This window comes from Quercus robur, chromosome 8 (assembly GCF_932294415.1).
Source record: "Quercus robur chromosome 8, dhQueRobu3.1, whole genome shotgun sequence".
In the NCBI taxonomy this organism is placed as follows: domain Eukaryota; kingdom Viridiplantae; phylum Streptophyta; class Magnoliopsida; order Fagales; family Fagaceae; genus Quercus; species Quercus robur.
The window spans coordinates 49,431,858-49,503,946 of record NC_065541.1 but is presented as its reverse complement, the minus strand read 5'-3'; the positions used below and the strand labels follow the sequence as shown (position 1 = coordinate 49,503,946).

Below are 72,089 nucleotides of genomic sequence, written 5' to 3'. Positions count from 1 at the left end.
TCAACAGACCTAAACACACTTATATATACATGACATATAATAGAATAAAAGAAAGATTAAATCTATTTTTCAATATTTTTCCTGTGCATCGCACATGTTAGCGACTAGTTATTATTATTATTATTATTATACACGCATTGACATGACTTATTCCTAGAAACAATTTGGAAAGAAAAAATTACAGGATTTTTTTAACTACATTTTAAAATATGAAAATTATAGGATAACACCTAGTCTATGAACCATTTATATAAGATCGGATGTTAAGTTAAGGAGTGGAAAAGTGTTAGGCACCCACTCTATCCAGTGAATTGGTCTTCTAAAACATATATAGTCATGTCATGCAAACATCATCCAAACATTTCACAAACAGTAAAATAGCATATTAAGTTTTGTAAAAGAGATCAAAAGACTAGGGTTTTGAAAAATATTTACAAAAAAAAAATGAAAATTAGAGTTCATCCCATGTCATCAAATGCAAACATACAAAGAGCATGTTTATAGTATTCATCCCATATGAATACAAAAATTATTGCATATCCCATATCTAAAGCTTTAGAGCCTACACTACTACTCGATTAGAGATTCATACTTGCATGTGATGTTGGATTTAAAAGTTGTCGTGAATGTTCTTAAGGCTTTTTATCATTGTGCAACACATTGTTCCTTCAAGCTTGGAAATTTGAGCAGCATTTTGGGATCGGTTGACTCCTAAATTCGAATCAATGCTCGGTTTAAATGGGCAACACCTCCTTAGATCAACGGAGTTCAGGCAACACCTTTTTGAAAACATATCTCGTATTCTTCATGTTCTTAGTGCTCTTCTCACTTCTTCAACAATTTGGGAGTGAAAATGAATCGAAGACTTTCTTTAAGTCAAATTTATGCTAAGAAAATCATAAACTTGAGGCTTTTAAAGGGTAGAATGTACTGATTGAAAAAAAAGAATCAGCAATTACTTAATGATTCTTTCCCAAAAACTCTCTCAAAGAATTTCTCTTAGTCCTTCGCAAATCTATTTTTAGTTTTGATAAAATTTAGTCACATCTGCTTTCATAATGTTACTATGAGAACTGAACATTATTCTTCCATCACAGATGTATGCCATTTTTTTATTGCCTATTTTTGATATGCAATTTCGATAATATTAGTTATATCTTCTAGTTTAGATGTGTTTATTAACTAACCCATGCCTTGCATGAGTTTATTACAATTATTAAAGAAGAATCTTAAATCTATCTGTTTAATTTATTGCACTTGAATGGGTTGAGTGAATTCTAATTATCTCAATTAGTAAAATTTATTGTAGTCAAATAAAGGACTTGAGATCAAATCACATGTACTTGAAATTACTATTAGTATATATATATATAAATATATATATATATATATATATATATATATATATATATATATATATATAATGGTCTATTGAGTGGTTAACTTTTCTGAAAACGTTTTTTTGCTCTGTTGAACTTGATTTCCGTTAATCACATAAAACATTTTCCACCAAAACAAATAAAGGGGTAGAATTCATTTACACAAAAGGCAAACCCCCATAAGTCGCAATGCCCAATCAACCATTTGAATTAAAGTTACACCAAAGTTACAGTTTAGGCTGCCAATAGACTTGTTTGAATGCATAAGAGATCTGGTTCAAACCTCACCTACAACAACAACAAAAAAAAAAAAACAAAAAAAAAAACAATTAGTGCCTTAGTCTGTGATAAAGAGCAATCATCATGAAATGGACACTATAGGGCAAAATTCTATTGTATCGAAAGAAAAACACCCTTAAGTCCAAACAGATAACTTTCAACCCACCTAATTCAATTAAAATCCATCAATAATGCGTCGTGGAAGACTGGAAGTAGATATAGCATGAAACTGCCTAATATAGGCATCAAATGCAGGAACAAGTTTATGGCAGTCTGTCACAGCTTGGAATTCAACACACAGGGTAAATCAAGGAAGGTCTTTAAGAAGAAAAATAGATTCATTCAATACCAGCTGTAGTATTCTATTAAGCTTAGACCTGTTAAGGAAGATTCACTATAGAATTAAATGACCAAATTCCCTTAATCAAAAGCAGAAAGATTCAATTTGGAGTTTGTTTGGATACTGCTTATTGCTGAAAACACTGTAGCAAAATAATTTTTAAATATGTGAATAGTGCCGTGGAAAGTTATATGTGCACGGGACCCACCCAAGGAAACGCAAACGCAGATAGCAACGCAAACGCAGATAGCAACGCAAACGCGTTGCTATCCAAACCCCACTCTTGACGCATAATTTAGTTGTCCATGTTAAATGTAAAAACAAACCATAAAACATAAATGATGGAAGAAAACTAGACAACCGCACTTAGTAATTGATTAATGGTACATACAAGTTCATTTTCTAAACTCATGTTTATTAAGTAATATCTAATACATAATTGTGGGTAAATATTGGTGCAGTCTATATTGGCAAATCCAATAAATTCAAACCCTGTCAAGATAAGCCTTCACAATTAATATCCACTAGGCTCAAAATTTTATATTCATCCTGATCAAGATCATAAAACTAATTAAATGTAACACATCAACGCAGATTTTTACAGCCAACATTACAAACATCATAAAGTTATATACAGAAAGCTACACTGCCAGCTTGAAATATAATAAGCTCACCATGCCTCAAGCCTCAACATCTGAACGAGTTGGGAATTCAAGACCCTGAAGTGCAGGTATGTTTTCTAAATCCTCTTTTGAAAACAAAGGTAATAACCATAACGCCTTCTTCGTGCCAAAAACCTTCAAGATGAAACAAAAAGGATCACACCACAATAAAATGAGACCAACACAGGGTCAAAAATGAAGAATTGATTGGATCCACAAGCCACTCAATATTATTATTGATGGTTAAAATTTGCTTGGACAAAGACTTTAAAGTGATTTCTTGGCAGAAGACCAATAAAAAGCCATCCAAGGCTGCAAGTCAAGATATTAAATGACTTATATTTCTTTTTGGTAGGACATATATTAAAATAAAATAAAAAAATTCACAGTGATTATCATATTCTTTGAATGATGTCCCTCTAAACAGGATTATAATCTTGCCTTCTCTCTCTCTCTCTCTTTAAAATCATCTTTCAGAAGTCAATTCTTCCTCAAATTTTGTGTCAATACAAAGTAATAGGAGAAATTCCAGATAGCATGTCCACCAGGTCTCACCTGCTCAAAATTCTTCTTCCTGCCCAAGTCATACCTCCACCTGATTGTTTTTTTCTTCTCGTAAACCTGAAACATTGTTTTCAGATGATTAGATACGATATTTAATTGAGGCTTCAACCATCAAAAATCAGGCAGCACTTGTTTCCATAAGGGGTGAGAAAATTTTGAAATAATGAAAATGAGATTATTTGTATATTGAATGTCATTGAGGACATGATAGCCCATGCATTATGCAACAATATATCCAGTTACACAACATAATTCATGCACTTTTCACAACACATTAAATTGCTAAACTTTGGTTGGTGAGTGAAAAAGTATGGATAGTGGTGGTGCTTATGCCCACCAATCACAACTTGCCACCTCATTGAATAGTGAAAGAGGTTGTGAAATTTGTTGCCTCTAGTATTTCTCTTTATGCAATAATTACTCATTTCTAGGCTATCATAACTTAAAATAGCTGACAGAGTTTCTCGTACATCCCCAAGAACAGATTAATTGCAGGTCACAGCAAAATGTCAGAAACAAATCTAAGCAACAGAGGGCAAGAAGCCATGAACAAATTTACAGAATCAAAATCCAGAAAAAAGCTAGCGTGTTTATTACCTCTACTGACGTGGTATTGCTTGACACAAGAGACGCATGCATGATTATAAAACAAAGAAGACTCAGGGCAAAGGCTAAATTTAGAACTGCATCAAGGTATACAATCTGTAAGGAACATGGTAACAATGAGAAAGCGGAAACTAAACATGGAAATGGAAAAGGAAAAAGAAATGATCAATTCAGGCAAAACACTTACCAAAAGCCAAAAAAATTATTGCAAGATTGCCAGGAGAGCTAGAATGATTCATAGCTTCACTAAAGAATTGGATAAAATTAGGCAGCAAAACCAAGGTATCCATTGTCGTCTCCAGGAATGTATAAACCTATCAATGGAAAATATAAGAGGGGGGAAAAGTAAGCCAGGAAGAAAAGGAAAAGAAACTAGTCATCCTACCACCACTCTCCCGCCACCCCTCTCCTTTTTCATCTAAAAATTCAGAACCACCACAATTCAGTCAAGTTCACTGATGTCCTTTGTAATCAGACCTTATGAAGGTCCAAAGTACAAGTCATTAAATTGAGAAGAGACTTCATTTATGCATTTTTAGTTATCTAAATAAAAATAATATAAGCAGCAGAATATTCCTAACTGATGTCATGATTAAAATGTCTATTACCATATAGTATATTCTTCTGATAAACTTAAAATGTCTATTACCACATAGTATATTCCTAACTGATGTCATGATTTCAAAAATTCAAAAAGTTCGGGTCAGGAAATGGGAATATTCTGGGGTTGAATTCACTTGCAAGCCCTCAAATTAAACATCTCAAATAGGTTACAAAAATATCTTCCGAGTTCCAATTACACCCTTTATCCCCCCTTTCTAAGTTACAAAATATATTAAAATAATAATGAGGAGTCATTCTTCTTGGGCCATAAGACCCCTGTCTCATAGGCATATTCTATTATTCTTAACCTTCAAAGAAGTCATTTCAGGTAGGCTACAGAATTGGAAGTCATTCTAATCATTTACTTTAAAATGCTACCAAAAATACCCAAACTTCTAGACACAATGCTGAAGAGAACTATTTGAGGCTTATCCTGCTTATTCAAAATCATGTACTGGGTGTTAAAACCCAGTTCTCTTGGTCATGTGGGTTTTGCCAGCCTCCAAATCAAAGATAAATATCAGGCATATTTATTACTGTGGAATTGGAAGTAACTCATAAAGCTATCAATACATAGTTCTTAAAAGAAAGGAAGCGCCCCGCGGGGCGGGGGGGGGGGGGGGGGGGGGGGGGTTGGTGTGGAACTTTACCAGGAAAAGAAGAAAAAACTTATAATTGTGTGCTCCAACACAATTAACAACCCAAACACAATGGTGATCCATCTTCAGAATACATCTTTGGCCTACACATGCATAACAGAAAGAATTACAAAATCTGTATACTATAATATCATCATGTGTGATTCTGGCAATTACTGTAAACTGTATGCAAACAAAGGACTGCAGCAACATTCTAAAGGGGTGAAGGGCATCCAAAAGTTTTTTTTTTTAGGTAGCATCAAAAAGTAAATTAATATTACAACAGTTGATTCTTTCAGACATGACGTACAAGCGATAAGAGCATATATACAGATCAAAAAGAATGTCGAAAGGCATTTTAAAAATGGAAACAATTAATAAATATCATTACTTGATAATTTGAATAAGTTTCACTCTATAACATGCTTCTTGTTTCACTAAGAACCATGTCACATGGCAACTCCTACAAACAAAATAAATAAATAAAAGAAGCAAAAACAAATACCATGTAGTATCTATGGTGACAAACCCTTTGGCCTTGGAAACACAAGAAAGAAAAAGAAAAGATTTTTAGTTCTCAAGTATTGGCCTTTGGTACATCCAATGAGTAGATGTTGCCTCAGAAGCAAATATTTGAAAGAAATTTAGCCCATGATGTGAAGTGGCTCCAAGACCGTGTTAAGAAGCATAACATCTTTCGGATATAGGCCATCAAACCAATCCTTAACATCATTTGTTTAAGAAACAAATTAAACAAACAAGGAGATTGACTTACAAATGGAGCAATGATGGCAACGTGGGGGCTTGCCATTTTGGCAATGGGCACAATAGCCAGCCTGTTTTCTTTCGAGTCCATCAGAAGACCACGTGGGAACTAAAGCATCAGGCGCGACATGATCAGATGATGTCATGATGGAACTACTACCACCAGCCTCCAAATTCTCCTCTTCTGTCACAGCAGGTCTCCAATTTTCAGGAACAGAACCGGGGCCCTTAAACACTGCCTTAAAGTAACACCATGATAACAGTGCAAGCTGCAAAGTGTTTGATAAATTATAGCTTTGATTGTTCTCGGTGTTTTTCAAAAGAAGAAGAAGAGAGAGAGAGGAAATTACCAGGAGATGGAAGAGGAAGAGGATGGCGGAGGCTAAGAGGGAGCGGAGGCCACCGCGAAGCAACAGTGGGCCCCAGGTGAGGACGACGACGGCGTAGTAGGAGACGGAGACGATTGCGGCGACGAGGAGGATCATGAAGTAGCCCAACACTCTGAGACCCGAACACCACTTGAACGCGTTTATGTCCATTCCGGGACTGGAACTGGAACGCCGTGCTATCCAGATCTGTCGCCTGCTTCGGGGTTGTGATGGGAACAGGCGTTTCCAGATATCCGGAGCCAGGTTTAGAGTTGTTCTTGGATTGGATTTGGATTAGGGATAAGAATTTCTTATGTTATGATTTCTTTTGATTATTTTTAATTTGCTCTTTTGCGTCGGACCAACTATAACAGCATTACTATCAACTGTGTCAAATGCGCGTCACTATCAAGTGTGTCAAATGCCAAATATTTGACATTTGACGCACCAAATACCAAAAAATTACTCTCATCAAGTGTAGTAAATGCCAAAATATTTGGCATTAGTGAACAATATACTCTCAAATCAGAGCATTCTTATCAGCTCTCTCATAAAAAATCTCATTTTGACACACCAAAAACCTACTTTATCATTTTAGCACACCATTTTACAATTCACCATTTATCACATCTTCTATTTTTCAATTCTATACGTTAAAATAATATATCCAACATATTAAATAATATTAAACAAATTCCAACACATTAAACTACAATCTCAATCAACCTCCACAAACCACCAACTGCAACGGCAACGACAAATCACCACCAACGGCAAATCAACCTCCACAAACTACAATCACAATCACTGGATCTCCAACAAATTCCAAATCCAAAAACCTCAATAAAAGAGAAAAGAAAAAGAAAAAGAAACTCAAAATCTTCAACAAACACTGCCAGCCAACTACAGCCATAAACACCGCCGCTCATTACAGCCACAAACATCGCCGACACAAAACTCAACCAACCACTGCCGCAACCACGATACCACCACAGGCCCAAAATCCCAACCCAACCGATCAATCAATGACCCAAAACCCACACACATTGAAACCCACTACAGCCACAAACACCGCCTCCCACTAGAGCCACAAACATCGTCGGCTCAAAACTCAACCAACCACTACCGCAACCACGACACCACCACCGGCCCAAAATCCCAACCCAACCGATCAATCAATGACCCAAAACCCACACATCGAAACCCACTACAACCACAAACATCGCCGCCCACTACAGCCACAAACATCGCCGGTCCAAAACTCAACCAACCACCGCCACAACCACGACACCACTACCGGCCCAAAATCCCAACCCAAACGATCAATCAATGACCCAAAACCCACACATCGAAACCCATCCCAAATCTCACACCCACGACCCAATTAAGAGATCTGAAGGTCGGCGGCGAGGGCTGTGGAGGTTGACAGCAAGGTGAGGCGGCGATAGATCTTGAGCAAGGATGAGAGAGATCTTAAGCGGACTGAGAGGGAAGAGATAGAGAGTAACGGAGAGAAAAAAGAGAATAAAAAAACATTAAACCAAAATGGCATTGCTGTCCATACGCTCTCATATTTGAGAGTGTACTGTAGCATGTCTCAAAATTTTGAGACATTTAACACAGCTGATGAGGGTCAGTTTTTATGTTTGGTGTGTCAAATGTGCCAAATATTTGGCATTTGGCATATTTGAAAAAGCTGATGAGAGTACTCTCACTACAGAAATTGTATAATGTTTAATATTTTTTTATTCTCTTTTCTCTCTCCTCTCTCATCACTTTATAGTTTATTCTTTTCTCTTCTCTCTCACTCTCCCTCGGAGTCCTAGACATCAAACCTCTTCAACCCACTTCAATCACTCTTTTTTCTTCTCACTCTTGTTGCTTTTCTCTCTTCTTCTCAACCTCGCCATGCCACCTCCTCAACCTGATGCCGATCTCTGTTGCTGTGGTTTTTTTTTTTTTGGCAGTGATTTGATACTCGATTCGACAGTGGGTGGGTTGAGATGGTGATGGGCAAATCAGTGGTGGTGGGTTGCGATGGGTAGATTCAATGATGGGTGAGTCGACCTATGGGTGGGTGGGTCGGCTGGTGATGGGCGAATGGGTTCCAAAGAATGCTAACTCGACCTGTGGATAGGTTCTGAAGGGTGGGTTGGCGGTGGGTGGGGTGGGTTGGCAGTGACAGTAGGTGGGTGTGTGGGATGCGATAGGTCGGTGGTGGGTTGTTTTTTTTGTTTTGGTGGTTGTGATTTAATGGAGGATTCGGCAACGAGTGGTTGTGGGTTGAGTTTGGTGGTTGGGTTGATTTTGGTGGTTGTAGTTTTTTTTTTTTTTAATAAGGTGGTGTTGGTGGATGTTGGTTTGTGCTGGTGGTGGTTGTCGGTGTTGTTACGACAGTAGTTGTTGGTGGCAGTGGTGGTTGTGCCATTGTTGTTGTTGTTGTTGTTGTTGATGATGATGATGGGAAGAGTTAATATATTATTTTAATGTATTGGAAATATTATTTTAATGTATAAAATTGAAGAATAAAACATCTGATGAATGAGATATTGTAAAATGATGTGGTAAAATAATAAAGTAGGTTTTTAGTGTGTTAAAATGGCATTTTTTTTATAGAAAAACTTATGGGAATGCTCTAAGAACGGCTTTTTCAAGTGTGAATTGGCAGGTTTTGGTTGGCTAAAACAAAAGGGAAATGGATTTTTTTTTATTTTTTTTTAACATGATAATTACATTGGTAGGGGAAATTGAAGCTTAGAAATTTCAATTTTAAATACTAAAAAGTGTTAGTTGAATTATAAGTCTTTTAGTAAGGGATATGAATGTTGAATAGCCAGTTTGTGTGTTTTTGTTAAGTTAAAAGAGATTGTAATGCGGCCACTTATGCAACTACAAAGCTCTGTCTTAAATCCCTTGAGTCTCTCTGTTTTAATAAAGACAATTTACTAAGAGTTTTAGATTCTATTTGTAAGGTAAATTGCCCAATTGTTCCTCTTTTTTGAATGAATATTGCAGCTTATTAAAAAAAAAAAAAATTTAGTGCAGGCATAAGAGCTTAATATATCATTTGAGATTTAAGCGATGAAATGGCAATCCTAAAATTAGATAATTTTGAAGAATTTAATACAAAATTCAGTTGTTCGAATACCATATCCCATGCAATGTCAACTAACTTCATGTCTTTCATTGGTAACTGTGAAAGGAAGGAAAAACAGAAATACAAAAGAAAGGGATTCTACCTCAATTTCTTAAAAATTGCAACTAACAATTAGATCCCAACTCCTCTCTATTTCTATCTCCCATGTTACTCTCTCTCTCTTTTTCTTTTTTCTTTTTTTCTTTTTTTGATAGGAAATACTGGATTTTTATTAACAAACAAAATGTTCAAATACAAGTCTGTCCTGAGCACACACGTGCTCTAAGATGCTAGGACATTCCTCCAGCTAGGCTACATAGTCCTCAACATCCTTAGCGTGTTAGGCCAACACATGAGCAGGGACATTTCCCTGCCTTTTGGTATGAGAAAACTTCCACTGTCTAAAAGACGAGGCTTGGTTCATGAGTCCAGCTAACACCTTCGCCACTGAAGACAGCGAGGAGGCCAACCTTTGTACTGCGTTATAGATCTCTAGCGAATCAGTCTCTAACTCAACGTCTCTAACCCCCACGTCCCTGGCAAAATTAACACCGGTTTCCAAGGCTTTTGCTTCGACTTTAATAGCACCCAGGGGACATTTCCACTTCTTGCTCAACTCTGCGACCACTTCCCCAGAATCATCCTTGATAATTACATCGGCACCTGCTTGTTTTCTGTTTGAGAAGACGGCACCATTAGTGTTTACTTTGTAGTGACCACGACTTGGTGGCTGCCACACCACCATGGGAGAAGCTTCAACCCGATTTCCAGATTTTAATTCATTTGTTGTAAGAAAATCATCAACCAAGCGCATGGCACCCCTCAAAAGGGTGCGACCTGCTTGTCCTTTACCACCCAAACGGAGCACGTTCCTATTCTTCCAAATACCCCAACAGACTGTGATGACCTTCTCCAACAAACCAAGACTGGTATCTTCCCATCTCAGTAGGTTCTCCACCACATCCAAGAAACTCCATCTCGGAGGGATCTCAAATGGAAGAACCAATTTACTTGTTGTCTAAGCCCCTTTAGCGTGATCACAGAACCAAAACAAATGCCAGATGGTCTCCTCTTCCTTTTTGCACAAATCACAAGTTCCACTCAGTGCAATTTTTCGTTTTGCCATGTTCATTTTTGTAGCAAGAATGTCACAACCTGCCTTCCATGCGAAGTGTTTAATTTTCTGTGGAACATTTAGGTGCCATATAGCCTTTCATATCTTTCTATAGACCAAACTATTTGAGCAATACCCCAAGGCTAAGCGTTACTGCTCCTCCAAAGCCAATGCATATGCACTTTTTACAGTGAATTTGCCACTTCTATTTTCTGCCCATACTAATCTATCATTAGTGTCATTTGTGCTCAGATGTATGCTTAAAATTGCTTCCTTGTCCTCAAGTTGAAACCAGCTATTGAGCTTGTCCACGTTCCATTCGCCAGATGCTCTGTTTATAAGTTCACAAACTAGAGCATTTTCCACATTTGGCCTCACCGGCGTTAACACCTTATACGTACTTGGCCTGGGAATCCACTTATCATGCCACACATTGATTCTAGTTCCATTCCCCACTTGCCATCTCATGCCTCTTCGAACAACCCCCTGAGCCACCACTAGGCTTTGCCAAGCATACGAAGGCCTCGAACCTAAAACAGCCTCAACAAAGCTGCACCATGGGAAATATTTAGCTTTGTATACTCAGCTAAACAGCGAAGTGGAGTTTGTTTGCAGCCGGCACCCCTGCTTAGCCAAAAGAGCCAGGTTGAAGCTTTTTAAGTCGCGGAAACCCAGCCCTCCTTTTTCCTTCGGCAAGCACATCTTGTCCCAACTCAGCCAAGCCAGTTTTTTCTCATTTTTCATCTGCCCCCACCAAAATTGTGTGATCATTCCGGTCAACTCCCTGCATAATTTATTGGGAAGTAGAAAACAACTCATCAGTAGGCAGGCATGGCTTGGGCCACTGATTTAATCAGAATCTCCTTTCCAACATGTGTAAGTAATTTTTCCTTCCAACCTAAGACCTTGTTTGCCACCTTCTGCTTGAGTTAAGCGAAAGTTTTATTCTTAGACCTCCCCACTAGTGATGACGAACCGAGATAGGATTCATGAGTCTTGATTACCTGGGCACCAAACATGGATTTCAATCTCTCCTTTGTTCCCATATCAGTGTTTGGGCTGAAATACAGGGAAGTTTTAGGGCAATTTAATTGTTGACCCGAGGAAAGTTCATAGACTTTGAGAATCCTTTGGATTTCTGTAGCTTCACTTACAGTTGCTCTGCTAAACACCAAGCTATCGTCGGCAAAAAATAGGTGAGATATCCTAGGCCTTCTTGCTGAAGCAGCCACACCTCTAATAGCTTTTCTTTGGGCAGCACGATGGAGAAGGGCAGACAAAACCTCAACATAAATGATGAAGAGGTAAAGCGATAATGGGTCACCTTACCTAAGCCCTTGGGTTGGTTGGATTTGGCCGCAAGGTTGTCCATTGATCCGTATAGCATACTTCACCGAAGACACACATCGCATCACAATGCTAATCCATTTCTCATGAAAACCTAGCTTCCTCATGATCTGTTGCAAACACTCCCATTCGACACGATTATATGCCTTGCTTATGTCCAACTTTACTGTCATTTCACCACATTTGCCTTTCTTTTTCTTATTGATATGGTCCATCAACTCATGAGCCACCAAAACATTGTCTATGATGAGACGTTTCGCCACAAAAGCACTTTGATTCTCACTGATAATATCCTGCACACCATTTTCATCCTATTTGCTACCGCTTTAGACGCAATTTTATAAGCCACATTACATAAAGAAATTGGTCTAAAGTCAGTAACTTTTTCCGGATTCTTTATTTTAGGAATAAGTACAATGTGAGTTTCATGGAATTTTGGGGGAGCTCTATCATGATTTAGAAAAGAAAGTGTTGTGTGAACAATAATGGATTTAACAATAGGCCAGAAATGGTGATAAAATAAAGGGGGCATATCGTCTGGGTCGGGGGCCGTTAAAGGATGCATTTGCTTTAGAGCTTTTTCCACCTCCACAGCCCGAAAATCTTGGGTGAGTATAGAATTCATTCGATTAGTGACTTTTGAATGCATTGCGTCAATCAGCTCTGACTCCACCCTTGGCCGTGAGGAAGAGAAAAGTTACTCAAAATAATCTACAAACATCTGACCGATCTGATCGGCATCTTCCTACCAAACATTATTAAAATCAAGGACCCTACTAATAGTGTTCCACTGAAACTGATTCGAAACTTTTGTGTGGAAGAAAGTAGTGTTCTTGTCTCCTGCCTTTAACTAGCTATTTCGGCTTCTCTGATGCCACATTTCCTCTTCGATGCCAAGCCACCTATTTAGCTCCATTTTCATTGCATGGATTGATTCTAAGTCCATAGCAATGCCATTCATGGATTCAAGAGTCTGGATTTTATTTTGAAGGACCGCTATTTGCTTTCCCACATGGCCGAAGGAGTGCTTATTCCATGATTCGAATGACCTTTGGTACTACTCCAAACATGCCTCTAAAGGCCAACCCGAGACCTTGTTTTGCCCTCTTTCCCATGCTTCATCCACCACATTTTTACACCGCCCATCCTCGAGCCACATGGACTCAAAGCGAAATAGTTTTGATCGTTGTCGCTGCCGTCGGGGAGACCTAGCATCCTTGAGAACTAAAATGCTATGATCCGAGGTTGAGTTGGACACATGAAAAAGCTTCATCGATGAGAACACCATTACCCAATATGTGGACACCAAAGCTTTGTCCAATCTTTCATGAATCTAGCCACATCTTCCTAATCTTCTGCTCCATGTATAATTCGAGCCCACATAACCCATGTCCTTCAAATGGCACCTATTAATTGCCTCACAGAAGCCCCTCATCTGACCTTCAGGTCTCACCCCACCCCCATCTTTCTCTCTAGCATAGATTATCTCATTGAAGTCCCCCATGCAAACCCACGGCAGATTGCTTCTATGACTTAAGCACTTCAAAAGTTTCCATGAATCCTCTCTTTTTCCACTCTTCGGATGCCTATAGAATCCGATAAAATGCCATTTTTTCATCCCCTGTTCTTCAATAACGATTGCATTGATATGCCTAGGAGAGTACATCAATACATCCACTTTCATTGAGTTTTTCCACAAAAGGGCCAAGCCACCCCACATTGAACACTGGGGACCACCAGACCTTGCTGCCTTTCTATTTTCCTTTTTATTTCATCCATCTCAGAGACATCAAGCTTAGTTTCCATTAAGAAAACTAAGGTGGGATCTTTATCCAAAACCACTTTTTGGAGGGCCTTAACTGTTAGGGGGTTCCCAAGCCCCCTACAGTTCCAGCTAATGGCACTTATTGCACCCAACGGGGCTGGTTAACAGCCTCCGCGATCCTAAGTGGTGTGCTAAGAGCTTGCCAAACTCCCTGACCTCTCCCTCCATTCTTGCCTTCTTCCCATTATCAACACTGTTTCCCAACTCATGCAAAGGTGACCGAAGTCTCCTTTTTATTCCCACCTCAACCTTATTAACTTCCATCAACATCTCAACCCCTTTGCTCTTTCCCTGAAGTTGCATGCATTCCTTACCTGAGTCCGTGTTCTTCCCAACGTAACCTCTGTTTTCTTTATTTTTCTTTTGGCCACCTCTAGTGGTCTTCTTCGTTTTGTGGGGCTTTGGTTGTTTTGGAGAGATATGCCCCATTTTAAAATTAATACCAAGTTGAGACAAGCTTAAAACGTCACCTGGTTGATGTTCCATCTTCATAATTGGATCCTGAGGTCTAAGAGCTAAAGTTTGGGATTGGGCTTCTGTGACAAGCCCATTTGCATGGGACCCTTCTTTTGTTTCCAACTTGTCAACATTCCGATTCAATGAGATTTCCTCCTTCTCCAAGTTTCCTTCCTTACTTGGTTCGGTGTTTACATCAGGAGCTTCTCTTGAAATTGCAGCATCGATATCCCGCAACTGCTGTTCGAAATTTGAAAACAACGAGATTTTCGGGATTTTGACTTATGTGACTTGACGGGGTACTAGCATTTCCCATGTCAGCCCTAGCCCCCACCTTCCTCTCCGTCTTACCTGGGTGGTCAGTTCTAAGAATATCGAAAACCGGCGTGCGCTCCGCGATACCAACCAATCTATGCTCCCTTGACTCAGTTTTAGCTTCCCTAATCCTAGTGACTTCATTTCTCACCACTGTAACTATCAGAGGTTTCTGGAGTTTATCCTGTATTGCACGAAGCCATGGGCCGAACTGCTTCTCCTCTGGCCTTAGTGTTTCCTTGCTTAGAAGTCCTTGCAAACAATCCTATTCATTGTGATCAACCCTTCCACATAAATAGCAGAAAATCGGAAGGCTCTCATATTTTTCAGGCCATGCTCGCCTAGTCGAACCTTTCGACCTCGGCACAATGGCATGGAGATGTCCATGAGTACCCTTATTTGTATAAAATTCCCAAGGTAGAACCCTTTTTCATTTGCATCCACTTTCTCCACCCCGCCTAGTGTTGCTCCAATACTCAAACCCACCGTCTTCGTTTGACACATAGTAGGTAGTCCATGGATTTGAACCCAAAACGGGGATTTGTCAAACTTGATATTTTTCACCACCTCACCCCTCTCCAGTTTATGAAGGATCAGTAAGTATTTATCAAAACACCATAGACAGAGGAAGAGCACTCTGTCCATGTCGTCCTTTGTTTGAAAAAGGAACATGACTTTGTTCTCACCTAGATCACTAGCTTCAAGAGTTTTCTCCGTTTTCCATACCGTTTTCAGCACTCTGGTCACAGGCTCCAGGTTGACTCTTCTCTTTGTAAAAAACTTCCCAATGAGGACGAGGCCATCCTCTGGCACTGGTTCGTGGATTGTTACTTCCGCATCTTCTCTCGATGACAACTTTATACCAGTGCATCTCTCTGTGATCTCCTCCATGATTCCCCTACGAAACTAACCTGTTCTACCGCTTGCACGGAGAGAAGTCTACCTTACGGCAACCCTTGTGCTAAATATACCTCTTTCTTTCTCTTTGAAAACTGCAAATTTTGAATTCAAGGTCATATTGCATTTTTTATTTCCCTTTTCACGTGTTTGCTATTTAAAAAACCCAAACTGTAAGCCCTAAGAAAAGTAAACTTATATAAACTCTCTTTCTTTCTTTTGATATATTGGCTTGGTGATAATAAACAATCATTACAGAGCGAACATCATAAATTAAAATTTTATCTAATCAATAATTTTTTTTAAAATGCATCACATGCATTATTTTTAATTTTTTAAAATCTATAATAAATGGAAGAGAATTTTTATTTACTTAAGATTTTTTGGGTGATATTTCAAATTTTCAATAGTTACAATAATTGAGAGGTATATTTAAACCTTGATTCTCCTAATAAAGGAGAATTGATTATACCATTGAAAGACACTTGGCATTTTTTTTTTTTTTAGAATATTAGATAGGGGTGTCAATGTTCGACCCAACTCGCGAACATGACACGAACCTGACACGGGTTTTTTCGGGTTAGGGTTGGGCCTTAATGGGTTTGGGTCATAAATGGGTTGACCCGAAAATGACATGATAAGAAACATGTTATAAGCGGGCCAACCCATGTAACCCGCAATATACACGTTTGACATGTCAACTTATTTGTGTCAACCCAAAATTACCCACTTAACACAACCCGTTTAACTCATATAATAAATAAATATTTATTTTATTTTAGATTTGTCAAATACCTTTTATATCCGACATATATTTTAAATTTTAAAAGAAAAGTGAGTAATTACAAAAATTTATAAGGGATATAATTGGAAATTGAAACTTTATAGACCCTAGAACTACTAATACTTTTTTTTTGGCATAGAACTTGCATAAATGAAATTGGATGAACTTGTGGAAGATGTTATGGATTTGGACATCAACAAAGAATCTATGGATGATAATCGTGGTCATAGTCAGGATTAGTCTACTGTTTGCTCAAATTCTTTCAATATTGAAACTTAGCATTTGGCGAGTTCTAAGGATATTATATTTTTGTTGATCTATGTTATTTTATTTTTGTTAAACTTTGTGATTTTGAATTTGGGTTGAAGTACATGCACTTCTTTTGGAGTGTAAAGAATTATTTCTAAATAAATGTTATATTTTTGTTGAAATATATTATTTTGAATGTGGGTTGAAGACTTGAAGTGTATGCACTGCTTTTTGGGATGTAAAAAAAAATTATTTCTAGATGAATATTATATTTAATATTATGAAAGTTGAAATAGGTTGTGTTACATTCGTGCTAACCCAACACGATTTGTTTATTAAGCATGTCAAATGGGTTGGGTCAGGTCAACCTGCCTTATTAATAGGTCGGGTTAGGGTTGAAGGATCATGACACGATTATTAAATGGGTCGGGTTAGGGTTGAGTCATTTAGTCGAATACCCTACCTCGACATGACACGAACCCGACACGCTAATCCGAATTGACACCCCTAATATTAGACCATAGTAGTCAGCTTATGCATTCAATTTGCAATCATTTAAATAATTGAAGACATGTTCTATTATCTATAATCTATATAGAGATAAAAAACATAACAACTTATTCTTTTCTTTTTCTTTTTCTTTTTTCTAAATAGATTTGTAACACAGTAAAACCTCTCCCTTATTTGAATGAATCAAACTTTAAAATTGGAATTGATTGAATTTAGATTTATTTATTAAACAAATGCATATAAGTAAAATATTTTTCCAAATCAAGTCAGATAAATTTTTTTTTGGGGTCAAAGATCTCTTTATGATTTATGAGCAACTTAGTTATTTCTACAGTCTTCTCATTCTCATCTCAAAAAAAAAAAAAAAAAAGTATTCTCTTTCTTAGTTAGAATCCTATTTATTTGGATAACTTATTTTTGTTGTTTTATTCAAAAAATAAACTGAAAAAAATAGATGGAGAATATACTGAACTTTAGAACAGACTATTGCACTATGCAATACAATATCAAAGGGCTGAGGTTGAAAGCACTTATAATCTCAGCCCTGAGATCAATTTTTTTTTTTTTTTTTAATCAAAAAACTATTTAATTTCTACCTTTTTAACTCTTTACTTTTTTAACATTTCTCTCTTCTAATAAATGTGGTTTTTTTATTTTTATTTTATTTTTTTATTTTATGAATAATAAAGGTGGTATTACCCTGAAGTGCCTGAACTTTAATAAGCTTCTATAAGCTGTAAACGCACGATTGAGTGAATTAATCAAGTTTGGAACTGAAGCAGGCAAGCCCAGCCCATCAAACCGAATCAAGTGACATTAAGGGTCCGTTTGGATGGAGGAGTGGAAAAATGGGAGGATGGAAAATTGTGGAAGGATGGAAAAGTGGGAGGATGGAAAATATTTAGTTTTCCCTCTTGTATGTTTGGTTGGAGGGGTGGAAAAGTGGGAGGGTGGAAAACTCTTTTGTTTGGTTAGAGAGAAAAAGGGAAGGATGAAAAATGTAATTTATATAAATTGACTATTATACCCTTATTGCATAACATGTAAGAAATAAATTTATTTATACTTATTACATAATATTAAATTTATCACATCATATATATAAATTTATATTATTATTTTTATTATTATAATGTAAAAATTAGATCAGGTCACATTTGAAAAAAAAAAAAAAATGTTCAGGTCACATTGAAGAAAAAAATGTTCAGGTCACGTGAAAAAAAGAAAAAGGAGAACATTTCAGCTCACGTTAAAAAAAAAAAAAAAAAAAAAAGGAAAAAGGAAGAACTTTTCAGGTCACGTGAAAAGAAAAAAAAAAAAAAAGAAGAAGAGAGGGCATTACCGTAAAACTGCACTAAGGCAGGTTTCCCCCCTTGCTTTTCCTCCCAATTTGGGAGGAAAAAATTTGTGGGCCCAGGGAGAAAATTTTCTCCCTAATTTTCCACTCCCCCTATTTTCCTCTCATTCCCAAACAGTGGAAAAGTGAGTTTTCCACCCCATTTTCCCTCTTATATTTTCCATCCTCCCTATATTTTACCCATCCAAACAAAGCCTAAAGACTGACCAACCTAGAAGATACAAACAATAGAATAGCTTGTCTTCACTCTTTACTACTAAAAACGCCAAATCAAGGTCTAGGTATATTTGTGGGATCTAATTAGCTTAATTAAGAAAATTTTTTATAGTTAAATAAGAGATTTGGGTTCAATTTCTGCTTACACCAAAAACTGATTAGTATCTTAATTTGACGGTAAAAAGTGGACGACATAAGATGAAATTCTGTGTTAAAAAAAAAAAAAAAAAAAAAGAGTTCTAGGTACATTTACTTGTACACGTACTAGTATTTGTTCTTTGTTTGGTAAACGTAAATCAAAACCAAAGAATTATAAATAAATAACCAAAATATAATAGTGTGTATATATATATATGTCTTAAATAATAATAATTAAATTCCAGAAACCTCGTCCATATCCAGAAGATCTCCCTAAATCCTCTTTCTCAGTTCAAAAACCCTACAAGCATTCACTCACTCATAAGGTACTCTCTCTCTCTCTCTCTCTCTAGCTCTGATTTTTGGATTCTGGGGCTTTAATTGATTTGGGATCTTCTTGTTTGGTTGGAACTAGGGTTAGGGTTTGTGTTCTGTGCTGGTTTCAAGGTTTAAACTTTAAAAGAAAGTATATATATTTATATAAGAATAAAGATGCAGCAGCCGCAGCAGATGATGCCTATGATGCCTTCATTTCCACCCACAAACATCACCACTGAGCAGATTCAAAAGGTACTTTCGTTTACTTACTTTCCCTCTTTTATTTGCTTGCTTTAGGGACTTTTTTATGACTCTGGGGTTTTTGTGTATGATAGTAATGATTAATGGGTTTTGATGGTTTATTTGGAATAATTGGTTTATTTGTTTGTTGGGTTTTTTGAGTTGGGGAGATGGGGTTTTGGTTTTATTGCTGAGCCTAATTTAGCAAGTAAATAAGTTCATAGATATAATAAATTTCAAAAAGAGATTGTTTTTTTTAAATAACTTTGATTAAATAACTTTGATATAATTGATTGTGTCATGGACTCATGCTTATTTTACTGCTTTCAATGGTTGAGCCCCTTGTTTGAATCAAACTGTTAAGATAGAGTTTCTGATGATCTTTAGAGAATTTAATTTCTGAAGCCTTCATTTTTCTTCAACTACATTTTTGCCAAATTGATCTATAACCTAAAAAGAACAGCACATAAGAAAAAATTTGGCAGTTTACTATTAGTTTTGAGGATTTGATTATGAGATGGTTATGAAAGTCAGTGCTTCTCAAAGAAATGTATTTATGTAATTCCCACCGAGCAATACATAAGTTGAGAGCTTAAGATTTAAGTCTTGTTAATGGTCTTTACTTCTTGGTTGATGTGGAAAAGGAGATGATTCTTGAGAGTCTCAAAGAAAATTTAGAGATGCATGTACCAAATCTTATTACATGTTCTCCCTGGTCTTTGGGTTTGGTTGTGGCCTATTTTCCAACTACCTTGTAAGAGATTACATTTTCTTTTATCTAATATATTCTGAGAACACTGCACTTTTAACTCTAGGGAGACATTTTCTGAACCTGGATATGTATTCTATTACATTTCAGCATCCCCTAAAATGCTTTTGATGGCCAGCTAGGTGAATCTTTGGAATGGGTCATTGTTGTAAAGAGTCTGCTAGTCTGAGATTTGTAGTAGTTTAGCTAGGTCCTGACTCCTGAGGATCCTACTAAGTTGCCATGGACATTCTGAGTGCCCTTTCAGGCTACACGATTTATGATTATGTGTGGCCATTGAATTAAGGGAGGAGATGGAGAGAGAGGTAACCAGTTTAATATCTCTCACCTTTTTCTTGAAAAGAGGAATTTCATTAGAAATTATTAGAATGGAGCTTGATGGTATAGATGAAGATTTACTATGGAGGTTTAAAGATAGTGCACGTTTCCAATTAGTGCTGAAGGTAGAAGAAACTTATATTAATAAATCTTAGATGACTGCATTGGCAACATTGATAGATCTTTTGAAGGCTCCTAAGGGTATCATTGAGATGGTTCTTGGGTAGTATATATGATCATCTACCAAAACAATTGAGGGAGTTCTCATGGCCTCAGGGTTCTAGTTCTGATCTAAGCATATGATTGGATATCTTTCAATTTAGTTGCTAAAGTAATGCAGTAAGGTATTTGACCACACATCCATCATAATTGGAATTTACAGTTAAGCCAACATTTTCTTATTGAATTTGTGATACATTATTCTAAAGGTTAGATGCTTCTTTAGGAACCTAGTTGGTGAAAATGGAAGTTTCTCGAAATGATTTCCACCCAATCTTCGTGAAAAAGATTGGCAATGTACCCATATATTTGCACTGGGACAATTCAACAAATTGAAAAAGATTGGCAATGTACCCATATATTTGCACTAGGACAATCCAAGAAACTTGATTGACCTAGGTCAGCCCAAGTGGTCGCAAATGGTTTCTTTCAAGTGGGCAATTGACAATGGGTTTGATGGTATTAAAAAAATCAAAGGCAGTTGGATATCAGGTTTATTCACATGTAACCCAAATAATCCACTCAAGACACCCTTCATCACATCTGACTCGACCACATATTGCAAGGTTAGTATGACGTCCACCATCACAATCGCCACCCTAGATCTCTGTTTCTTTGGCAGCGCACATTGTAGTTAACAGCAAGGGAGGAAAAACAATGACTTGCCACCATATTTATGATTGTGGTCACTAGATCTGGCAAGAAGTCTGCGTTTTCTCTCCCTTGTTGTCAGTTGAGACATATTATGTCATGTGTTGTGCCCTACACCCTTCAAGTTGCCGGCTATGTCCAGTGGCTCATTGACAAAGGCAACAACTAGCGAAAAAAACTTAAAAGGGGGTGTCATTTAGTAAGACATTGACAATAGGATGGCTTTATTAAAAAGGCATCAACATGGGATATCCTATTATGGATATATATTGACTGTTTGGTTGGGAGTAGCTATGTTTGTAAAAGGGAGGGAGGCTAATGTTGTTAAAAAGTGCGCTTTCAAGTTTTCCAACTTAGTCTCTATCTTTATTTACTATTCCTAACAGTGTGGCAATTAATGTGGAGAGATTACAAAGAAACTTTTTGTTGGTTGCCCTGGATAAGGAGTTTAAGTTCTCTTTGGTGGCATGAGACATTGCTTGTTCTCCCATTAATATAGGTGGTTTCAGGATTTGGAAGATAGGAAGTTTTAATTAAGCCTTATTGGGGAAATAGTTATGGCGATTTGGGAATGTGGTCGTGTATTTATGGAGATGGGTGATCACTATGAAGTATGGGGAGGAATGGGGTGGTTATACCTCAAAAGCCATTAGAGAGACTCATGAGTGTAGCCTTTGGAGGAGTTTTAGGGCGGGATGCAACAATTTTCTTCAATTTAGGTATTTTGTCTCAGGGAAGCCACATGAGTAAGGTTTTGGCATGATATATGGTGTGGGAATCATTCTCTAGAAGTGTACCTTGATTTGTATGCTTGCTTAGTTGATCAGAATGCATCAGTCCATTCAGTCATGGATAGCCACTTCGATGGGGAATGGAAGATCTAGACTGTGAGATTTCATAGAGGTTTTCATGATTGAGGATTGGAGTCAGTTAATTCTTTCCTAGATCTTCTATACTCAAATATATCTAGGAGGAAGGGGTGTGATAAGATGAGATGGAGATTGAAAGGGAGTGGTGGCTTTTATGTTTGCACTTATTATGAGGCTATCTGAGGTGAAACGATTAATTCTTTCCCTTGGAAGAGTATTTGGTGTAAGGCTTCTAAGAGGGTCTCATTCTTTGTTTGGACAATAGGTTGGGGGGAGATTCTTACTTCCGATAATCTCATGAAGCAAGTTTTTTCTTTAGTTGGTTGGTGACTTGGGGGGAGTTTTTTCTCAGGTGCCATTGTAGCGAGGATACAGTGAATCATTTGTTGATGTTACCAAAAAGGGTAGTTGATCTCTTGTTCTGTGTGGTATTGGTTCAGGAAGCACTCATCGGATATTTGAAAGTTTGTCCCACTATGTTTGATGTGGCTATTGTGCAAGGAATGAAATAGTCACATATTTTAAGATGCAGAAAGATCAAAGGCTCAGTTAGAAATATTGCTAATTCATACTCTGTTTGATTCGTATCATGTGTGGGGTATTACAAATAACAACTCCCTTCTAGATTTCACAGAATCATTTAAACTATTATGCATAATTATTTTGTATTTCTTTTAGGTTACAGTGTGCTCATCATCATGAGCATGAAGTAATCTATTGTCTTAATAAAATACCATTACTTATAAAAAACAAATTATCTAATGCATCTTTTTTATGATTTGTGCAGTATCTTGATGAGAACAAAAAATTGATTTTAGCGATATTGGACAATCAAAACCTTGGAAAACTTGCTGAATGTGCCCAGTAAGTGACATCTCTCTCCCTTTGTGTGTGTGTTTTGGAACGCTACAGTGTTTTGATTCCTTGTATTTTTCAGATTAAATTCCAGTTTTGGATTGTGAAAAATATTAATTTATTGGACAAAATATCAGTATCTGGGATTCCTGATTTCCGAAATGGTTAATCTTACTTCTCTACTCCTATGCTCGAGGAACATTCAACCGATTTATTGAAACTTAAGCTGAGATACTTACCATCAAGGATTTCATTAGTTATTGGATCAGTCATGCTCATCTGCAGTCAATGGGACCAGAAGTAGAATCTGCTTCACATAGCAAACTTATGATTTTAGAATCCATTGATGTAATAGGGATTGCTATACTGTTCATACTGGTGGTGCACTAAGCACGCCACAGTTGAGGAACTATTTCCTTGAAAAGTGCAAAAAGTAAATGATGCCATCATATTATCACTTCTGTACATGGGTTAGTTGTGTTGGCATCAGGTGTTTTCACTTTGTAATTGCATTTCCTGGTTTATAGTAAAGTTATCACATTAATGATGTCCTGAGAAGAAAGATAATATGTACTGGACTTGAGCCCTTGGTGGTCATCACTTTTTCCTTTCAGCCAAGTCATAAACACTGGTTTCAACTTAGTCACCACTTGCAGATCCAACGCCACAGCATAACCTCCACTACTCCACCAAACGCAAATTAACCTGCCAATCTTCCACCTCATCAAGCTCAGTCCACAAGTTCACAACCCCAAACCTTTACCAATTGGAAAGTACTTTCAGCACCACTGTCGCCACTCGCTTAAACTGGTCAAGGCAGCCTAAAAAGGTTTGGTGTTTTTGGACATTATTATTTTTCTTTGCTCATCATAAAATCTATTGAAAATTAATTGCTTATTCACTTGAAATTGGGATTTGATTTATGAAATAAAAGTAGTTTTGGGTTCATTTGGTGGTGGAGTAGAGAGGTCTTTTCATGAAAGGGCAAGTGGAAGCAACCACCACTGATCTAGATCCATTTTCTTAGTCTCCAAAAGTATACAAGTTCACCATTTGTTCGTGTGTTATCTCAACCAAAGCCTCTCAGGGGTTAAGTTTATTTATGAGTGCTTGTAGATCTAATGCTTTTTACACTTTTATCTAGTATGATTTTAGATTTGCTTGTAATCATGCAATACTTTTTAGCTTATTATCAAAATAGAAGGAACTAGAGTTATATCCCGTTTCAATTTTCATTCAAGAGTTCTTATGTGAATCCGTGCCCCTTCAAGACCCCTCAAAATGGTAAGTGTGTGTCTTTCTGGATTGAGACTAAGGATCTGAACATTAGAAGCCAAAGAAGAGGTCTTCAGCATGACCTTTATTCCCAGTTTTGACAAAATATAGTCAGGATGTAGCAATTTTTGTCTACATCCTGAATATGTGGGGGTGCAATATTCATGTGATATATGTATGAAATTTCATTGGCTTAGGTACCAAGCTCAGCTTCAAAAAAATTTGATGTACTTAGCTGCAATTGCTGATGCCCAACCGCAAGCACCAACAATGCCTCCCCAGGTGACTGTAGGGATTACTCTTCTTTTACTGATTTATCATATTGCATACATCTTGCTCATGTATATAAACACTGCAGATGACCCCACATCCGGCGCTGCAACAAGGAGGGTATTTTATGCAACACCCTCAGGCAGCAGCAATGGCTCAGCAACAAGGTATTTTTCCTCCGAAGATGCCATTACAATTTAATAATCCACATCAGATACAGGATCCACAACAGCAATTACATCAGCAGCAACAGGCCATCCAAGGGCAAATGGCGATGAGAGCTGGAGGGGCCAACAATGGTTTGCATCCCATTCATACTGAAAACATTCTTGGAGGTGGCAGCAGTGGTCCACCTTCTATTGCAGGCCCAAATGACATACGTGGAGGAAGCAAACAAGATGGCTCTGAGGTTGGGACAGCTGGTGCTGATGGCCAGGGAAGCTCAGCTGCTGGGCATGGAAGTGGTGATGGAGAATCTTCTTACTTGAAGGGGTCAGAAGAAGCAAAGTAACATGTTCCTATGGGCCATTCGTCCCATTCCGCATGAATACATGTGGCTGTCGATAGTAGGTGTCTGTTAGAGTAAAAGTGGTATGTTCTGTTGTCTTTGATAGATTGAGGGATGTACTAAAAGTTTTACCTGTTGTAGTATTTAAGAGAGTTAGGTAGTTGAAGTTGTATTTTAAGAGTCTTGGCATGCAATGAATTCTGCCACCAAATGGAACATGTGGTTAAGTCAAGACAATCTTAGTCGGAAGAGGAAGAGAGGTGAGTGAGGAATGTGGCCATCAACTGTCAATTTGTAATAACTTACAAATACATGCAGGGTCTTCCAGACTTGTGATTGCATTAATGTTTTGTTGCTTTTGAACATTAATTTTTCTTCGTTCAAATTACATGCAGAGTGTTTCAGGCTGCAATCCTACTGAAGTTATTGCTCTTGGGTTTTATTTGAAATCGGGGTGAATTTTAAGTTGGTGGTTCGGGATGAATTGCTTTTCTAGGAATCGACAATAGAGGCAAATGAGGGAAGTTTATTTGCAATAGGCCAATGATAGAATGGGTGAATTTAAATCTGGATTTGATAAGATTATTACTTATTTTGTTTCCAGATCATATTCTGCTAGCCTCTTTGGTATTTATGCATTTGCAGAACATATTTGAGATTAGGTAGGGTTTGTTTGGTTAGAGATTTCTAGTATTGTTGTTTAAACACTGAAAATTGTTGTTTAAACAATTGTACCAAATACTCCTATTTTTTTTGCAGCCATAGGAGTGACTCTTTCTTTTTGGCTGGTTTTATTTATACTTGTTATGTAGTAAAAATATGAAAGAAAATGATTGTTAAAAACTAAAAAGGATACATTATGAGGGTTATGTTTTTAGAAAAGTAAGAGAATCCTATCCAAAGGCAATTCTCAGAGCCTAAAAAGAAGAGGAAAGCAAAAGGCAAAAAAGAAAGGATAGGGTTTTTGAGGTGTCATTTTCCAAACGAAAGAAGAATCAGAACTTCTGTAAGTCTTGTTAAAACCATTGAGGCCTGTGATTGAAGATGGAGTCCACAATCAAATATAGTACATAAATAAATCAAACAAAGGTGACAAGATATTGAAGTTTTCTTTTGAACATTGGGCTAAGATGAGATGTTGAACTTATAAATGCGATTGAGGTTATGAGTAATTGGTATTTTATATACAAACGACAGAACTAGACAAGCATGCCTAAGAGCATCCATATCAGTGGATGCAAACTTTCCATCTATTTTGCACAAAAAAAACTAATTTTTTTTTTTTTATTTTACACTCATTTTTACAAAACACTCACATCAGTCTATCTATTCTACACATTTATTCAATAAAATATTTATTTTTTTACACTATCATCTCTCTCACAAACCCAACACAACCCACCCAGCCACCATTATTAACCTACCTAGCCTCCATCATCAATCCACTCGACCACCATTAACAAGCAACTAGCCTCTATCATCAACCCAGCCAAATACCCATTCAACCCAGCCGGTGTGCAACAAAATCGACGCCTCCCATTCAACCAAACACCCAGCTCTGATCGACGCTGATCAACGCCTGATCAACCAAATACCCATTCAACCTAGCTTTGATCGACGCCTTCAACATCGCACCTCGTTGATCTGTGGCTCTCAATTTTCTCTCATCCATCATCTCTCTCATCTTCCTCTAAGCTTGCTCTCAAAAGCAAAGCCCAGCCCAACCCAGCCTATTGGCAGTAGATCTGGTGGCAACAGCAACATTGGCAGCGATATTGGCAAGGTGATATTAGAAGTAGCAATATCGGGTTTGGGATGGGTTTTTCTGTGGGTTTGAGTTGATTTGAGTTAGGTTTGGTATGATTTTGGTTTTCCATGGGGTGGTGGTTGGGTGTTTCTGGGTTGGTGGTTGCATCTTCTTCTTTTGTCATGAGCTATGGTGATTGGTGGTGGCAAGAGTGAGGTGAGAGTGAGAGGGTTTGAGAGAAAAGGAGAGTGAGATGGAGAGAGAAAAAATTAGTAAAATATTAAATGCAAGAGTTACAGTAATTGTGCATATATGCACAGTTACTGAAGAGTTACAGTAATTGTGCATATATGCACAGTTACTGTAGCACTTGTGCATAATGCACAACTTTACATCCACTGATGTGAGTGTTTTTTTAGTCAAAATGTGTAAAATGAGGAGCTTTTTCTATTTTGCAAAACTTTGCATTCACTTATGGGGATGCTCTAACGAATACAAATTATAAGTTTTATGACAGAATATGACTTATTATCTGCCTTAATACAAGTACAACCTCCAATATATTGCTTCTGCTAGCACTTAGTGTCAACTACTAACTTTGCTTGTTAAATGTTAACAAACTTTTTTGAGTCAGTTATAAGATGTAGACCTAACACCAAACCCTACAATATATCATGTCAATAATAAGGAGGATTGATGTCTCTTCAAATCAGTGTTGTTATGCCTAACATGAAAGTAGAAATTAATAATCAAATCATGTTTTTTTTTTTGGTTATTGAATAGAATTCCAACAAACAAGGGGAATATAAAAATAAACAGGCTATTGAGGATCTAGTCCATCTCCTCTTCTTCCCCAAAAGCCCACAGAGGATTTGAGGCAATGACAATGAGTCCCTGGGCCACCGAAAAGGCTGTCTAAAAATGCCGAATTACGAGCCTTTAAATTTGTTTAAAATATATACTAAAAAAAAGCAAATGGTTGTAACAACTAAAAAAAGAGAGAAAGCAAAGAGCCTCCAATGGCTACATTTTCATTAAGCTAGTTTGTAACTCTAAAATCACATTAGTAGCACGTTGAATTCTACAAAATCATAATTTACACATTTATGGCAACATTTTAATATATTTTATCACTTACACATTTACACTAATATCCTATTATTCCTAACCCCCCTCAAACTTAAAGTGGAGGTACTTAAGTTTGGAAGGAAAGTTTTCAATGTAAGAAAGAGCTTCAATACCCATTGAATGAATTGAGACTAACTAATTAAGAAACATTTGAAAAAGTATTATTGAAGAGAAAGAAGTCTGTAAAGCGTGTGATGCATGTGAAAAACATGGATAAGTAGATGCAACCCCAACATGTGTACCATGTTGGTCGTGGAGCACTTCACTAGGATGAAATTGGTGTATGAGTGCTTTGAGCTCTGTGAGACACATATACAAGGAAGCACATGATTGAGACTGAGACAATGTTTAATGATGTGTGAGACATCGCGACAACAATTTTAAAATATCCAGATGTAAATCAAAGGAGTTGGTATCATGGTTTTAAAAACCGAACCGGACAAAGAACCGTTTTTTTTTTAATTTCTGGTTCAACCCCGGTTTTTGATCGGTTTTTGGCCGGTTTTCCGGTTGTTGACCGGTTATTGACCGGTTTTGGGGTTTTTAACCGGACCGGATTGGCTCCCGGTTCCCGATTGAACCGGCCAGACCGACCGGTCCGGTCCGGTTTTTAAAACAGTGGTTGGTATAGATGGAATCTCCGTGGATCTATATCTTAAGTGTGAATTTTGATTTTGACAATGAAAGTAACAACAAATGTTGAAGGATAGAGAACCGGAATTTGGTACCATGTTAAATATATATAAGAAAAATAAAGAGATGTAGATAGGGAAAAAAAAAATTAAAATTCCCAAATGGTTACATCATTACTATTCTGAATAGTGTGAGACAAAATACCCAATATGTATTGTTTATTAATTTTTTTTTTAAAAAAATCCAAAATAAGGTGTATATAAGAATACATTAGACTTAATAATCCTAATCAACAGAGGAAAAAAAAAAAAAAAACTCCCTAATAAGTTTAAGTAATTTCCAACTAGGTAGAATATTATTTGGCCAAATGATCACTTTCCACATGAATATACTTTGTTAAAATTTAAAAATTGAAGGGGTGACCAAGTCAATTGTCATGTACTGATGTACTACGGGAAAAAAAATTCATGAAAAGATTAAATTCTATAACAATTCAATCTAGATAACCCTATTTATACCTAAATTTTCGTATTAAAATTCTGTTACATCAAAGAATATAAGAGCACTCATATTAGTGATTATATAATAGATAAATTTGTAAAATTTACATTTTTTTGCCTAAAAATGACCCACATCAGTGAGTGTATAATTATATAAATTTATAAGTTTGCTATAGTAACCATGTTAGAGCACTCATATCAGTGGGTGTATAATAGAAAAATATGTAAAATTTACACAACTTTGCCTAAAAATAACCCAAAACAGTCAAAGTATAATTGTGTATATTTACAAGTTTACTACAGTCACCATGTAAATTTACATTGATACTATTCATTTTGCATTTAATTTTTTATTCTTTCTTTACTTATCCCGAGAATGAAGGAATAAAATGAATAGTGATTGTTATGCGTGAAGAAAGAGAAATAATTAAAAATCAAGAAAAAATGATATTTTAATGAAATATAATGTAAAATAGATAATATGATCTGTGGTGTTTTGAAAAGTGAGCATGTAAATAGTAAAAATAGTTTCTTATACTAAAATAGACAAAAAAATTTGAATAAGCAAATGTGAATACTCTAAATTTACTCCATTATTTCACTACTTTTTGTCGTTACTTTGACTTATATGAGTGGGTTTTTTTTTTTTTTTTTTTTTCACTTAAATATGGGTATACTATTTTTTCTTCACCACTTACATTCTGTCACATTACAGTTGTGGCAAAAAAGTTGTGTAATAATTTGTGGTATTATATTTTTTTCAATTCAATTTACACCGACAATATTCATTTTACATTTATTTATTTTATTCTTTCTTTGCGTATCTCAATAATAAAAAAAGAAAGTGAATGATGGTTGTTATGTGTGAAAAAAGAGAAAAAAATAATTATTATCTACCTTTTTGCTAAATTTTTTTTATTAAAAGTGTGCTAAAGTATACTTGTACCTTACAAATATTTGAAAAAAATGAAAAAATGTGGAAAAAAGTAAGATTTTAAAAAATTGTACATAAAAATTAAAAACTAGTCTTATAAGCCAATGCCAAATGGACACATATATTGTAAAATAGATAAACTTAGGGTGTTTTGAAAAATAAGTATTTAAAATAGAAAAAATAGATACTTATGCATAAATAAACAAAGATTTTTTTAAACAAAATGACGCAAATACTCTAAAATAAGACAAGTATATGATAAAGCACACCTAATCACAACAATATGCTTATCTCGTACAGCTATTAAATACTTAAATTACCACCCTTAAAAAAAAACACACACACAAACACTTTATAATCCTCAATACTTTGAGTGGCCAAAAAAAAAAAAAAAAAGGAAAGAGAAATTCACAAAGCAAATGACTTGATCCTCAATACGGTATACCCCAGAAATTTAGAAACTAAACCCTCTTTCTCTCATAAACTTTGTCTGTTTCTTCAAAGTCCAAATTTCGAAGACAAAAATGAAAGAGAGAGAAGAAGATCAAATACCACATCATCGACAAAGAAGAGTCTCACACGTAGTCTTAAAACTCGCAAAACCCATCATCTACTTTCTCCTCCTCTTGCTAACGTACACCTTGGGTTACCTATCAGCCTCATCTATTGGGAATGCCACGTCACTCCCGACAACCCGAACCCGGCCCAGGCCCACACGTAGAATCAAAGACCTCAAACTCGACGACTTCCGAGTCAGCAATCGCTGTTCCAACCCAGTCCCCTCCGACCTCGTCCGACAAACAATCCTCAACCGTATCTACAACGCCAGGTCACCTTTCGTTGACTTCCCTCCGGACCACATCAGCTCCCTCGTTCGTCCCCAGAGAATCGGTGGGTGGGGCTCAAACGGCGCCGTTTTCGAACACCTTATTGAGAGGGTGAAGCCCAAAACCATCATCGAAATCGGCACTTTCCTTGGCGCTTCGGCGATTCACATGGCCCGGTTGACTCGCCAACTCGGCCTCGAAACCCAGATCCTCTGCGTCGACGATTTTCGGGGCTGGCCCGGGTTTCGGAACAGGTTCAAGAACATTAAAATGGTGAACGGCGACGTTGTGCTCATGTACCAATTCATGCAGAACTTGGTATCCGTAAACGAAACGGATTCGGTTTTGCCCATACCGTTTTCGACCGGGTCGACTCTCGATAAGTTTTGCGAGTGGGGCGTGTACGCTGATTTGATCGAGGTGGATGCGGGTCATAATTTTATGTCGGCTTGGTCCGATATCAATCGGGCGTACCGGCTTTTAAGACCTGGTGGAGTACTTTTTGGGCACGATTATTTTACTGCAGCTGATAATCGAGGTGTTAGGAGGGCTGTCCGTCTGTTTGCTCGAGTTAACGGCTTCAAAATTATACTCGATGGCCAACATTGGATCATTGATTCAACTTAAATTTTATTACCTTAACTATTTTTAATTTGTATTACAAGGATAAACAATAATAAACAGTTCCCCATTTATGCAAAAAGTGAACTCCAAAGGTAGCATTGACCCAGGTGGAAGGTAGAGTTATATATTCTAATGACAAAATAAAAACTATCTCGTTATACTGTGGTATGTTCATTAAATTTATAATGAGATTCATCGTAAATATAAGATATGGGAGCATCATTTTTTCATATTTAGAAAATATTTAAGAATTTTCACATAAGCTATTTCTCTAATACTATTATACATCATTTTGTTTCTTCTTTTATGTTTATTTTTATAATATCTTTTTTTGGGGACCACCTGAAAATTGAGGGAATAATCCTTGTCTAAGGGCGATTCTCAGAACCTAAAAAGAAGAGGAAAGCAAAAAGGCAAAAAAGAAATGTATAGAGTTTTATGAGGTGTCATTTTCCAAAGAAGAATCAGAACTTCTGTAAGCCTGTTAAAACCATTGAGGCTTGTGATTGAAGATCGATATGGAGTCCCCAGTCAAATATACTAGTACATCTGTACATATATAAGGTGACAAGATATTGAAGTTTTCTTTTGAACATTATGCTAAGATAAGATGCTGACCTTATAAATGCGATTGAGGTTATAAATAACTGATATTTTATGCACAACCGACACGAATGGACAAAGCACGCCTAATGAATACAAATTATAAGATTTATGGGAGAATATGGCTTATTATCTGCCATAATACAATCTCGAATGTTTCTTCTGCTAGCGCTTAGTATGCGCCAACTGCTAGCTCCGCTTGTTAAATGTTAACGACCTTTTTTGAAACAGTCCTAAGATGTAGACCTAACACTAAAGCCTATAATATGTCATGTCAATAATAAGGAGGATTGCCGACTCTTCAAATTAGTGTTGTTAGAGTATTCACATTAGTCTTATCAATTTAATATTTCAGTAAAAATTTATCTAAACTTAACCAAAACATCATGTTAATAATAAGGAGGATTGCCGACTCTTCGAATTAGCGTTGGAAGAGCATTCACACCAGTCTTATTAATTTAATATTTCAGTAAAAATTTATCTAAACTCAACTAAAACAAACGTGCATCAGTCTCACTAAATGAACTAAAGTTTTTAAAGAGGATAGTCTCATCTTTACATATAGTGAGCCTCTATTCTCGCTATATTAAATTTCAATATTGATAAAAGTATTGAGGCTGATGTATGTGTATAAAAATAATAGACAGCTAAACTAGTAAAAATATAGTTTTTTGAATTACTTTAACTAAATATTTATGAAGACTAATGTGGATGCTCTAATGCCTTGTAATGACTAGAAATTTTTTCTAAAGTGGTTATTATGAACTTAAATTATACAAAATCAAATAAAAAGATAATATCATATATTGACCACAAAAAAAAAAAAAAAAAAAACATGCGATTACATAAAGTCTTACAATTTCTTTCTATGAGTTTTCTTATTTTGAAATTGTTATATGGTAGCATTATTATCAATGCAGCAAACTACATTTCTTTAAATTTTTCTTGGACTTTTCATTTTTGTTTGAAATTGCCTAATATATTTGTGTGTACCCAACCTCTGCTTAACGGACCGGGCCTAGGGTCGGGCTCACAACTTACTTGTAGAGTGGGCCTAGTGTTTCCAATTAAGGGCAATTCCTCTCTAAGTGATACTATGACTTCCCTTAACCCCAGTGAACACACTTATTTTCCTCTCTATGTTGCTCTCTCCCCTGGTTTTACTAGTTCTCTCTCTCTCTCCCTATTTTCTCTCCAGAATTGCCAACCACTTCTTCTCAGTCTATTATCTTATTTATAGCTTGAGGTGAATGGAGGCGTTATGATTACTTTCTGATCTCACTCGTGCAGGTGGGGTCCAAACTAATTATTCTTGACGAGAATATGCTCTGTTAGGAACAGTGGTAATGGCATCGGAATTGGTTCCAGCCTCCAAAAGACTGCTTGGCAATGATATTCCCCAAGGTAATACCAGGTTGCCGAGAACACAGGCTGTCCTGAGCAAGCACATTCTCGATCAAGTTAAAATTTATCAGCTGGGGCTTGCCTCTGATATGTTCAAGACAAGATGGACTCATTATGGTACTTGGGCTCAGTTGGGCCTTAAAGTGCGTTCGACCCAAGACCAAAGGTTTGACGGGAATGGGATCATGCATTGTACTATAAGGCCTAGGCCCAAGGCTCAGTGGGCTTGGGACCATTCCCTGTACAATAGCCCCCCCCCTTGATTCGTGTCCGGCTTCCAAGAACGTATCAAGGACAATCTAACTGGTGCAAGAGAGTCCTCGAGGAGCTCATTTGTCAGTTATTAAACAGACAAGATGGCCATTAATGCCCTCTCAAAAGGAGCGTTATGCCAGGCTGTCATGTCTAACCGCAATCATAACCTGACAGTTCATGAACCGAGGCTAGGCATGTGGGCGTTATAAAAAGAATTCAGAAAGGTTTTCCCGCCTCCCCATTCCATTAAAGGCTTCCACCCTATAAATAGTTCATTTTGCTTCTTTAGATTACTTTTCGCTTCCCCACTCCTTCAAATTGCTCTTTGCCGAGCATACTCCTCCTGTGTATAGATCTTCCAACCAAGAGACCTTCTAGAGCCCCGGTAAGTTTTCTTCTTTTCCTCTTTCTTTTCTTCAATTTCTTTTCCTCTCTCTAGTATTAGGAATGGGTTATTCACACCTTCTTGACACTTAAGCAACTCTGCCTAGTTTTAGGGTGGCTTACAATATTCCCGGTGATGTAGATATAGCTTACTGCCATGAGGGTGACATCGCTCTTCAACGATGCCCTCATGTAGTGTTTTTCCCTCTGATGACCATTTTGGAAGGAGGGGATAGGTTTCCCGTAGATCCCTTATACTTAGTACCCTTAGGTTCTATGGCTTATGTCTCGACCAACTTCCCCCTAATTTTTACCGAGTAGTGAGTTGCGTTAGCCGCTTAAATAAAATATATGGGTTACAATCAGACCACCACGACATAAACTTTATGTACAGTTTGTGCGGTAACATTAAATCCGACTATTACCTTAAGGTTAGGGATGTACAGGTACAGCTCATATTGTGCCTTCCCGACTCTAAGAAAAACTCGGTGGGAGAGTACATCCGGGTGAGCGGCAACTGGCTCATCGGCAAGCTCACTTGCCCAACTTCACCACGTGATGTTGGTCGGTACCCTATATATTTAACTGTACTGCTTTTAGTATTTTGCATGTCCTTATTTTTGTTGAAACAAATATTAACCTATTTCGTCTTGTTTTGATGTAGAAGGTAAGAAGTTCAAATCGGATATCAGAGTTGTGCACGTGAGAGACCTAAATTTCGTGCTCTGGTCAGAGATATTTGTGAATTCTGACGAGCAGCTTAGTGCATCCTATCATATACTTGGCTGCAATTCGATTTACTCCACGTGGTAGCCTTTTGGACAAGCCTTGTTAGTGGATAGCCCCTTACCGTCGTACATTGACATACGGCATCCTAATTTCCTTCCCCCCAGTTTTACCATAGGTGAAGCTTGGGACTTTGGTCCTTAGATAGTGAGGGCAGAGTCACTAGTGCTTGTGAGGGATGACATAGCGAATCTCATCTCCCAAAACTGTACCGTCCACAGACCTGTTGGTGGGCCTCAAACCCTAGTTCAGCCAACCAGGCAAGTAGCAGCCGAGTCCGTAAATTCATCCGAAGTAGAAACCGATCAAGGTGAAGAAGAAATGGTGTCAAAGCGAACGCTAACCCTTGAACGCTTCTTGCCTAGCGCCCTAACTCCCCCCTCCTCCTGGCCGTTCCTGAAAAAGGTAGCGTACTTTCGAATAACAACCAGAGTCTCGAGTGATGCTCCCTCGAGAACACCACCTCTCTGGGTGTCTGGTGGGGTTGTGATCTGAGAGCCTACTGGTGATGCTCGGCCAGTTGCCCAGGCCGGTTCCAATGTGGCGTCCTCATCCTAGCCAGAGTTCGGCTGGCAGACCACCTTTAGGCTTGGTAGTGAGCCTCTTCTGGCTTGGTAGTGAGCCCCTTCTAGTGACAACTAGTGTAAGAACCTGGGCGCAGGGCGAAGAGGGGCGAGTCGCCCGGAGCTTGGCACAGGGTCTCCTCCTACCTGAGGACGTGCACTTCTTTTCGGGCTTGACTGATGGATCATTGGCTAACCAGTGGCAATGGCATACCATAGTGGTAGTACATTATCCTACCTTTTCTTCATTGTTTAAATGCACGTGTACTTTCTTTCTTTTCATGCTTGTGTTGTTGTGTTATCAGGCCGTGCAGCTGGCTTATGTCATTGATGAACAATTAAAGGAGACTGCCGAGGATGTTGAACGGGAGAAGGCTCTGAAAGACGTTGTCGTTGCCACTGCAAAGGACATGAGTAGGGCTGTTGAGGCTGCCAAGAAGAAGGCTCGGGCATCCGAAAAGGCCAAGATATTGGCAAAGAAAAAGCTAACAAAGATGGACGTGAAGCTGGGGGGGACGGAGCTTAAATTGACCAAGGCAGAAAGCTGAAACTTAGCACAGGCTGATGATATTGTCGACCTCAAGGCGACCCTTTAAAGCTTGCAAGGAGAAACAATACAATGAAGGCTTCGCAGAAGCTGAAAATTCCGTGGAGCCCATTGTCCATCAAGCTCAGCAGCATGGGTTCGGGGAAAGATAGATGCCCGCCCTACAAGCCATGGGAGTGCTAGACGATTCCCTACTAAGGAATCCTGAGCAGATTCCTTTCCCGTCACATCCTCCCCCCGTTTAGAGTCAACTAGGCGCCGTCGACGAGGAGGGTACCCCCAGCATGAGGGAGTTGGTGCACGAGATTGATACTGATGTGGAGTTAGTTGATCTCGAGGTCACCAATAATCTCAATGCTGCGCTGCTCGATACCCAACCTGCCAAGGACGTACAAGCTCAACTATTTCTCGCCGATCAACCTATCAAGGATGCACCAGCACAGCCTGCCAAGGACGCCGCCCTGTCTCATTTTGTCGACTTAGCTGCTCAAATTTGAAGAAACCGTTTACCGTGCCGTACTTCCCTATTATTATTATTTTTCTTTTCCGTCATTTACTTTCCCTTTATTTGGTTTTGCCTATGGTCACTGGGATGTGGTGACAAAACACTGGTTAAATTTTAATTTTCGTTTATTTTATTTTGTTCGATTAGTCATCTTAGGATGGTGATGGGACATCTATTTTAACCATATTTATAGATCCAAGAAAATAATTGTTTATTTGATATTTTAACCATATTTATAAATAAATGTTAGGGTGTCGATGGGAACCGGATTGATGGGACCCCTCCCCATAGCCACCTCCCCCACTAGCTGACCCCTCTACACGCTCTTCGCGGTTTCTTCTCCGACGCCTACCTCTTACTTCCAATTCCAAATCCCTTACCAACCTACTCAAGCATTCAAAACGCTTATGCCCCGAAGCGCCTGATAGTGTCTGATGTGTTTGAAACAACCTTTCTCCATGGCCATATTGCTCTTCCTCTTGCCTGTACTCCCTGTCCTCACGCCTCTTCTGCCTTCTTTCCCGCCAAGTGGATCCCCGAGAAGATCTCCTAGAGCCACTTTCGGCATAACTCCTAGATTTTATTTCGGACATTTCGCCTGCACGAATCTTAGCAGAACTGCAGCTATGTAGGAGATCCCTACAGATGGCGCCAATTGTGCATACCCAACCTCTGCTTAACGGACCGGGCCTAAGGTTGGGCTTACAACTTACTTGTAGAGTGGGCATAGTGTTTCCTACTAAGGGCAGTTCCTCTCTAAGTGACACTATGACTTCCCTTAACCCTAGTGAACACCCTTACTTTCCTCTCTATGTTGCTCTCTCCCCTGGTTTTACCAGTTCTCTCTCTCCCTATTTTCTCTCCAGAATTGCCAACCACTTCTTCTCATTCCATTTTTTTATTTATAGCTTGAGATGGGTGAAGACGTTATGATTACTTTCTGATCTCACTCGTGTGGATGGGGTCCAAACTAATTATTCCTAACAAGAATATGCTCTATTAGGAATGGTGGTAATAGCATCGGAACTGGTTCCAACCTCCAAAAGACTGCTCGGCAGCGATATTCTCCAAGGCAATACCAGGCTGCCGAGAACACAGGCTGTCCTGAGCAAGCACATTCCCAATCAAGTTAAAATTGATCGGCTAAAGCTTGCCTCTGATATGTTCAAGACAAGATGGACTTATTATGGTACTTGGGCTTAGCTTGGGCCTTAAAATGCGTTCAGCCCAAGACCAAAAGTCTGACGGGAATTGGATCATGTGTTGTACTATAAGGCCTGGGCCCAACGCTCAGTGGGCCTGGGACTATTCCTCGTACAATATTGTTTAGGGACCCAAAGTTTTATTACAAACTTAATTGTAACCTAAGGCTACAAATCTCACTAAACAAATTAACATGACTACATATTTTGAAAATCTAACCATTAAATTGCATGTTCTTTATATTTTTAAAATACGTCAAATTTCATGACAGTTAGATATTATTTACTATTCGATTCATAAACTTATTTTTTATGTATAATTTTAGATTACAAAAACTTGAAATTTAAACATTTGATTAATAATATATATATTGATCTTTGATCTTATTGAAACATGGATGATATAAGAAGAAAATGTAATCCAATGATGGATTTATTAAAATTCATATAAAAAAAAATAAGTAGAGTTGTAGCATTAGTCTACAATCAAGTTTGTTATCAAAATTTGTTCAAAGTTTAATTATGTATCCTCTCAAAAAAAAATTTTAATTACGTTAGGTCTAAAAAAATTTAGGGTGGCCACAAATTTTTTAAGGGTAAAAAATTTATAAATAATAATAAAAAATTCTAAGTAAAGGAGGTCTTGTGACCACCCTACCTTCAATGTGGAGTCGGCCTTGGTTATGCCTAACATGAAAATAGAAAGTGAAAATTACACTTTGCTCACTTGTACTTTGTTCGAAAAATAATTTGCCAACTTATAGTTTGAAAATTGGCACTTTACCCACTTGAAGTAAGCTTCGTTTGTCTCCCGTTATCCATTTCTGTTAAAAACATGGGTAAATATGTATTTTTGCTACCCTTTTATGTTTCTCTCCTCTGAAAACATAAAAAACTAAAAAATCAAGAGAAAAAAAAATTTAAAAACTAGGTTTTGTAAATATTAAAACCTAACTTTTAGATCTTTTTTCTCTAACCTTTGAAGGAATTCATTGTCCCATGCTTGGGAGTTTAAAAGCTAGGATTGAAATGACCAAGAGGCATGTAAAAGCAAGCGTGCCAAGGAAGTTTGCATAATCTCATACTCCAAGTCTGCCATGGTTTATAACTCTAAAATGGGTATCAAGAGCTGTGCAGATAATGGACAACAAGAAGCTGCAAAGCCACCATGCTCTTAGTAAACAGGGGAACTTGATGTTGGCTGTATAACCACGTATGCTATAGAGCCGCGACGTGGTACTGGAGAGGGCCGAGATTGGTCTTACAAATCAATGATTGAAATATCTTGGATATCAACTGATAAAGCTAGTTTTCTCATGCTTCTTATGCCATCAACAACTTCAAATTACTTCCTTCATATGATTTTCAATAATATTAACAATAATAACAAAGTAAAAACAAACTCAAGTCCTCTATCTCAAGTAGACAGGGGTGTTCATTGTGGCATGAAATGGAGCATGTTCCACATGCTTGTTTGGGCTATGTTTATGATATTTCTTTGAATTTGGGGTGGATGTTTTCTGTCGTAGGAAAAATTTAAGGATTCATCCCTAGTCAGCTGGACCAAATGCTCCTCATATGTTATCATTGCAAAATTTCTTAGAAATAAGACTTCCGAAATTCTGCCCCTTTCATCTGATGGCATAATTTCACAAAAAACATTTTTGAATGTTTATTCATATCTTGGATCTCCGGCAAGGGGAAATCGTTTTCCAAATATGTGGTGATGGAGAATAATAAAGTGGACATTATTGATTGGACTGCCGAAATCAACTACAGACGAACATAACATTACAGACGAAATCACCCCCATGGACGAACTGAAAGAAGTGCCTCCGTCACTGACGAAGGAATCAGGCCCATTCAATGCCATCAATAATACCTTAGACGGTTACAAAAACAGCTATGCAGACCGTTGAAAGCACATTAAGACCCCCATATTAAGCAAGAGGCGTTACCAAGAAGGGCATTAACATCCCATTATTAACCACAACGGTCAGAATCCAAGGGAACCTATATATAAGGCTCTCACATCACCAACAAAAGGTACTTGAATATTTTTCTTCAGATATATTTCTCGCTCTGTGATATTGCATTATTCTTCTTATTGACTTTGGCATCGGAGACTTTGTGGCAAACATCACACCGGTGACCACTTTGAGGACACTATCAGCCGGGCTGAAGGTCTGTTCCATCTGCTGTCTCTGACTGACGAATTTGCACTTCATCAGTTTGGCGTCGTTTGTGGGAAGTGACATTTTCAGATTCATATTTGAGAACGTAGTTTCCATTAAACCTCTACATTCAGATGGAACCCAATCCAGATTCTGCAGCCTTGGCCTAGCAAGTTCAAGCTCTTGTGACCACCATTGAAGAACTCACCAAGCAAAATCAGGAAATGAAGTTACGGCTTCAACAGGTCCAACAGGCTCAACAAGAAGAGAACCGGTCCAGAGATAACATGGAGAGAGAAGGGGATAGCCATAGGAGGAGTATCCATCAAAGGCCAACTACTCCGGACGAGCAGAATTCAGATCTTCTTCGAGAAATGAGGAAGGAGATGGACGAACTGAGGAACGCCATTAAGGAGAAGACGGATCGAAGCGTAGACAGAATGGTAAGGGCCACGGATTCGCCTTTCACCTCGGCGGTGCTTGAATGCCCAGTACCGTTGAAGTTCCGCTTACCTCAACTTGAGCCGTTCGACGGACTCAGAGACCCTCAGGATCACCTTAATACCTTCAAGACGACTCTAGGTCTTCAACAGCCACTCGACGAGATACTGTGTCGTTCCTTTCCCACAATTCTTAAAGGAGCTGCAAGGGAATGATTCACAAAATTGCTGACTTCGCCCGTGGACAACTTCGAGCAGTTGAGCAATGCCTTCTTGCGTCACTTTATAGGGGGGCAGCGTCCAAAGAGGCCAGCAGACCATTTACTCACCATTAGACAAGGAGAGAAGGAAACTCTAAGGTCGTACGTAAAACGCTTCACTCAGGAGACTTTAGAGGTGGACGAAGCTGATAACAAGGTGCAGCTGATGACCTTCAAAGCGGGACTGAGATCCAGAGATCTCGTGGCCTCCCTCTCAAAGAATCCACCAAAGACAATGGCAGAAATGCTTCTTAAGGCACAGAAGTACATGAATGCTGAAGATGCTTTAGCAGCCATAAATGATGTAGAGAAGCCAGGAGACAAGGCAAAGAAGGAAGACGATCATAGGGGTTAAAAGAGGGAATGCCCAAATCGTCGGAACAACGACGGGAACAGGAGAAAAGATGATAGAGGTCCTCGGACGGTAAGATTTACTCCTTTGGTTATGCCTGTTGACAAAATTTTAATGTAGATTAAAGACGAGCACTACCTCAAATGGCCAAGACCATTACACTCATCCCCTAACGTCCGTGATAAGAACAAGTACTGCCGATTCCATAAAGATCACGGCCACAACACAGAAGATTGTAGGGACCTAAAAGAGCAAATAGAGGAGTTGATACGGAAAGGAAAATTATAGGAATATGTGAAGAAGGGAGAATATAGTAAGTTCAGGGACAGTAATAAGAACCAGCATGGGTCTTCTTCTCGGGTTGACGACCGCCCGTCCCAACCTTCGCAGGATGTGATTGGGGAGATAAAGACGATTACAGGAGGGCCATTCCCAGGAGGATCATTTAAATCCCTCAAGAAAGCATACTAGAGGCAGGTAAATAGTGTCCACACTATACCTCCGTCTAAGCAACAACGAACAGACCGGGACATGTCCTTCAATGAAGGGGACGCCAGGGGAGTGAAGCAGCCTCACAATGATCCTTTGGTCATAATGTTGAATATAGAGGGATTCAATACCAAGAGGATCCTCGTGGACAACGGTAGCTCCGCAGACATCATCTACCTCCCTGCCTTCCAGCAGCTGAAGCTAGATCCAAGGAGACTACTCCCATTTGACTCTCCCCTCGTTAGTTTCAGTGGAGACAGGGTATACCCCAGGGGCATAGTGACGTTGACAGTGACGGTAGGGATGTACCCGGTGCAGTTAACCCGTCAGTTAGACTTCCTAGTGGTGGATTGCCCCTCATCCTACAATGTCATCATTGGGAGGCCCACACTCAACAAATGGAAAGCGGCCACGTCCACCTACTGTTTGAAGGTGAAATTCCCAACAGATAATGGTGTCGGCGAAGTAAAAGAAGATCAAGTCCTGGCCAGAGAATGTTATCATGCCATCTTGGAGAACCACATGTGGATGATTGAAGAGAAGGAAGAAGACAAAATGGAAGCCCTGGAAACAGTGGAATTGGCTGAAGGAGAAGCGAACAAGACGACAAAGATAGGGGCGACGCTAAGCCCTGAGATGAGAACAAGACTCATCCAATTCCTTAAAGAAAATCTAGATGTCTTCGCATGGAGCCACGAGGACATGCCGGGCATAGCTCCAGAAGTCATCCAGCATAAGTTGAATGTGAACTCGGAGCGGAAACTCGTCCAGCAAAGACGAAGAGTCTTCGCCCCAGAACGAGATCAAGCAGTTGCAGATGAAGTTACCAAACTCTTGATAGCAGGGTTCATCCGGGAAGTGTACTATCCTGAATGGCTCGCAAATGTCGTCCTAGTGAAGAAAGCAAATGGAAAATGGAGGATGTGTGTAGACTTCACAGACCTAAACAAGGCGTGCTCGAAGGATAGATTCCCTCTATCGAGAATAGATCAGCTCGTGGACTCCACAGCCGGGCACAAGTTACTGACGTTTATGGACGTTTTCTCGGGATATAACCAGATAAGGATGGCTAAGGAAGACCAGGAGAAGACTGCTTTCATCACGAGTCAAGGACTCTATTGTTACAAGGTAATGCCTTTTGGATTAAAGAACGCTGGAGCTACGTATCAGAGGCTGGTGAACAAAATATTCAGTCAACAAATTGACAGGAACATTGAAGTATACGTGGATGATATGCTCGTCAAGAGTAAGGAAGAACTCACACATCTGGACGACCTGTAGGAGACGTTTGCCACCCTAAAAAAATACCAGATGAGGTTGAATCCTAGTAAGTGTGTTTTTGGGGTAGCTTCAGGGAAATTCCTGGGATTCATGGTGTCCCAAAGAGGAATAGAAGTAAACCCAGAGAAAGTGCAAGCCATAATCAACATGGCATCGCCTAGAACCGTCAAGGAAGTCTAGAAGCTCACAGGAAGGATAATAGCTTTAAACAAGTTCGTCTCCAGAGCTACGGACAAGTGCCTACCCTTTTTCAAGACCTTGAAGCAGGCTTTCGCCTGGACTGACAAATGTGAAGCAGCGTTCCAAGAATTAAAGTGTTACCTAAGTAGTCCACCCCTCTTAAGCCCGTCCAAAGAAGGGGAAGACTTATACTTATACCTGGCAATGTCAGCTTCGGCAGTGAGTGCGGCCTTGATTAGAGAAGAAGGTAAGAAGCAGCTCCCAGTTTATTACGTCAGCCAAGCCTTCCAAGGGGCTGAGTTTAGGTATCCACGAATTGAAAAGATCGCGTTTGCGTTAATAGTAGCCTCGCGCAAGCTAAGGCAATACTTTCAGGCAAATCCCATCCTCGTGATGACGGACCAACCGATCAAGAAATCGATGAACAAACCTGAGGCAGACGGAAGAATGGTCCAGTGGGCAATTGAACTTAGTCAATTTGACATTGAGTACCATCCCAGAACAGCAATCAAGGCGCAAGCTTTGGCGGACTTCGTTGTAGAGTTTACCTTTCCGGACGAGGACAGCCTCACCGACGAAGTTGAGCGATGGATGATACAAACTGATGGTTCGTCAGCCCAAAGGAGGGGGGGAGTAGGGGTCGTCATAACCACCCCCGACGGAGAGATGCTTAAGTATGGAGTCCAACTAAAATTTTCGGCTACCAACAACGAAGCTGAATACGAAGGGATACTGACGGGATTGAGGCTTGGAAAGGCGCTTGGAGCTAAAAACCTGTTAGTCCAAAATGATTCAAAACTAGTGATCGGGCATATCAGGGGGGAGTACGAAGCAAAGGAAGAGAGGATGTAGAAATACCTCAGGCTGACGAGACATCTAACTCAAGAGTTCGATACAGTGGAGTTCATACAGATCCCAAGAAGCCAGAATATGGGGGCAGACGAAGTCTCGAAACTAGCATCGTCAGAAAAAGGAGAGATTAGCACAGACTTGGCGATGGAAGTCCAAAAACACCCCAGTATTGAAGAGGTCACAACATTTGCCATCCAGAGCGCAAACAGCTGGATGACACCCATAATGTCTTTCCTCTAGGACGGGCACCTCCTTCAGAATATAGAAGAAGCTAAAAAGATCAAGAAGAGGGCGGCCAGGTTCACGATCCTCAATGACGCCTTATACAAGAGAGGCTTCTCCATGCCTTACTTGAAGTGTGTCGACGAAGAAGAAGCTAGATACATACTGGAAGAAATCCATGGAGGATTTTGCGGCGACCACGCCGGCCCTAGATCCCTGGTAAACAAGGTAATATGAACAGGTTATTTCTGGCCAACTATGCAGGCAGACGCTGTTGAAATCGTCAAGAAATGCGACAAGTGCCAGCGATACGGGAATGTACAACGGCTTCCAGCAGAGAGACTGGCGACGATAGCCTCCCCGTGGCCATTCGCACAATGGGGAATCGACATCGTCGGCCCACTACCCCAAGGTAAAGATCAGGTAAAATTCCTACTAGTTGCTATTGATTGCTTCATAAAATGGGTTGAGGCAGAGGCTCTAGCAACAATCACCGAGGCAAGAATTCGGAGTTTTGTGTGGAAGAATATAGTTTGCAGGTTCGGGATTCCCTTGACGATTATATCAGATAACGGGAGACAGTTTGACAGCCAAGGCTTTAGAGACTTCTGTTCAAACCTTGGAATCAGGAATCAGTTCTCGTCCCCAGTTCATTCCCAAGCAAATGGACAGACGGAAGAGGCGAATCGAGTGTTGCTCAAGATTATCAAAGCCAAGCTGGACGACGCGAAGGGTTCTTGGCTAGAAGAATTACCTAATGTCCTATGGGCTTACAGAACCACGGCGAGAACCCTAACAGGAGAGACCCCCTTCAGGCTTACCTATGGCACTGAAGCAGTAATCCCGGTCGAAGTAGGAGTAACAAGCGTCAGACGAGAGGTGTTCAACGAAGAGTGCAATGATGACGAACTACGACTCAACCTGGACTGTCTGGATGAAGTAAGAGACAAAGCCTCCAGCAAGATGACAAAGTACCAGCTGAAGATGGCCGAATACTACAATAAGAGGGTTAAACTCAGACGATTGGACATTGGTGACCTCGTCCTGCGCAAGACCACCACAGCAACTAAAGACCCTCCCCAAGGAAAGCTGAGTCCCACATGGGAAGGACCTTATCGAGTCGTTCACTATTCAAGACAAGGTAGTTACCACCTGGAAATCATGGACGGAATAAGACTCCCTCGACCATGGAACATTGAGCATTTAAAAAAGTACCACCACTAGATGTAACAAACGAATATGTTCATTCTTGAAATTAATAAAAGAATTATTCATCTAATGTCTTTGTGTAAGCAGGTCTAGTTAATCATACGGTATACAATGACTAAATAACAAGATTCCGCCTTGACGGATGTAAGTTACTGACGATCCTTCAAACGGTTTTAGGCCATAGTGACTAAGTAACAAGATTCCCCATTGACGGATGTAAGTTACTGATGATCCCTATAACGGTTGTAGGCCACAAAATGGCTAAGTAATAAGATTCCGCCTTGACGGATGTAAGTTACTAGCGAAGCTACAAGCATGATGAAATCCCTTGAAAGGGTGTACGTCAAAAGGCCAAGTAACAAGATTCTGCCTTGATGGATGTAAGTTACTAACGAAGCCACAGGCATGACGAAATCCCCTGAAAGGGTGTAAGCCAAAAGGCTAAGTAACAAGATTTCGCCTTGACGGATGTAAGTTACTGACGAATTCATAAACCTAACCAAACCCTTTAAATGGGTATAAGTCGAGTAACAAGACTCCGCCTTGACGGATGTAAGCCACTAACGCAGGCATAATCCTTTGATGGGCGCAAGTACCGATGAATCCACGCAAAAAAAAAAAAAAGAAAAGAAAAGAAGAAGGGACAAGAACCTTGCAACAAATCAAAACAAAACTTAGGCCGTGCTCAAGCCCCTCTGAAGGATGGTGAGTTGCAGACTGAGTAGCAAATCATTGACGAATGTAAAACAGCTCAAACATTTGATAAACAAGTAAGTGTGCAGCAAATTCAATTAAAAGCCCAAAAACCAAGGGCGATTACCATTGTCGTTATACCCAAAAAAGACCCATAAACGCTGGGCCACAAACATTGTCTTCAAAACGGGATAACAAGTAATTGTTCTGAAATTAGATTTACAAAAAAAAAAAAAAAAAAAAGGGCCCAAAACATGACGGGCATCCACAAAAATAAAATTTTTTTTTCTAAGTAACCAAGTCAGGCATCAGCAGCAGAATTTTCAACTGTCGGGGCGTCAGTAGCAGTCTTAGGGGCATCACCTTCTAGAGTAGAGGATTGAGCAGCTTTGTCCATCGCCATCTCTTTATCAACCTCCTCCAGGTCCATACTCTCCATGTCGACCCCAGTAGGATGCTTGACCAGATATCTCCTGAGGAGCTCGAAATCTTTGAAGTACCAACTAAAAAGTACTGTGTTGTACTCGTCAGTTGTCTGGAAGGCCTCAACTGATCTGGTGGCAATTGTTTTAAGCTTTTCCTTGGTAGAAAGGAGCTGCTCGTCCTTCTCCAGAGTCAATTTGCGCTCAACTCTGAGGTCGTCATCTAGGGTCTTGACCTTTGCCTTTAAAGAGGTAGTCTCGTCCATAGAAACGATCAAATTCTTCTTCAACTCAGAATTCTCCCTCTCCAAGGCCTCCATCCGAGATGTTAAGGATGCCACTTTAGCCTCCTGAGTAAAATACTCAGAGGTGATATGAAGACTTTCCCCCAACACCTGGAAAGAAGTTTTTAAGTTGTCAGTAAAAAAAAAAAAAAAAAAAAAGGGAGGGAAAACACCATACCTGAACGAGCCTGTGGACGTGACGAGATGCGACCTCGTTAAGAGGCATGTCAGAGAGGGTCCTCAAGTTTGCTGCAGTCACAACCTCATGAGCCCTGTCCACTGCCAGCCTCTCGTCATCCCATATAGTGGACAACCGAGAATCAACCTTCTCCTTCTCCTTACTAGTCACTTGTGGCCTTTTGGAGCTCGGGGTAGGGATCTCCTCTACCGACATGGCTGGAGAAGCCGTCCTTGTCGTCTTAGTAATAGAAACTATGGGAGTGACGAAGCCAAGAGGAGTGACGGAAGGGCCCTTCCCGGTTACGTGCACTGCCTTCTTCCCTATGTTTGACAGCGGCTCATCCTTCTTGGACCTCATCTTCGCGTACATATCCTTGTTGAACTTAGTCGTCATTTCTACAAGAGAAAAACACTTAACAGAAAACCCAAAGTGTACATGAGAAGAGTCAACACTGACGATGACAATACTTACTTTTTTTTCCTTCAATACCGATGTTACAAAGAACGTAAGGAGATGGGTCAGGTCCAAGGTTGTAGAAGGCAAGGGTCCGGGGATCAACCAGATCGTCCCAACTTTCAATCGTCTCTGCGTATCTTATTGCAATTTCAATGCGCTCCTTATGCCTGCTCTTAAGCTTAGGCCGTCTCTTAACTGTGCCAAATAGAAGATAAAGGAGTTAGTGATAATAAATATCAAAAGCGGCAAAACTGAAACGACGGGGAGAAATACTGACGCACCTAAAGTCGGGGTTCCCCACCGACGAAGCAACCTCGGGATATCGCCCCAATCACTGCTGGGAAAACACCCAAAGACCCTCCTAGGCGCACAAAAAGAAAGGAAATTGATGGGCAAGCTATCCTAACCTCAGAACTATTAACCATGGAAATACAGAAAAAGGGGCAAAGGGAGACAACACAAGCTGAATCCCCAAGAAAATCAAAGACCAACAAAAGCAAAAGAAGAAAAGAAAAAGAGAATCAGAAGCTATATTACAGTAAGATAGAAGGAAAAGGTAAAAACATGTAAGGGAAAACATACCTCAACAAATGGCGAAGCACCAAGGTGCAGCACACTGGTTTAGAGAAGATTGGCAGAATGAAGGTTCGAGAAAATCGCTCAGAACAGTGTTTGGAAGTTTTTGTTTTGTTTTCTGAAAAGTAAAGGAAACTAGAAGAGGAGAAGTTTTAAATCAAGGCTCAAAAACGATTGAAAACCAGCGGGAAGCCCAATAGTCCCACAAAACAAAAAGCACAATGTGGCCACTCCCCATGAAGAGCCGCCACTACGCATTTAATGCGGCACGAAGTCCCAAAAGGAGTAGCCTACAGGTTAAAAAAAATAAATAAATAAAATAAAATAAAAAACTCTTCACCTTCCATGATCGTCATGACATGTCAAGACGACCACAGAATCCGGGGGCAGCTGATGGGACTGACGAAATCAACTACAGACGAACATAACATTATAGACGAAATCACCCCCATGGATGAACTGAAAGAAGTGCCTCTGTCACTGACGAAGGAATCAGGCCCATTCAATGCCACCAATAACACCTTAGACGGTTACAACAACAGCTATGCAAACCGTTGAAAGCACATTAAGACCCTATATTAAGCAGGAGGCGTTACCAAGAAGGGCATTAACATCCCATTATTAACCACAACGGTCAAAATCCAAGGGAACCTATATATAAGGCTCTCACATCACCAACAAAAGGTACTTGAATATTTTTCTTCAGATATATTTCTCGCTATGTGATATTGCATTATTCTTCATATTGACTTTGGCATCGGAGACTTTGTGGCAGGCACCACATCGGTGACCACTTTAAGGACACTATCAGCCGGGTTGAAGGTCTGTTCCATCTGCTGTCTCTGACTGACGAATTTGCACTTCATCAATTATCATAATGTTATTTAATGAAGCAATTGATCATATTGGAAAATATTTTCTATTTTAAATCAAAAGCTAGGTTTTATTTTTTACAAAACTAGCTTTTAGATCTTCTTTTCTCTTAATTTTTTAGTTTTTATTTTTTTATTTTTATGCTTTGATAAGAGAGAGACATAAAAATGTAATAAAAATATAAATTTACTCATGTTTATAACATAGGTGGGTAGCATGAGACAAATAGAGCTTACCTCAGATGGTAAGAGCATTCTCATCAAGAGTTTTAAAATTTTAACATTTAAGTTTTAACACCTAAAAAACCAACTTTATAGCATTTAACACATCACTTTACAATACACCAAACATCAAAACTTCTATTTTTTTTACCACTTCACTAAAATATTATTTATTTATCATTTTTTATTCTCACCACCCAAGCCACCACAAACCCATAGGCACCACAAACCTACACAACCAACGGCCTCCATCATCGACACAACCCATAGCACCAACCACCGGCCTCCACCCACAGCACCACCCATGGCACAACCCATGCTTTTCCCTCTCATCCTCTCTCTGCCTCAACCCACGGCACACCAACCACCAAACCCACCTATTTCTTCTCAACCCAACAAAACCCACATCCATACACCCACTGCTAGCCACCAACAGCCAACACCACCGAAAAAAAAAAAAAAAAAAAAAAAAAAAAAAAAAAAAAAAAAACCACCACAACCCACTAAGCACAAAACCCACTCTACTACCACCATAGCCACAACAACCATAGCCACTGTCACCACCACCCATAACCTCAACCCCCAACCACCATAATCACAACCAAAACTCAAACCCAAACCCACAACCGCATCACTAACAACAATCGGAAAAACAAAAGCCAATCAAAGATCAAACCACCGTCGAAAATCAGAGAGAGAGATATGGGTAGATTTGGGTTTCTAGATTCGGCAATCTCACTATATGTGGGTAGGGTTGATGGTAGTGGTGACTTGATGGAGTGTGTAGTGAAGAAACAGTGGTTGAGAGAGAGATGTGGGTTGGGTTTTGAAGGAGAGAGGGGGCTGAGAGAGAGAGAGTGACAGAGAGAAATTTGAGAGAGAGCAAAGAGTGAGATCTGAGGGGAGAGAGAGAGAAGGGGAATAAAAAATAATAAAAAATGAGTAGCAACTTGCTACAGCAGGGTGTTAGTAATAACATCTTATTGTAGCAAGGTGCTAAAAAATTTAAAATTTAGCACCATTGATGTAGGGGTTTTTTTAGTGGTTTTGTTGCTAAAAATAGCTTTTAGCATTTATCCCACCTTTGATGAGAATGCTCTAAAGTGTTAATTTTTAAACCACAGATAGGTAAAGTTTTTTTTTTTTAGGCAAGCCATATATGGGCAAAGTGTAATTTCTCCAAATAGAAATCAATGATCAATTCATGATTTTTTTCCCCCTTGAAAGTATTCCAATAAACAAGCCAGAGAAGGGAATACAAAAATAAATAGGTTATTGAGGATCTAGTCCATCTCCTTATCTTCCCCAAAAACCTAGGGAGAAGTACGAGCCTTTAAATGGGTCCTTGAGCAACAAAAAAGGCTTTCTAAAAAAGCCAAAATACGAGCCTTTAAATTTGTTCAAAATATATAAGTAAAACAAAAAGATGTAAAAAGAGGGAAAGTGGAGAGTCTCAAATGGCTATATCTTCATTTAAGCTAGTTTGTAACTCTTTTTTTTTAGTAAATTGTAAGGGCGGTGTTTTGGTTTTTGAGCCCAAATGGTAGAAGAATTCAGGCCCAAAGAGCCCAACATAATGAATTTGTAGAGAGTGGGCTTAAAAGCTGGGCTTCAATGGATCATGCAACACGCACAATGGGTTAAATATATTAAGAAAGCAAAGAAAGACAAGTTCTAAGCAAGGAAATCCTTCCTTAGCGAAGTACGAGGAGAATGATTCTTGAATATAGTTCTTTTAGACTTGGATACAATTTTAGTTTTTGTTGCTGCAGTGTGTTCTCTACAGATTTTCCGATCCCTTTTCCCCGGGGGGTCTGTTATATTATATAGCTCTTTTTAGATGATCTTGGCCCTCTATTTGTTGATCGTTCAGGCTGCTACTTGAGTACTTGTCCTATCAGACACCTTCCCAAACCCCTTGTGAGTTGCATCAGTTAAGACAGCACTATTCAGGGGTCTTCTTCACATAAATGCAATCAGGAGGTTTGGTAGGATGCATTAAATTTGGTGGCATCCACCCTCCCTTCAGTCACGTCAGAGCTAACCCCTTCTCCGAAACTCTTTCTCTATAGTATGACTTCCTCTGGTAACGTACCACTAACGTGGTCTTGTTGTCCAAGGGTGTGGCCTCCTCGGCATGATAATGGCCCCCTCGGCCATGGGTATGACACGTGACGCGATTTCCTTATTTAAATTCCTATACCTTACATAAACAATAATACTTATTAGAACATACATGAAAATAGTAATATTAATGTTTTAAATTGGGTATTATAATACATTACATAACCAGAATACAAATATAAATGAACCTAATTTTTGTAGTTATAGACTAGAATTATAAAATCACATTAATAGAACATTGTATTCTACAAAAATCATAATCTATTCATTTACGGTAACATCTTAATATATTTTATCGCTTACATATTTACAATAATATCCTATTATATTCTAAACCCCCCTTAAACTTAAACATATTTACACCGTTACACATTTATAATAACATCTTGATATATTTTAATAAAATTGGCTATACACGGAAGAAATTAGAAGTCCCAATCAAAAAAAAAAAAAAATCCCTAATAAGTTTAAGTAATTTCCAACTCGTTAGAATATTATTTGGTTGCTCACCTTCCACATGAAGATACTTCGTTAAAAATTGAAGAGTGACTAATTCAATTGTCATGTACTATGGAAAAAAAAAATCACGAAAAGATTAAGGGGGTGTTTGGTATAGTTATTTAAACACTGAAACATGTATTTCCACAATACTTTTTAATTTACACGTATTTTCACAACACTTAAACATTAGTACTAAAAATCTCTAATTAATCGGGTCCTAAAATTCTATAACAACTCAATCTAAACACCCCGATTTATACCTTATAATAAAATATCCATATCATTCATAATTCTATTACATCGAAGAATATAAGATAGAGCAGACGTAAGCCCACCAATATATATATTGTACAACTATGAAAATATTCAAATTTCACCCTCAAAAAACACACATCCAAATACAGAAAGTAATTAAAACTTTCCTTACGGCATCCTTTGTGTGGCAAAAAACAACAGAAATTCACAAGGAAATGTCTTAAAGACCAAGTCCAATTTATAATGTCAACATAAAACGAGAGCTTCAATATTCAATTCTATGATTTCTATCCCCATGACTAACATTTTTCCAGTCGTTTTCATTTCTCCAACCGAGTATTAAACACGCAGCCAACTCAACCACACCCTCCTCCTTCATCCTCTACAAGCCAGAAAACTTTAGAGACTAAACTCTCTCTCGATCTAGACCATCCTCTTCTTCTTCTCTTGAAACTCATAGTCTAGTCTGTGTTTTTCAAAGCCAAACTTTTTCGAAGAGTACAAAATGAAACAGAAAGAAGATCAGCAAGTACTACAGCACCGACAAAAAAGGCTTGTACTCATATCCTTAAAATTCGCAAAACCCATCGCCTACTTTCTCCTCCTCTTGCTATCGTACACCTTGGGTTGCCTATCATCCTCGAATTCCTCACCTTTTAAGAATGCCACGTCACTCCCGACAACCTCGATTCCAACTCCGACCGCACCTACTATCCAAGACCTCGCAAACTTGCCTTCTCAACTCGACCACTTCCGAGTCAGCACTCACTGTTCCAACCCGCTCCCCTCCGAACTCGTCCGACAAACGATCCTCGACCGTGTCTACAACGCCACGTCACCTTTCGATAACTTCCCGCCGGTCCACGTCAGCTCCCTCCTCCGTCCCCAGAGGCTCAAAGGGTGGGGCTCAAACGGCGCCGTTTTCGAACACCTTATTCAGAAAGTGAAGCCCAAAACCATCATCGAAGTCGGCACTTTCCTAGGCGCGTCGGCGGTTCACATGGCCGGGCTGACTCGCCAACTCGGCCTCCAAACCCAGATCCTCTGCGTCGACGATTTTCGCGGCTGGCCCGGGTTTCGGGACCGGTTCAAAGACATTAAAATGTTGAACGGCGACGTTTTGCTCATGTACCAGTTCATGCAAAACTTGGTATCCGTAAACGCCACGGATTCGGTTTTGCCCGTGCCGTTTTCAACCGGATCGGCTCTCAACTTGTTTTGTGAGTTGGGCGTGTACGCTGATTTGATCGAGGTGGATGCAGGTCATGATTTTATGTCGGCTTGGTCCGATATCAATCGGGCGTACCGGCTTTTAAGACCCGGTGGAGTACTTTTTGGGCACGATTATTTTACTGCAGCTGATGATCGAGGTGTTAGGAGGGCTGTGAATCTGTTTGCTCGAATTCATGGCTTCAAAATTAAAATCGATGGCCAACATTGGGTCATCGATTCAACTTAATCACTTTAGCTTGTGGGATTTTTATTTTGTATGACAAAGATATACAAGATAATACAAAATACTAGACATCAATATTCAATTATTAAACGTATTTCTTTTTTCTTATTTTATGATATCTGTTTTTTGGGGATCTTGTGAAAATTGAGGGGGATATATACGACTTGTAAGTAGATTTAAACCCTAAATAAAAATGTAGAATGCCATCAAGTCAAATGTTCATGGGTTATTATCGTATATTAATACATTTGGTTAATGTTTATAATGAATTGTACGTTTACGAAGTTACATGCAATCTCTTTTTTAAATCTAAAATTTAACTAATCAATCTCTTAAACTAAGATGTTAAAGTTTATGTGGAATTGTGAATATCTCAGATTGTGTAAAACAAAGGTGTTTAATATTAGTGTATTATCCTTATTACACTAAATAATCTTATAGTACAGTTCATCAAAAAAAAAAAAAAAAATGTTATAGTACACTATACTGTCTTATGTTTGCCGAAACACTGTTTAATATATAAACACTATTAGTCTTTACAGAAGGAATTATAGTTCCCGCTTTTTAGATGAGAAATTTCAGTTTTCGCAAGAACGACTAATAATGACATTTGAATTAAATTTTTTTTTTTTTTAATTTTTTTTTTTAATTCCTTCTGAATACCAACTACATATAGTTAAATTTAGAAGACAATATATAGATATATATATATATATATATATTTATTTATTTATTTTCATCCAAAACAAATGTTTTTCAATGTTCAAGATTCCAATCCAAAAAAATAATAATAATAAAATCCATGTTCAAGATTTTCATTTATTTATAATTTATCAATAATATTTAAATTATTAATTTCCTGTTAACTAAATAAATTTGTCTAAGATTATTTTAAATAGTTAAAATTTATGGTTATGTATGATAACATGTGTTATTGTGGGTTGTAAATGCCATGTACTATAGTGGATTTAAAGTTATCATATTTCTTTATATACCTTCAATGTGTTTCTTTTAACATACAAATAATAAAATATGTAAAATATGTAGTAGCTAGTTTATACTTACGAAATAAGTTATCATATTTTCTCTCTAATCTTTTCTTTATTTCTTATTAAATTTTTATATTTTAGCATTAAAAACAGGGATGAAATCAGAATTTATTCTTTGGAGTGCCAAAATATGAACCAAAAATGAAAAAAACTTATGGAGATCAGGAACAACTATATTTAAAGGTTATGACTAAATTTATATAGGAAAAATAATACTAGTATCTTGCCAACAAAATAATTGTTTCCTATAAAAATAAACTAATTGTTTCTTAATATGTTTCAAATTAACCATCTATAAAAAGAAAAGAAAAGAACTCGATGTCATTTTAAATCCTAAAAATCATTTATGGTTGATTCTGTGATAAATTTCATAGTATCCTTGTTAATGTACAAAATGAAAGACCCAGTTAAAAGAATCATCTTTGTCTTTGTTGCAAACCTAATTTTGATAATAGTTGCTATAGAATCTAGAAGTATAAACACAACTTTATAAAAAAGTTGGTAGATTGTTGATTTTCTATTGCTTGACAATCATTAGCACAATTTAGAAATAAATGATGACGAGTATAAAACATATGTGTGCTTCAGATCTAATACCATATTTATCAAAATTTTAAAGGTAGAAATGAAATGTATTGATAAAATAAAAGAAAACACACATACGCATACAAGACGAAAGAACTACTTCAGAATAAAAATGAAAAAGTAACCTGACCTGAAGGCCCCTTGGTTTGCCTTAATTTTTTTCCTCATTAGGAAAATAGTTTTTTGTTTACTAAAATATATAAGTTGCAATTTTATTTTATTTTTTGTGTGGCCTCATTGAGCCAATTGAATTACTGGGAGGAAAAAAAAAATTAGAGGTCAAGGTTTAAACATTTATATAAATATACACAATAAAATTTGTGGATGTTAGGGCTAGGGGTGTCATGGTCCAATGTCCAGAAGTGAGAAACATTGGCACATTGCATTAATTAAATATCTGAGATTTTTTTTTTTTTTTTTGGAGAAAGAAGTCGCTGAATATTATTAAGGGAGGCCATTAAAATCAGCCTGAAAAACAAATAAGAGATCTAATGGTACATATTCCATCCAGATTTGCATATGATTGAGGTTTCCTCGCTAGAGAGTGAGCTAAAGGTTGATTGCACAAATTGGGAGTGAACATTACACATGGGTTAGACTCGAGAGGGATTTTTTTCATTTAAAACTTTTGGGTCACAATTAGATCTTGATAAAATTGACCATGAAGCCAGTAGGTTGGGTCGGGTGGAGTAGTCGGATCAAGTTTACGAGTTCTTGCCCATTCTAGTCATGAAACATTAAATATAGCATTATATCCAGTTTAGAATAGACAAATGTAATTTACTAAAAATAATTATAATTACACATGAAATTTTGATGATCAACTTTGACTAGAGAATCCCCATTAGTAGGCCCTCCTAAACAGAATTTATTTAGAAAAGTTTAAGGGTTGTTCAGATCTATTATTAGGCTTTGACTGATAATTAATGGTATTTGTAACAGATTAGTGACAGATTACTTGAAACATCTCATATTTGAAGCTTCCATTTGTTACATATGGTTGTTGCATCCTCTGTGATCATTTGCTGGGCTAAAGAAAAAATTAATAATCTTGCTAACTTACTGTGCGATTGTTTTTTTGCAATTGGATATCCTGTTGTCAATTCATTAAACTACATGTTGGAAATGCTGGTTTAAGGTCCTATTCAAGGAACCAATTGTACTTAAAAATATATATTTTAATTTATTTTTAAAGCGTGAGAAAGATGTGGTTTTCTATGTACCAGATGTCAGCCTTTTAATTGCTTGATTTTTCGGAAGAATTAAATTTATTGTTTTTTATTTATTTTAATTTTAATTTTAATTATTTATTATATTTTGAGAAGGAGATGGGGGAGGTGGGTTATACGGGAGATATAGGAGAGAATAAGTCCATTGGCAAATTCTTTTTTTTTTTTTTTGCTTGATGTCATTGTCTGTCTTCATAAATAAGAAAGCAAAATTGGGTGATTACTGTATATTGGAATTATTCAAGAAAAAAAAAAATATTATGCCTGAATTAATTATTCATTTTATTATATAGGGTGCGTTTGTTATTTTCTTAGACACCACTAGCGTTTTTTCCAATTACTAAATTCTATCCATATCTGCAACAGGGAAAAAAAAAAAAGGTAGAGCACTCGAATTGGTCTCATTCAAATGGTTGGTGTGGTGTATTTGGAAAAAAAAAAAAAAAATTTCTGTGATGAACTGATGATTTCACCTATTTAGTATTTACTCAATTAATCATATTTAAGTTGAAAGAAAATCTGATGAGGATGTAATCACTACAATGGTTTATAATAATAAGAACACATTGATTATATTCTTCATCAACTAAACAAGTTTTCAATTGTTTAAATTTATAATTCTGTTTTGACTAGTTTCTCTATTAATGTTGATACGCCAAGTTGACTACAAGACAGCAACTCGGGGATAGAATGATTGATAATTGACATATAATTGAATTAAATGCCTTCTAATATGTCATTTCTTTCTTCTTCTACTTCTTAATTTGTTTGATATTTCTCAAAAAAATTTGTTTGATAAAATGTTTTTGAGGGGTACAGCAAGGTACTAACTGCTGCACTTCAGTCCCACACTCCACTGCAAGATTTATCTAATCTTGGGCTCATATTGTTGATGAGATACAGCCCACGGTGTATATTTTTTGAGAGAAATTTCAGGGATAAGACTTTGTATCACAACTTTAATTGTAACAATTTTGAAGTAGTTGATTGTAAATAATGGAGAAAAAACAACGGATCCATGTAAAAATAATTGTTCACCACTTATAGTTGACAACTTCAGTAAGTTGTGACAACAGTTGACGTATAAAAAGAGAATTGCACAAGTTAATGTTCTAAAACTACAACTTTTTGCCACAATTTGCTAAAATGGTTGATTGTGAGTAATAGATGATCATTTTCAAATGGATCTATTATTTTTTCTCTACCACTCATAGTTGATTACTTCAAAGTTGTGGGCCTTGTGACAATAGTCGTGGTACAAAATTGTATACCTAGACTTTCTCTTGAATAAAACACACATTGGGCTCTTATCTCATCAAGGGTGTGCCCAAGAATAGAGAAATATTGCCCTGGATTGAAGTGTAGCAGTTAATACCTTGTTGTCCCAGAAGAACTCTTTATAGAACAAATTGAAAATTAGATGAACTTTTAGAAGGGTGGAGTCCATGTCATGGGCACCATTATGTGCTAGTGGTACTCACAAACAATGTATCTGTGGGGTGTGATCGGCTGTGATAACACACGTGAGTCACTCTTTTTTCTTCTCAAAAAAAAAAAAAAAAAAAGTGCTAATGACCTTTTAGGTCAAATGATATTTCATGTCATTTTTAACAAGACTTAAATATTTAAATCACTCCTCACTTAAAATTTATATTTATATAAAATTAATAATCATTAGTTACTCTTGAAATACAGTAATGTTGTGCTCCTTTCTCTCAAATTCATGTAATTCAACCTAGGGAACACCATGTCATTGTATTCTAAGAATATCTAATCATAAATCTAAAGCCAGTTACTAATTGGGGTTTTGTTATATAGAGAATAAAATTAATAATCATTAGTTACTCTTGAAATACAGTAATGTTGTGCTCCTTTCTCTCAAATTCATGTAATTCAACCTAGAGAATACCATGTCATTGTACTCTAAGAATATCTAATCATTAATCTAAAGCCAGTTACTAATTGGGGTTTTGTTATATAGAGAATAAAGGCCTACCGGGTTCTCCTAGATTCTTGGTAATCTATCCTAAGGAACACCATGTACCATGAGAGTAATCATTAATCTAGAGGTAATTACTAACTGGGTTTTGTTAAGTTAAAGAATAAAGGCCTACCAAATTCGAAATTTGTAGCAAGTAGCAACACTCTTGAAGTCCAGGACAATGGCCCATTTAGATTTTATTTTTAGATCCAAGTGACCCAATTGTCCTGACCCACAAGGCTCAAATCCACCCCCAACGGACTAACCCAAGACCGAATGCATGATTTCTTAAGCCCAACACTTAAAATAAAAAGGAAGAAAGCCAGAAAAGGAAAGAGGGTAAGGAAATTGAAAACGAATAGAGAGTGAGAGAGAGAGAAGCATGTTAACTAACTGTAGAGAGACTATTTAAATTAAGCTGTAAGAGCACGCAAGTTATAAGATAGTCTGATATTAAAAGCTTAAACAGGGAGGTGGAGTAATTTTTAAAGAAGGGAAAGTCACTATTCCTTGTTTTTATGAGGGAAAGAAGCGTGAACTGGAGAGAAAGAATCTTTGCCTTTATATATTAATTCAGCAATTTTCTGTTTGTTTTCAAAGTCTCAGAACACAAAGGAAAATGAAAACATGTTTTTACCTATTTTCTATTTTCAATTCTTAAAGCCCAATGAAAACACGGAGAAAACAATTCGAAAACAATTGTCAGCAAAGACGGGGCAGTTTCTCTGCACTCCGCAATAACATATGGCTGTGTGTTTGCAAATGCCACGCGCTGGTAGCATATACTAAAATAAGTGTACTAATTATTATTATTATTATTTTTTTTTTTTTTTTTTGCTGAATGTACTAATTAATGTTAAAACACAAATGATGTGTTGTACATATCATAATTTAATACATTAAAATAGTGGGTAAAATTTCCCATCGAATACAGTACAATGTCCCCCCCTAAAACAAAAACCTGCTTCATGGGGTTTTCTTCGATATGACTTTACCCAATTGAAATAAGACACCGATCATCATGGATTGCTGACAGCCATACTCATTTCAAAAATGCTACTCTCATTCCAAATAATTTGTTTCTCCCTTTTTTTTTTGAAGGATTTGGTTTAAGTTCAGGGCATCAATGTATTGAACTGGATTAAATTGTGATATATGTCTAAAAGTAAATATATATCATCATTTTAATATGTTCAGTACTATTGAATACTAGACCTAAGTTTGACTCTTTTTTTAAAAATAGAGATATTTAAAAATGTTGTCCTATTTTTAAAATTAAAAGCTATTAATTTACCAATATTCCTATTATGTGTTTATTTTATTTCCAAAACCATTTTAGATTTAGTACTCTAATTTTTTGATAAATTTATTTAAGGGTAGTTTTAAAAACTTATATATTTTTATATAATAGATAAGATAATAAAAGATATTTCCTTAAAAAGTTAGGTTTGAGGAAGGAAATATTAAATAAGGCACAATTAATTTATTTGCATGTTAATAATGGTATTGCCATGATTTTCTTTTTAATTTAACGAGAAAATACAGCCATAGTTACCAAACTTTTTTTTTTTTTGGGAAAATTGTGTTTTGTTTTCAACTAACCAAACTGCCTTTGATTTTGAAAACACAAGAAAATTGCTTTTTGTTTTTATTCTTAAAAATAAAAATTTGAAAACAAAAATAAAAAATATATTTACCAAATATAAGATAGGGATTAAGCCATTGTACGTGAGTTATGCATATGAGTGTGCCTAGTTCGGCTCAATACATTCTGAGACTTAAAATGTCAATAAATTTAAGTGGTTTTTTTAATATATAAATATTATTTATTTAACTTTTATAATTTTTTATAACTCATTTTTCTTACTTTTCAAGATATAAAAGAATTACTAATGCAGTTTTTGTATTTAGGCTTTATCAATATCTCTTTTAAAACTTGCTAGGAAAATTGATTTTCAATAATTTTTCCGCAAATTCATAATATTTTTTTGTAACCATTTAGGGTTCTAATTGTATTGAATTTCTAATTACTCAATATTTTGGGGGTTTCTTTGAAGGTGGGGAAAGAATGCAAAATTCACATTTTTTTTTTCTTAAAAAAAAAAAAAAAAGTTATCTGTGGGGATATTGGGCTTAGGAGTCCAATAGTTGGTTTAAATTTCGGGCCTAGGGCCTAATCCGAGAACGGAAGATTGCCCAAAGAAGAAACATCTCTATTAGAAAAGACTGAGTTAGTAAATAGAGGATAATTATGATCAAAAGGACCCAAACGAAGGGGCCGAGGATAAAGGCACCCTCGGCCGACCATTGTCGAGGTCAGAAGAAGGTGTTTGTTGCTCAAAGTGACCTCACTAAAAAATCTCGTTGGTGTTGATGAGCATTGTAAAAGCATCAGGCAAGGGAAAGACCTAAATATCTAAGGAGAAAGCTGCCACCTCCGCATTAAATACACTCCAGCTAACTCCCTGACCGCATTAATGTGGAGGTGATACCTGAACAATGTATTTAAGCCTTACAGCTACTATATGAAGACTTATTAGTATGACTAATGGGACAAGTATCCACACCGACGGTCTAGCAAGCACGTGGAGGGGATATCTGAAAAGAAAAGACAGCATAAAAGGAGAAAGAGAAAGAAGAAGAAGAGGATGGGGAAAATTGAGAGAGAAAACACTGTAGCAATCCATAACCAAACCTATAATGTAACTCAAGAAGTATATATCAAAATCAGTGTCCTCGGAATTCGCCGAGTACGTATTTTCTTCATATTGTTGTTGTCTAATTTCCTTTTGTTATCATCAAACTTATCCCATTCATTGTGAGATCAACTGAAGCCCAGTTTTTCTAACCCATTTCTCTACAAATTCATTGTTTTGGGCTTTTTGGGCCGAAGTCCATCCACGTGTTGGGCTCAAAGTTCAAACTTGGTCCTTACATTATCTTTCTAGCATTTTGGGATTTATTTTGTAGAATTTGGAGGCATTTTCTTTGTTTAGTGGGGACCTTAAAACCTTTAATAAAAATTTGGTACAAATGGGGACCAAAGGCCTTAGCCTTGAGAAAACTAGAGTAGGTCTCCCTGCTGTTACTAAATATATATATATATATATATATATATATATTCAGTCTCAAACAGAGGATCTATATTTTAATTTCTTTGAGGATTGTTTTGGTGATAAAGTTGTTGCATGTGAGTTATGCATATGAGTGGCCTTCACACTTATTACTAATATCTCAATCCATATCTTAAAATTAAACTATTTCTGATCTAAAATCTTGGAATGAGTAAAGATCTTATGTAAGACCTAAAAAAATCTCAATTAGAATCCTGATTTGGATTCTAGGATTTTGTATAATTTCAAAATATTTTATTTCTGATTTTATCAATTAAAAAAATATAGATTGTTAACTATTTTTCGATTTAGATCCACACAAATAAAAGGATTTAAAGATGAAAATTAGACAAATGTTTTAAATGTATTAAAAGCTTAAAAATAAGGATTACAACTTTTGGGGGGAATGCGAAGGGTTTCTTTCTTCTTTCATGGATTATTATTTAAATATTAGAGGCCCATTAGAAAAATAGAATGTGTTATATTTATCAATTTTAAGTATTTTTAGAATATTAATCTTAAGTTTAGAAAATACAATAATCTAACATCATATATTGCTATATTATTATTAGTTATTTTAATAAAATGTAAAGTTGTATGATTTTTTATTTAATCCTACAATATTATTAGAACACCTAATTAATCCTCTAGGTGAGTGTAGTTTGCACACCAATTGATAGGTTACAATAGGTTATTAGTGGCAAAAAAAAAAAATAATAATAATATTAGTTTTTTTTTTCCCCCTACCGTGTATCCTCAAAGCTTTCAACTAGAGAATAATCATTATTTGCAATGAGTGGACCTTAGAGAGATAAATCACTGGCCTAAAATTTTTTTTCAAAATGCAAGTACCTAGATTCAAACTGATCAGAAGCACACCCAAATGTACATAATATTTGTTGATAGGTTGGAATTACCTTAGATGTATTAATCAAACAGCTAATAATTCTCAGTTAATCCTGTAGAGAATAATCATTGTTTGCAATGAGTGAACCCTAGAGAGATAAATCACTAGCCTAATTTTTTTTTTTCAAAATGCAAGTACCTAGATTCGAACTAATTAGAAGCACACCTAATCATACATAATATTAGTTGATAGGTTGGAATTACCTTAGATGTATTAATCAAACAGCTAACAATTCTCAGTTAACCTTGTAGAGAATAATCATTGTTTGCAATGAGTGAACCTTAGAGAGATAAATCACTAGCCTAATTTTTTTTTAAATGCAAGTACCTAGATTTGAATTGATCAGAAGCACACCCAATCATACATAATATTAGTTGATAGGTTGGAATTACCTTAGATGTATTAATCAAACAGCTAACAATTCTCAGTTAATCTTGTAGCTGACATGACTTGTCTTCGTATGGTTCCCCTGGGCCCAGGTTTTAATGTCTCCACCAGCACGTAATTATCTTAGGCAACTAAAACTTGCATGCTTAGGCAATTGTATAACCAATCGACATAACAAACGTGGTGTCTACGTGTCACAACCTATAAACTCGCGTGACAATTAGACCTATGAAGTATGTTACATGTGCTACATAGCTTGTCAATTGCCATTTGTTTCGTGTTTTCAATCAGCAATCGTAAATTCTGTGAGAACGCAAAGATTTATTAAACAAAGAAGAAAACGAATTAAACAAGATGTTCATCATGCAATGCACCTGGACTACTATGAATCCTGTCATCAGAACACTGACCCCGTTTTGTTTAGGTGGGAGGGTAGAGTAATCATTCACACATCGCAGTAGTGATCTTTGCAGTTTGCTCTACAGGGGGGGATAAAAAACTCTAAATTGGTTTAATTGAATTTTCCTTCAACCTTTAGCAATTAAGAAAGATTATTCACTTGTGGTTTTAATCGTATAACATTTTTAATGAATTACGACTAATGCGATATATTTAAATTTTAAACAATACAATGAATAGTCTTATAAATCATTATGTAATGGGTTAGAAGAAATTTCTTTAAATTGACTTATACGAAAACTTCTCACTTATCTTATACTACGATAGTTATTACCAATTAAATTTACTCCATGACCCAACATGATAACATTGGTGCAAGAGAGGATAACATTATTTTCAAAAGATTAGACAATTTTTAGACTTACTATAGGGATAATTCAATCTTATTAAGAGCCAGTTTTGTGTCAAGAATCTTATAACTCAACTAACACTTTCTAGTGTTTTCCATTAGAGATGTCCAAAAGTTGAATTCCCCCACTCTGAACTATCAAATTTTACATTTTTTTTAAAAAGAAAAAGGCCATTTTGTAACCCATTAAAAATGCATTTCATAAATTTCTAGCCATTATAATGCTCTCTGTGTATGTTTTTATTAAGGCTACTTTGAAGTTCGTAGATTCTAAAATTTTATTATCTATTTATCATGCTAAAAATCCATTTAGCAACCAAAAAGAGAATCCCAAAAAAATGAGAATTGCCATTCTGATTTTCTTTTTCTTTTTTGACAAAATTAATTACATTAACCTCTCTAAAGGTTTCGTAGAATTAAACTAGCCTTCGTTGACATTGAAATAAATTGAAAACGTCTTTAAAAAAAACTCACCCAATCCAAGTCAATCTCGAGAAAAACCAATCAATGTCATGTCTTCGTGTTTCATAATTCAAATTCGGGACCGACCTAACACCAAACCCAAACCACTAGGCCACAAGCCCACAACCTTAGGTAGTATCCATCTTGTTTTTCAGCTTGACATTGAGAGAGAGAGAGAGAGAGAGAGAGAGAGATATTTGGGATTGAAAATTGTTGTTTGTAGACCCATTCCATTTGATAACGGGTTTGTTATTGGGTATTAAAACAAATCATGTGTTTGCTTATGTATAAAAATGGGTTTTGATTTTAAAAAATGTTACCATGTCACTTAAATAATGTCACATCATCACTCCATTAGTCATATAGGCATTAAGACTAATAGCAATTAATAGAAGGATCAATAATGCTTTTTTTTTTTTTTTAACTTTTTTTTGAGAAAGTATTTTTTAAACTTGAGGGATAAAAAATGCTTACTTGTAATTAGGAACCACTAGTGTATTTTAGCAAAAATAAAAGCAAGTTATGTATTTGAATTTAGTTGGGGAACTTAATAGATGGCACCAATGGAACTATGCCTGAGTTATGAGTATTAGGATTAAAATTAGTCAGTTTTGGTCAAGGTGGTAGAATCCAACCTTGATGCCGATTGCTATATATTGCGGTGATTTGGCTTGGTCAATAGAGTCAATGTGGCCTTTGGAGCTTAATTCTAGGATGAGAAGTCTGTTGAAACTTAGATAATAAGGGATGAACGTTATTGAACCTCAGGGTGGATGCTAAGAAGCTCAAATATGAGGGGATGGATCCTCACCAAAGAGCTTATACTTGAAGATGATAGATGTTGTTGGAACTTAGATTGGAGGGCTGAGTAAAAGTATAGACACACCCATACATATATTTCACTCGATATTGGTTTGTTTCAAAGTACAAAATTATGGCACCAATGCTAATTAAAACCACCGATTTCTGCTAGTCAAATTGATCCATCTATTTATTCTTACACACCCCTCGAATAATCAGAATGAATTACACAAGACACAAGTGAGATAAGTTTCAGTCATTAAAAAAAAAAAAAAATGGGAGAGCATGAGCTATTTGATCATTGATGACGTCCTTGATATACAAAATGTTCCTTCACACCAAGTAGTAGGTATTTTTTTTTACGTGCAGCCACACGTGTTAAATTACACTCTAAATAAATCGCATGAGGTAAATTCACAAAGTGGCAGTCAATTTTTCCTGTTTTCGAAAATCCTAATAGACCGTGAGTCTATGTCCCCACTCTACAGTCTATATACGACAAAGAAATGGTTCGATTACAGTACAAGTCCGAGTCCCTACTGCAGAAGCAACTCAATCTAGATTAAAGACTATATTATATAATTTTTTTTTTTTAATGCGAAACTATATTATTATATATTCGTTTCTCAAAAAAAATATTATTATATATTTATGGTGCTTTTATAGCACCATAAATATATAATAATATAAAAGCACCATAAATATATTATTATATATTTATGGTGCTTTCAAGAAATCTATGAGATGGATTTTACCGCGTGTTTTTCTTTTTTGGCTAGCTGCCAAGAAATATAATTAAAAATTTCTTAAATAAGCAATTTAGACAAGGGTTTGGGTTTTTATTTTTATTTTTATTTTTTTAAAACTTTTTACTATCCTTTCTGTCGGGTTTTGAGTTTTCAGGGGATTTTCTCTTCCATAGTATCGGAAAAAGAAAAACAGTTTAACACCCGTGCGTAAATCACTTTCAATTAGCTAATCACGACTATAATAGACTAGAAAAGTTAAGACAGAGATCTGTTGGAAAAAAAATCATTTTTAATTATTAATTTTACTGGACGCTTGAATGCTTTTCACATGAGATAATTAAACAGACTTTTTGGAAAGATTGGTAGTTTGGTACCCACTATCAGACTTTTATTTTTTATTTTTGAGAATATCCCACTATCAGACTTTGTTCTTCTCTTTTGGTTTGGCAGACTGATATAGACTTTATAGTTACTTCGTGTTGCCTCATCACTTGGCTTGGGAAATCATTTTTGTAAACAATAATCAATAACCAAAGATAATTTGCTATAGTTGGTAAATATAATTAAGAATGATGGATTTCTTAAAAGCTAAATCAATATTTTTTATTTGAAAAGATAAAGTATCAAGTTGTTGGAATATAAAAGCAAAAGAGAATAGAAAGCTTCACGTACTTGTCAAATATTAAATTTCAAATTACATGAAAGAAGGAATATTACTGGTCATTTGAGAAAGGCAAAACCACATATTTTTAGCTACAAGTACTGTTTGATAAACCCAATAAAAAGAAAAAAAAAAGTATAGGAGAATCGACCAACTGATTATAAAAAAAGAGTCTATGCATGCAATTCCTTGATGATAATAATAATAAATGCATTCCCTTTCATTCCAATATAAAAACGTGTGATATGCCATTTTAGACCAATCCGATCAAGCGAAATGCTAAAAATTTCAACTTTGTTGAAACAATTCTTAGAGAAAAATTGTCCCCTAGCTCATCTCAATAAATAAAAAATAAAAGAATAAAAAAGCATGAAGCATGCCATTGTTCTAGAAGGATTGATGACACGTGTGTGAAAAAGTCAAATGATTGAGTACGGAATACATTATCTTATATATGGTGGATATAGCAAAAACCTCTCATTTTCTCAATTTTTGTCCGTAAAATAAATGAGGTTATCCTCATCCATATATATGGTCCACTTATATTTTGTCTTCACCTTAGTGTTTATTATTATTATTATTATTATTATTATTATTTATTTTATAATTTATTTTTCAAAATTTAATTGGTTTTCAATTTTCACCCCCATCATATCTAGATCTTAACCCCACAAAGGACAAAGAGAACCGTAAATTAAATGGCACATTTTTATAGTGCGTGTTTAACACACAGCAGTTGGTAGTGGTGGGGTATGAGATTCCTTTGGCCTTTGTCCCAAACACACCCTTTCGATTTCGTCCACAAAAGAAGCAAACATATTTTGATATTTCCGGCCAAGAAAAACAAAACACACACCGGTCCCCCACCGTTACAAATGCCTTCTATTTAAACCATACCCCATCTATTTGCCTTCAATTATTACACACTGCCTATCGAAACGTGCATGGATGTAATTTACTTTGTCATCCCTAGCATTTTTTTTTTCCTACATCTACTGTGCCACAAACACGGGGAACATGAAAAATCCTTACATACATATGACAATAGGCACAGCACAAACACTGTGTACAATAACTTCTTTAATTTCTAAGAATATTGCCAACTTTTATTAAAGGCTTATGAATACAACAACAACGTAGGAGAGAAAAAAAAAAAAAAAAAATATATATATATATATATATAAATAAACAAAAAAAGCAAATTAAGTTAAACATTACCTACCTCCTTAATTACACAAAATTTGATATGCAAAACAAAATTAACACATACTTATATTTATATTTTATATATATATATATATATATATATAATTATTGATAAAAGTAGCAATAGAGATCTAAATTACTGCTCTAATCTTCCGAGAAGTGCAGATTTGAGTGCCTCTTCAGCTCTCAATCCTTCAGGAACTTTGACCACAACATCCTGAAGCATGAGCTCATTGACACAGGACATACTGGCATGGTGGAGTTGGAGCTCTAGGTCACGTAGTGCACCCATTAAACGAGCTCCTGGGTAATTAACGTTCTCCGACTGAAGCCTAATCATGGCATCAGGTCCAACCATCTTGACCTCAACTTCAAGAACTGACCCAGAGTTTGTATTATTAGGCTTGGTTTGGTCTACTGAGGTGGTAGTGCTTTGATTGTCCATTGTATCAGTCATTTCTAGCTTCACCTTCTTGGACTCTCTTTGGAGCTGTGACTCCAACTCATCGATCTTGGTCTTCAATTCATTGATATAAGACACAGCGTCAGATAACAACGATGCCTTGTCCATCCTTGACACGTTGGGAACCACGGCTCGTAGAGCATAGAACCTGTGGTTCAGCTTCTCCCTTCTCTGGCGCTCTGCCTCCACATGGTTCAATGGTGTGTCACGCCCCAGACCGGGCTTTCTTCCTCTCTTCTTGGGAGTCCTTTTCTCTATGTTGTTCACAGCAATTAGTGGACAATCAGAATCAGAGTGCTCTGAGTCTACGTACAAAGATTGTCCACCTAATTTGACACATCCTTTCTTTGCCGATCCTTCTAATACCACTCCCTTTCTGTGCTCTTCTTGAGACTCATCATCTTCTTGTATGCCAGCAATTATGCCAATATCAGCGAAAGAAATGTTTCGGTCAAGAAACTGTATTGGGCTTGGAGAGCTTTGGTTTGCTTGCTTAGGTACTAAGCCAATTAGATCTGACCCAAAAAAGGACTTGACTTGTTGGACTAAACCCCAGTTCTCTCTGATTATATCTTGAGAACCCAGTTCAAGAACCCCACAAGAAGTTGGGATACAAACCAAAGTCTCAATCCCGTGCATTTGAGCTTCTTTGGCTCTCTCACAATTGTAGAACTGAAGCTCATGGCCACCAGTTAGCCACACAAGAGAATTAGTACCAAAGGCTTTGCCGAGCACACCATCACCAACAGAGAAAGAGCGAGTTAACGACATGACGTAGAACCATTCGGTGTCAGTGACATCGGCGTTGATAGACATGTGATCAAGATTACTGTCGTTGTTGGTGGTGGTGCTGAGGATGGAGGATTGGATATCCCTCATGAATTTTCTTCTCTCGGAGTGTAGCATTGAAATGGGGTAGTGGGTGTTGATGTGGGAGAGTTTAGGGGATGTGTCTTTGGTGCCTTGGAAATGGCCATCAGCCCAAGACAAGAAGAGGTGGTGACCATTGTCACTAGCGTTTGTGGTTTGCCAGAAAATGGCATAAGCCCACCACTCTGGTTGGCTTTGGACAATGAATTGGAGCCTTTGTTGGAGAGTTGGTGGGGTTTCTTGGGGCAAAGAGACCAGAGAGGAAGATGAGGAGGGAGAGATTATTAGCTCTTCCATGGTTTTGTTGTGTCAAGAGAGGAAAAGTAATTAAAAATGTGTGCGCTTGAGGGAGTGGAAATGTGAGGACCTAAACGATTCAAGGGTGAGGAAAAGAGAGAGAGAGAGTAGAGGTAGCCAAAAAATGACTACTAGTACTAAATTCACGCAAAGAGGCAATAGAGTTACTGAGTTAGTACGAAAAAAAGAATCAAAATGCGAGGACACTTTAACAACGGGGAGAGAGAGAGTTGCAAGAGAATCAGAAAAGGTCTGGATGGGAGGGGGGGATTATATGAGAGGAACAGCAAGAGGTGTGTAAGTTTGGTGGTGAAGGGTGGGGTATATGGGGTCCAAAATAGCTTAATAGGTAGTCACTATTGGCCAACGCTAGCACGTGAAATGAAAGCGAACGACTGATGGGGGGTACAGACTACGGAGGCCTTGTGGGGATCGAGATCAGGTGCAATCTATCATATTGCACATGATGTAATAGCATTACAAGGTGGAGATTAAAAGTTACAAAAAGTAACTTTTAATCTCAACCATTAAATAAAAAAATATAAAAAGTTAAAGTTAAATATTAAAATATAAAAAAACTTGGGAAGGAAATGGTGTAATTGTATTGTGCAATTGCTAAAAACAATTGTACCTGATCTCAATTCCCCTTGTGGTCATTCTCTTACCTAAATCAATGAATTAATTATGACATGAGATCCCAAATTTAGGGTACAAATACAATGGTTATTTTCTGCCCTCACCCTCACGTATGGCCGTATATACTAGAAATTATTAGGTGTATTTGTAGGATTGCTAAAGTGGTCCTCTCAACTTATACAATAATACCATTTATACAAATGTGTGAGTCAGATTTTTAATCAGCACAAAAATTAAAAATTAAAAACTATTAGGTGATGTCACATTTGTATAAATAACAATGTTTTATTAGTTAGAAGAATCAGAAAGACCACTTCAACAATTCTCTTGATAGACCTAATAATTTCTCTATATATACCTTCAACAAAAACATAGTTATATATACCAATTTTTGGATCCAGAGATTGGGTGCACCATGCAATCATTACGTAGTTGTAAGATGCAAAATTTAAAATGGTTTTTTACCCACCAAAAAAAAAAAAAAAGAAGTGAAGACGGTAAAAGTATTTTTTTGCTTACATTTTGTTTTTGTTTTTGTTTTGCTGTAAAATATTTTCAATACTCGGTTTGTTTTGAAATAAAATACTTTCTCATTTTTAAGGTTTTTTTTTTTTTTTTTTTTTTTTTTGCATATAAAATGTGGTTAAATTTGTAAAATATTTTTCTTTGACCATAATTTTTTTTTTTTTTTTTTGTGTAAAAAGTTGTAAAATGTTTTAACATAGAGTGCCCCCCCCCCCCCCCCCCCAAAAATTAGGTTGTTAAAACTGTTGGGGCTAGTGGTCTAGATGTCAAAGCTGCCATTCTAACGACCGATGCTTGTAGTCTGGTTGACGAAGCTGCCATTCTAACGACCAATGTAGGTGGCCAGGTTGTCAAAGCCACCGTTCTGACAATTGGTGCTAGAAGATAGGTCGCCAGAGTCGCTAGTCCAATCACCAGACCTCCAACATTAGCAACTCTAGTGGCTAAGCAATCTGTTTTGGCGGTTTATATTTGAAAAATTTTACATGTCACACCAAATACCTAATAATATTTTACTAAAAGTGTTTTACATATAAAATATTATACTCTGAAACACATAGAGTGCAAATATAAAATTTTTTCAATAAAATCATTTTACATTTGCACACCGTTTATTTCGCTGTAAAAAATTTTCAAATGTGGAATATTTTACATGATAAATTTTTAAATGTAAAACATTTTTAGTCAAATATTTTTAGGTATTTAATAAACATTTTAGTAAATTTTAATCTAAATCTTCTATATTCTTGCTACGTACATCATTACTCTAAGGAGTTATGCTAGAAATATTACAAATTTTCTTATATGACACTCACAAACTTTCATAGCAAAAAAAAACTAAAGAGTGATGTAGGGACACAATTTTTGGTGACCCAATCCTTGTCGGTCAAGTCCTGGCCCAAGGAGTCCCACACAATGAATTTTTTGTAGAGTATGGGTTAAAGAACTTAATTTCAGTTAGCTTAAACGGTTTGTTGCATGGGTTCAGGGAATACAGAAATAAGAATGAAAAATGTCACCATAAAGAGAGGTCCCTCACAAATGACCAGACCTAAAACTTGATTAATGGACAGATTAATACAGCAAGATTTCTTTACAGTGTTCTCTCTTCCTTTTTCTCCGTCCCTCTCTTGGGGGACTTCTTACATATTATATAGGTCCTCTCATATCATCTGAGCTTTACACTTGTTGATCATCTAAATCCCTACTTGAGCACTTGTCCCATCAGACACTTCTATCAATTTCTTTGTGAGTTGCGGTAGATAAGGTAGCACTGTTCAGGGGTCTTCTCTTCATTAATGCGGCCAGGAGAGTGGTTGTAATGCATTTAATGTGGTGGCAGCCTTTGCTGAGATATCTTGGGTTTCCTTCTTTTTTACGTATTTGGAAGATGGATTGTAGTGGCTTGGGCGCGCCTTTAATCTGGATTTTGCAGTGTCTGAGGAGAAATTACTCCTCGGACATGTTCTCTTTGCCCCAGTGGGTCTAAATAAGGATTGCTTGGGCCTCGATGTCTCCTCGGACGGGCCTAGGGCCCAGCCAGCCTATTATTTTGGGCCGGTCCCCACAATAGCCCCTCAAAACTCCGGTTTATGATCTCCTTCCGAGGAAAAAAGCGGGGTTTTGACATTATAAAGGATGGAATTAATTAGATCTTGATTCACACGTGTGGGAGGCAGCTACTTTTGACGCGCTACAATTTACGAAGCGCTGCTATTTACTGCAGGTGGCTTTGTGTCTCCCTTATCCAACGGCGAGGCGTAGATCTAACAGCTGACATTCTTCCCTGAATTCTTGAGTGGGAGTGATTTCCTTTTTCCCCCCTAACTATATAAAGCCCTAGAGAGGCTCATTTTTCTTTTTTATCTGCATATCAGAAGTCTAGAGAACTCCAGAGAACTCCAGCGCCCAAAGATTTACGAACACTTCCGACTTCTGAATTTCTGTAGCCATTTCTGCAAAGCATCCTTCCTTGAAAAGATTTCCAAGCATCTTGTTGATCGTTTGTGAAGATACTCGTAAGTTCCGCTCATTTCGTTGCTTCGAATTTCTCCTCGGATTTCAATTTTCAGTTCGGTTTTTCTCCCCGCCCCTCCAGTTTAGCTTAGATGGGTAGGTTCAAGGATCTAGTAGATACCCCGGCTGCCATGGAGGCCTTTAGGACAAAATACCATATCCCACCGGGTGTGATCCTGCAATACTGTCCCCTAGAAGGAATATTAACAGATAGAGATATGGGTCAAGTCGTCATTCCCATGATTGCCTTTATAGAAGGGGGAATGACACTTCCCATGCGTAGAATTACCCGGGACTACTTGTACCACCATAGGTTGACACCGCATCAGTGTGCTCCAAACATGTTCAGGATATTAGGCTG

The 72,089-nt window shown here is 37.3% G+C and overlaps 6 protein-coding genes across 8 annotated transcripts; 4 read left to right on the top strand and 2 right to left on the bottom strand.

The window, feature by feature from the left end:
• Positions 1 to 1,444: 1,444 nt before the first annotated feature.
• Positions 1,445 to 6,544, bottom strand: LOC126696829 (probable protein S-acyltransferase 12). 3 transcript variants are annotated; one of them, XR_007646103.1, is made up of 9 exons: positions 6,187 to 6,544; positions 5,847 to 6,105; positions 5,084 to 5,175; positions 4,018 to 4,144; positions 3,822 to 3,907; positions 3,216 to 3,281; positions 2,673 to 2,795; positions 1,825 to 1,940; positions 1,445 to 1,667 (listed from the first exon to the last, which is right to left on the bottom strand). XR_007646103.1 is itself a non-coding variant. In XM_050393553.1 (8 exons), exons 1-7 carry the CDS (start codon positions 6,373 to 6,375, stop codon positions 2,679 to 2,681), a joined length of 936 nt encoding a protein of 311 aa, XP_050249510.1. In that variant the 5' UTR covers positions 6,376 to 6,543; the 3' UTR covers positions 1,445 to 1,667; positions 2,673 to 2,678. The 3 variants fall into 3 exon arrangements, 1 of the variants encoding a protein (XP_050249510.1); XR_007646104.1 differs by having other exon boundaries at positions 1,825 to 1,931; XM_050393553.1 differs by lacking the exon at positions 1,825 to 1,940 and having other exon boundaries at positions 6,187 to 6,543.
• Positions 6,545 to 18,716: 12,172 nt separating this feature from the next.
• On the top strand, positions 18,717 to 25,262 carry LOC126696827 (GRF1-interacting factor 3). Its single transcript, XM_050393552.1, has 5 exons — positions 18,717 to 18,874; positions 18,964 to 19,118; positions 22,720 to 22,796; positions 24,260 to 24,344; positions 24,421 to 25,262. Exons 2-5 carry the CDS (start codon positions 19,041 to 19,043, stop codon positions 24,841 to 24,843), a joined length of 663 nt encoding a protein of 220 aa, XP_050249509.1. The 5' UTR covers positions 18,717 to 18,874; positions 18,964 to 19,040; the 3' UTR covers positions 24,844 to 25,262.
• Positions 25,263 to 30,125: 4,863 nt separating this feature from the next.
• On the top strand, positions 30,126 to 31,357 carry LOC126696826 (uncharacterized). The gene has a single exon (XM_050393551.1). It carries the CDS (start codon positions 30,307 to 30,309, stop codon positions 31,234 to 31,236), a length of 930 nt encoding a protein of 309 aa, XP_050249508.1. The 5' UTR covers positions 30,126 to 30,306; the 3' UTR covers positions 31,237 to 31,357.
• Positions 31,358 to 41,239: 9,882 nt separating this feature from the next.
• LOC126696415 (uncharacterized) lies at positions 41,240 to 42,478 on the top strand. Its single transcript, XM_050393161.1, has 2 exons — positions 41,240 to 42,091; positions 42,257 to 42,478. The coding sequence occupies exons 1-2, from the start codon at positions 41,240 to 41,242 to the stop codon at positions 42,476 to 42,478; spliced, it is 1,074 nt and encodes a 357-aa protein (XP_050249118.1).
• Positions 42,479 to 51,662: 9,184 nt separating this feature from the next.
• Positions 51,663 to 53,271, top strand: LOC126696825 (uncharacterized). Its single transcript, XM_050393550.1, has one exon. The coding sequence runs from the start codon at positions 52,033 to 52,035 to the stop codon at positions 52,984 to 52,986; it is 954 nt and encodes a 317-aa protein (XP_050249507.1). The 5' UTR covers positions 51,663 to 52,032; the 3' UTR covers positions 52,987 to 53,271.
• A 13,457-nt stretch (positions 53,272 to 66,728) lies between these two features.
• LOC126696824 (transcription factor MYC2) lies at positions 66,729 to 68,809 on the bottom strand. The gene has a single exon (XM_050393549.1). The coding sequence runs from the start codon at positions 68,549 to 68,551 to the stop codon at positions 67,058 to 67,060; it is 1,494 nt and encodes a 497-aa protein (XP_050249506.1). The 5' UTR covers positions 68,552 to 68,809; the 3' UTR covers positions 66,729 to 67,057.
• Between the last annotated feature and the right edge of the window lie 3,280 nt (positions 68,810 to 72,089).

Coding starts and splice junctions, on each gene's coding strand:
- LOC126696415 (XM_050393161.1), top strand. CDS start 41,240: ATGTCCTTCAATGAAGGGGACGCCAGGGGAGTGAAGCAGCCTCACAAT. Junction 42,092..42,256: donor GGCTCGCAAATGTCGTCCTA/GTGAAGAAAGCA, acceptor GGATATAACCAG/ATAAGGATGGCTAAGGAAGA.
- LOC126696827 (XM_050393552.1), top strand. CDS start 19,041: ATGCAGCAGCCGCAGCAGATGATGCCTATGATGCCTTCATTTCCACCC. Junction 19,119..22,719: donor CCACTGAGCAGATTCAAAAG/GTACTTTCGTTT, acceptor TGATTTGTGCAG/TATCTTGATGAGAACAAAAA. Junction 22,797..24,259: donor AAACTTGCTGAATGTGCCCA/GTAAGTGACATC, acceptor TCATTGGCTTAG/GTACCAAGCTCAGCTTCAAA.
- LOC126696824 (XM_050393549.1), bottom strand. CDS start 68,551: ATGGAAGAGCTAATAATCTCTCCCTCCTCATCTTCCTCTCTGGTCTCT.
- LOC126696826 (XM_050393551.1), top strand. CDS start 30,307: ATGAAAGAGAGAGAAGAAGATCAAATACCACATCATCGACAAAGAAGA.
- LOC126696829 (XM_050393553.1), bottom strand. CDS start 6,375: ATGGACATAAACGCGTTCAAGTGGTGTTCGGGTCTCAGAGTGTTGGGC. Junction 6,106..6,186: donor TCTTCCTCTTCCATCTCCTG/GTAATTTCCTCT, acceptor AACACTTTGCAG/CTTGCACTGTTATCATGGTG. Junction 3,282..3,821: donor GCAATACCACGTCAGTAGAG/GTAATAAACACG, acceptor ACAATGTTTCAG/GTTTACGAGAAGAAAAAAAC.
- LOC126696825 (XM_050393550.1), top strand. CDS start 52,033: ATGAAACAGAAAGAAGATCAGCAAGTACTACAGCACCGACAAAAAAGG.